General features: G+C 38.0%; 1 protein-coding gene across 1 annotated transcript; it reads left to right on the forward strand.

Moving 5' to 3' along the window:
• Positions 1-1,847: 1,847 nt before the first annotated feature.
• ca8 (carbonic anhydrase VIII) lies at positions 1,848-29,767 on the forward strand. Its single transcript, XM_042429925.1, has 9 exons — positions 1,848-2,207; positions 10,281-10,472; positions 13,283-13,407; positions 15,204-15,299; positions 16,388-16,450; positions 16,596-16,644; positions 17,518-17,630; positions 21,435-21,628; positions 27,096-29,767. Exons 1-8 carry the CDS (start codon positions 2,135-2,137, stop codon positions 21,567-21,569), a joined length of 846 nt encoding a protein of 281 aa, XP_042285859.1. The 5' UTR covers positions 1,848-2,134; the 3' UTR covers positions 21,570-21,628; positions 27,096-29,767.
• Positions 29,768-54,482: the final 24,715 nt, after the last annotated feature.

A 54,482-nucleotide genomic window follows, 5' to 3' on the forward strand; every position in this document is an offset into this window, starting at 1 on the left:
GTATGTATTTATATGTATGTTTGTATGTATGTATATGCATATGTTTCATTTTTCACCTCTTGCAATTGACCCTAATGTTGTTTATGTTTTGAATTTCCTCACCTTGGAAAGCATTTTGTACTTATTGCTTGAAAAGTGCTCTATGAATAAACTTATTATTATTATTATTATTTTACTGTCTTGCTGTATCATTGGGGTAGGATAAGAACATCTACAAAAATATATGTACACTCATTATATGTCTCAAAATGTCTCAGATATAATTATATCTCATTATTTTGTCAATTTAACAAAGTATAACGCTGCCAGGAACCCAAACAATGAAAAATGACAGGAGGCTATAAAAATTTATAAATCTTTAATGATAATCACTGAAAATATTGTTATAGAACAATTCAAAGTAGTAAAAAAAAATATTGTTTGACTATTCATACACATAACAGAAAAATGTAATAAATATATAACTATAAAGTCTAGTTACTCTACATGTAAAGTGATGCTTATCTCTACTCTTTTTTTGTGCCTTTTTCATTGAAAGTATAGTGTATGTATGTGAATCAACTGACTATATTTGTAGTGTCAAATCATTATTCGATTTGTTTTGCTATTGTAATAAATAATAAATATCCATAATGTGTACATAAATAATTAAAATTAACAGTAGTTCTGGAGGATCATATTTCAGACCATCTCAGCTAAATTGTCATTTTCACTTTGAGGTACCACAGGTTTGAGATACAAAGGTTAACCTCAACCTGGAGTGTAGTCAGGACTGTAGACCTGTTTCTGTTCTCCATGTGGCTTCAGTAAGTTCAGATGTGGATCACAGGCTGAGAGAGTACAGTACATGTCCTGCTTTTAGATCCACAACGTAGAAACAAGGGAGCTTGCCTGCATTTAGATGGCTCGGAGGACAGTTTCCTGATAAAGAATGTAGGGTAATTAACATCAGCAGCCTGGAGGATATAGATTAAGAAAGAAAGAAATTAAGAAAGCGAGAATAATAGGAAACTATGAGCTATTTGTTCCTCTTGACTTTTCATACACTTTCCTCTTACAGCTGAGATTTTTGGCAAGAAATACACTATACAACATGCTATTCTGTTCAGTCATCTTTTAATTAATCCCAGATGAAATTCAAGAACTTAATGTAATGTTAGTCAGTGCCTGCATGTAAAGTCAGATCGAAAACTTGAGGGAACGACTTCAAGAGAAAATGTGCAAAACTGTGGGCGTATTGAATAGTTTGAGAATCCAGTGTGTCAGAGTTAGCCTATCTGTCCATCTTGAAGTCATCAAGGTTTTAGAACAATTTGGCCTTTCACTCTCTCTGTCCTGCCATTTTTTGCCTGTTTTCTCAACCACTGCTGTTTCCTTCACCCAAGGGTGGGCCTGTGGTCTCCAACAGAAACACCAGCATGACCTTCCTGCCAGCATTCCAACACACACACACATATAATACAACCATGCGTACCCAAAACAGCACAGAAGGTTAACATAAAACCACATTCAAGTTAAACTACTACCAAGAAACATAAATGATATAATTAAAAGAAAAAGTAATTACAGCTAACAGACTTTAAAGTTTATTTTTAAAAGAGGGAGCATAGAGAGAGGGGGATGAAAAAGAAATACTGGTCTGTCATTGTTTGGGAGAAAGCCAGGGTAAGTGAGCACACCTGCTGAGAAAGACAGAGAGAGAAAGAGAGGAAGACAAAGAGGAAGAGAGAGAAAGAGAGGGAGAGAGAGAGAGAGAGAGAGAGGAGGGTGGGGGGAGATAACAGCAAAGTGAAGAGAGAGAAAGAGGAGGAGCAAAGAGTGTAAAGAAAAATACCGAGAGGCAGAGAGCTCCATGCACATCAGTCAGTGGCTTCAAGAAGACGAGAGCAAGAGAGGAGAAAGGAGGATAAGAAGGAAGAAAGGCTAGAAAGAGGGAGAACGAGAGTCAGAAAAGAAAAAAGAAAGTAAAGAAAAGAAAAGAAAGAAAAAGACATTAAGAAGACAGTGAAAGGGTGAGCTGGGAATCTATCCAGTGGACTGTAGAGACTTCAGTTTTGGACAAAACCAGTGTGACTGGGAGTCTACTGGGAGGACAGACTGGTTTCCACCCGCAGTGAGCAGACTGCCAAACACCATGGCTGACAACGTGAACGAGGAGTCGAATTATGTCCCGGGGAAAGATGAGCTGGACTGGGGCTATGAGGAAGGTAGGCTGGTCTTCATCAACATGTGAAGGGATGCTGGGAAATACAGTATGTGATGCTAACAGCTGCTTTAAAAGGCTGAAGTTCCAGATGTGTTTTAAAGTGGTCTGAACCCAAAACTTGAAGCACTTTGAGTGGTCTTGGACACTTACTGTGTCAGCCTGCACATTCTGAAGTGAACTTTTGCAGTGTTGTCATATGTACTCTAGATCCTGGTTTTGTGTTGGTACACTGTAAAAAATGTCTGTCAAAATAAGACAATTGATTTGTACATCAGGGTGTCACTTGTTCCTCTGCTGGACAGGAACAGATGTACTTTATATTAAAGCGGCAACAAAGCTTTGTTTGGATTTCAGGATTTCACACTCAAGGACATTTTACATTCAAGATTTTTCTTAAACAACTTGATATGTGATGGAATTAAAGGGATACTCCAGCAATTTAGTGCTGCAGTTTATATTGGAATTTGTAAAGTTGGGGGACTAACAACAGACAAATCAAAAAAGAATCATCAAAATCAAAGCAGCAGAAGATGAGATTTCCTGACTTTTAGTCCCTAATGAGGAAAAAAAATGCTGGATCCTACAATTCCCATAAAGCAACTTAATTATGTCTTTTATTAGACTCTCTGTGCCTGGGAAAAGCATGCGTCTTTCAAACTCCACAGTGCCAGGTTGTAATGCAGGTTTTCTGTCAAATGTATGAAATCTCAAGACCAAGATGAGACATCACTACATTGTGATGTTATGAGCCTGTTTTCACAAGCGGCTTTGCATGATCAGTAAGCTAAACCTCATGTTTAAAATTGGTGGATTGACCCTTTAACTGTCATAAACATTTTTGTTCAGTGTCAGGTCAGTCAGTCCATATTTGGGCTGAACAAGATCAGAATGAAAGGTAACACTCTCCAGTAACTGTGGAAAGGGTTATCTGGAGCTGGGGTTTTTTGCATTCTTTGCACAGTGTAATATCTAACACTAATATCAACTTTTTGGGTTGATATAAAAATGTGTTTAGTAATAGTATGTCATACAGTTGTGTGATGAGCTCAGTTGGTGTGTGTGTTATCTCACTCTCTCTTCCTTTTGTTGCTTGCCTTTACTGAGCACCGTGGGATGAACTGTGATATTAATCTGTAATCTTCTTACTGTAAGTATACTGAGTGCTGTGTAACACTTTGCACACATAACCTAGACACTAACATATGGCTTGCATATGCCACAAGTGTCCTGTAGAAACTTTGTGTCTGAACAGTCCATTTTTCATAGGCTAAGCAGAGAGAGCCATGCTTGAATTGACACAAATAGTATATTTAAACTTTTTAATGTTTTTCATTTATTATTTACTCTCGGCACAGAGTCAGAGAACATTTTGTGCATGTGAGCTTCGATTCTCTGCAGGACACTTGTGATATTGGACGTTTATAAGGTCTTTATTAAAATCGACTTTTCTAAGGATTATAATGTGAGAAACAACATAAAAAATTGAAAGCTTTAATTGAAGATAGAATAATTTATGATTCCTCCAAAAGACCTTATAGACTATTTATGAAAAAATAACAGGCCTGAGGCAACAGTCACATCATAATAACAACTCTACACAGTGAAAAGATATTAATTATTAAATAGAACTAAAGCACTTTAACAGGACAGACAATCACCAAGGCTGGGCAACTCTCTAAATTCACCCAATGAAACCAAAACAATGATACTCGCTCCCAGAACCAGCACTAATACAAACTAACTGTGAGCTATTTCCAAACTGCATTAAAGCAGAGCGTCAAGTAAAGGAATGACTGGGGAGGAATGATCAATATTTCATGAAAACGTTGATTATTCTTCCTCAGATACCAGAACCAGAGCTAAAAGATTTTATTGGTTATTGGACTTGCAAAACAGTTGTTTTTTTCTTGAATAAAATGCCAGCCTGCTAAAATATGACTGTCTTGGAGTGCATTAGGTATTCATTTTCTATAGAATATGAAACCCAGTATCATTTTTAAGCTTTTTCACAAAGCCTGTTAAAAGTAATCCACTATGGAAAAATAGATTAAAGGAACAGTTTGAAATTTTGGGAAACACACGTATCTGTTTTCTTCCCCAGAGAAAAGAAGATCTATATCACTCTCATGTCTGTAAGATGAACATGAAACTACAAGCAGCCGGTTAACTTAGCTTAGCATGTTCAAACAACAACATAGTAGCTGTTTGAATGCAATTGGTCTGTCTGTTGTCTTGTCAAAACCCATTCATCCCAACAAGCACACATAGAATTTTATACAGCCTTTTTAGCTGCATTATTGTCGCTGCAGTGAAACACTCTGTGCCTTTAGTAAACTGTTGTCAAGGCTCTAGTTGCTGAGGAAAGAGGGAATGTGACAGGTCCCCCCACCCCACCACTTGGCTACAGAGTGAATAGTCAGTCAGTGTGAAGTGTCCGCCTCAGCTGTAGTTGCAGCAGAAAGGCGTACTGTGAGAAGTTTAGTTCATTTTCTTGGTGGAACATGGGTGTACTGGACTTTCCTGAACATGATACTCACCAAATGTGTTCGTTTCCTCCTTTTAAAAAAAAAGACACCGTTCCACACATCCTACAGTGTTCTCATTGTGAGTGATTGTGGTCAGCGACAAGCTGAACTGAATCTAGACCAGAGTGCACCTGTGGTATTTCTTGATATCACTTTCTCCACGCTGTTTCACTTGGTCTTCACTTTCTGCCAGTGCAAGAAAACTTAAGTTGATGGTGAACTGGTTGTTGAACAGTGTTACTCTGTTAATTAAAGTCAGTTTGCACAATTTTCCTGTCGTTCCGGTCAAAATTAAGATATTACAATATTAGTTTCTCATAAAAAATATACATCCTTATAAAATTATCTGTCAATTCTCGTGCCCTACATAGGCTGACCCTCTTTCTGCAACCACAACCTGCTTTAATTTATTTTTTTGCACTTAAACTTCCTTCCCATCTCTCTTTCACTTTGTGTTTTTCTCCCCTGCTTGCAGCAATACTCTCATTGTCACAGTCCCAGCAAGAAATCCTGTTCACACACTGGATACTGAGAGGAAGCAGAGAGGGAATGAGCGGAGGGGTAGAGGGAGAGAAAGGCGAAGGGTGATCGCAGGCTCTTTTCAAACAGACTTTAGAGAGAAAGAGAGTGAAGAATAGTTTGTGTTTGAAACACTTTATGCGTCCTTCTGAAAAGTGTTCTCCTACACACACAAACACACACACACACACACACACACACACACACACACACACACACACACACACACACACACACACACACACACACACACACACACACACACATACACACACAAACACACACAGAGGAACTGGACACAGACACACACACAGACACACACACACACAGACACACACAGAGGAACTGGACACAGACACAGACACACACACAGACACACACACACATACACACAGAGGAACTGGACACAGACACAGACACAGACACAGACACAGACACACACACACACACACACACAGAGGAACTGGACACAGACACAGACACAGACACAGACACACACACACACACACAGAGGAACTGGACACAGACACAGACACACACACACACACACACACACACACACACACACACACAGAGGAACTGGCCTCGATAGTATTTTGTGTCATTTGTTCCTAAAGAGGATGATGAAAATAGCAGGGAAAAGAAGAAAAAGAAAGGTTATGCACTGAGTGACTGAAAAGACAAAAATCATTTACTCAAGGTCAATCACACATGTATAAAGTTTCTAAAATTACATTTATCATCAACTTAAGACAAAATAATATATAATAATGTCAGTTAGCTGGGTCAGCAATGAAGGTAGAGTATGGATGAATGTGGTGCGTGATATGAGCAAACAAAACACAAAACCCTAACCCAACTGACTGCTTAAAAAGGAAATCACTTAAATAGGTTGAGACCTAAATAACTCAGATGTAGGTAGTTTCCTGATGTCCTCTCCAACTCTGCAGACTCTCAAACTCTTACACTGATTATCAGTGTGATTTTAGAGAAAACCATAGGTTTTTCATTTACTGTTCATTTACATTTACTCAATTAAGCAGTTTATTGAACCTATATCCAGTTCATGTAAGCTGCACAGACAGTGATGTATTTACATTTCCAATCCATGTGAAGTTAATAGAGGAAGAATTTGAGCCGTAATGAGCAATATAGTTGAACAAAGAAAAGCGCAGCACTTGCAGAAACTCAAAACTAAACCAAAAGTCCTAAAGGAATACTGTAGCTTTAAGGAAATTCACTTGCTGTCTTACTGAGAGTTAGACGAGAAAAAAATATCAGTTTAATCTGTGTGCTTAATGCAGCAGTATAGCTCTATAATACGTTTAGTTTAGGCTAGTTTAGCACAAACAACGGAGACAGATGGAGACAGCTAGCCTAGCTCTTACTGCTTTTACATCTTGTATGTGTGTATTTAACACATGTAGAAAATGATAAGGAGACATTATGATTTAACTAGCAGTGAACCACAGTTAAACAAGCAACAGCTGGGGCCAGTGACCACATACAGCATCTTAGATGTCCAATAGGCTAAGTGAGTTAGCAATTTTGCTGTACATTCCTAACTCTGAACAAAACCTATGTGATTCTTGGATGTACATGTGATTACCTTGCTAGCTAACTGAGTTTTTTTTTTATTTTTTACTTTTAACAGAAACTTGCTATATCTACCCACTTCCAGTCTGTCTGCTAAATATCAGAGAGCTATCTCTATTAAACATACATTTTCATGACAGACATTTTGAAATGTCTTAGCAAGAAAAGCACAAGTGTATGTATTCATATTATTCAGTTTATGTCAGCCAGTCCCTTGGCTGTAGTATTGTTCATGTTCACTATCATGTCTTACTGGACACTTAAATTGAACGTTTCATTAATGTTATTAACATCACCAGTGAGTTTTCTGTTGTAACGAGTCAAAATGTCTACAGTTCTACCTATTTCACTCATTTTATACAGGCTAAGGACACTTTTAAACAGTACAACTGCATTTTTAACTGAATACACATATCTGTCTACACCTCTAGCTATTTTCTTTTGTTGAAGTTTGCTCTACTCTGACTTTTTGTATTGCATATCTACATACAATAGCTATCAACAACTTACAGGTGTGGCACAGTGATCTAGTGTCTTTCAGGCTTAGTGTTTTTCATTGTTTCCAGTCAGGAGTGTCTGTTAGTTGAACATTTAGTCTCTGTCTCCACCAGTGTCTGTTTCTATGACATGAAAATTTTGGACCATTTACAGTCCAGGTGCTAAATTGTAGTTAAACTGTGGTTTCTTAACATTACAGTATAGGCTAAATGTCAGACTCATTAACTTAAACCCACTCTCACATTTCAATCCATTGTCCTCATTTATAGTTGAGCTGTTGGTGAGCTTTAGAAGCCATTTAACTTCCAGATACAGCTAACAGCATGAGGAAAAAGATGTATAGTTCTACATCTAACTAAACACACATCTAAATTCAGTCAGATCTGTTGTAAACAAGAGTAGTCCATGATTTAGCATTGCACTCCCCAACCGACATTTGACTCATGATGGACAGTTTTAAAAAAGTATAAAAAATGATGCAGCAGAAGATATTGTATTTTATTATTTATTATTGTATTACATGCATTCTTCTTCCTTGTCAAAACCTGGCACCCACATTATCCACAATGCAACTTGACCACCGAAAGTGTGGTCAGAGATTGGGGTATTCTATGCTAGTAGCCGTAATGTAGCCTGGAGCTGCTAGCTTCCAACAGAGATGAGGAGCCACAAAGTCTGCTAACGTCACTGCTGTCTAACTCCACTCCTCCAGATTTTTTCTTTTTCAAACTTGTAGTCTACAGACCCAACCAACGCTGCCTCAGGTGACATCACTTGAGGCTATTATACAACTTTTTTTTCTTTTTTTTAACTATTCAGTAGTACTCCTGAACACCTCTTTAAAGGGGCCCTGTGAAGTTTTCTTGTAAACAAAGTTATGCTTTTATTGAGTGTAACTCAGCAAAATTAAATGATGTCTAACATACCTGTTGAAGGCATTTCTTTTCTAACAAAACAGTAGCAAAGCTAATTTTTAAGTTCTTTTGCATTGTTTACATCCATGTTTACTAGCTTGCAGTGCTCTCCTTCCCTGCCTGTATTAGAACATTACAGCCACCTGTGGATCATTGCATTAGTGTGAAACCATTGGCAGGACTGTGCATTGCATCACATCGAGTTGTTTTTCTTGTGCATATATGTGCACAAGAAAAACAACTCGGGGACCCACTCATAAAAAACCTGGTCCATAGTGCTACTTGAGCTCAGAAACTCCACACAGTACCTTTAAGTGTTTAGTTCATGCTTTGCTGCATGTTCCCTCGGGTGAAGTTGGGTCCAAGGTAGCCTTATCTAGTGAAATACTTGAAGCCAGGTGCTGCACTGCTTTATGAAGGTCTGCTTTGGCATTTGGAAGTGTGAAAAACCAGAGTTCAGAGCAAAAAGCTAAATTTGCTAGCAGGCTATGGGATAAACCGCTATGTTTATTACATAAATGTATTTCGGCAATGACCTAATGCTGACAGGGTTTCATCAGTGACACACTGTTGTGGGGTACGTTGGTTTTGACATGTTATTGCAGGATAAGTACAGGTGTAATTAATAACATTAATTGCGCTTGGTACTGCGCATGCTGGCTCACTTGCAGGGTTTGCAGGGCACTTAAATGGAACAGACACATTGTTAAAGTGACACCTGTAAGTTAGAATATGTGCTTTTAGAAAGGCCTTTAGCTCCAGTATATTCCTCTGCTATTTATAATGTCTTTAAGAAAACCATGAATATGTATTATATCATTACAAAAGGGAAAAATCTAATTGTATATTGCTGCTAAGATTACATAGTAAATGTGTTAGACTTAAAATACTGTAAGTAATTATAGTACGGTAATTTTGGTCATAGGTTTGGGAACATATTCTGGTTAGGGCTTGGATAAGGATTTGATCATGGTTACATATTACCACTGAAGCACACTATATTTAACATCTCATCATGTAGAATGTAGGGCTCGACAATGACACCATGCACATGTATGGTGATTTTAAAGATTTTTATTGTAAAAACTTTGCTAATTCTTTTTTTTTTAACAAACTTCACAATTTACAAAAAAACCCCAAAACACATACATGAAACACAAGTCAGAAACACAATGAATAAAAATAAAGTGCTGGGTGAACAAAGTGCAGAGAGTTCAGTCAGTGAACTGACTGAAGTGCCTCCTTGAGAGCATGTTGGTCCCTCAGATCGAAGATCCAGCACACGCCAAGGAAGGTTTTGACCTCTATCCAAAGTTCTCTTCCCTCCGAGGTCAACAAGCACATGTTTAAAGACCATGTTGCTGTAAGTCACAGTCTGTTTGATTACTATGGCACATCTGGTTTACCACAGTTTAACACACACTACACTGATGATCAGTTGGAACAGTTCTTTTTGTTTGGAGGGCATCTTTTCTTGCAGCAGGCAATACATGATAGAGTTCAGATTAAAAACCAGTCCAAGGCCTTGCATTATAGACCAGACCTCCTGAACTCTGTAACAGTCCATCGGGAGGTTTTGTTTCATCATCATTACAATAAATCATGGAACATTCTTTTGTTGTTACATAATAACTCCATGAAACAACAGCTCTGTCAGTCTGTAACAGAAATAAGCAACATCTCTAATGCTCTCTGAGAAATTTTTATTTTTTTAAATTTTTTATCACCTCAGTGCCTGTGTGATCAGTAAGTTTTTATATTTAATTAACCCACTGTATTTAAAATCATTAATCTTTTTTTTTTATTTACTTGGTAGGCCATTCCAGTCTATATGTAAATGTTGGTGCTGTGTAATAAAATGTCCATATATTAGTTTACACTCAGGACCATGTCTGGCTCTCCCTCTCCTCTTTCTCCACATAGAGTAATCTCCAACTCAGAGAGCATTTCTGGAGATGATGGCAGAAACATTTTTAACAAAAGCTATTTTTTATGTGTATGTTTGCCTGTTCCCCCCCATAGGTGTAGAGTGGGGACTCCATTTCCCAGCAGCCAACGGCGAGTACCAGTCTCCCATCAACTTAAACTCCAGGGAGGCCCAGTATGACCCGTCCCTCCTGGATGTCGGCCTATCCCCAAACTACGTGGTGTGTCGAGACTGTGAGGTCATCAACGATGGACACACTGTTCGCATCATTCTCAAGTCCAAGTCAGGTGACTGTCAGGAGAAACACACTCACACACACACACACACACACACACACACATACACACACACACAAACACACACACACACACACACACACACACACACACACACACACACACACAGCATTTGTCCCCTATTGGATAAGCCAACATGCAACACACCACTACTACTACTACTACTACGACTACTACTACTACTACTACTACTACTACAACTGTTTGTTTTAAGAATCAAGAGCAGATTTGAAGATGTTGCTTTAGTTTTTGCTGTCTGATGATCTATCAATGTGAATGCATGTACTATTATCATCTAATGTGTGAATCATAAATCAGTCTAACCTAGAGTAAATAAACTATCTGTCTCACTTTCACTTCTGTCTGTTTTGATCTATCCTCTACTTCCTGTGTGTGCTTACCATATGTGTGAGAAAACTGACTAAAACACAGCAACTAAGACAATTATCCTTCAGTGCATACCCAGAGCTAAGCAAGAAGAATTTGTCAGTGAAAGCTTGAACAGGGATGATGTACTGCCCTCTGATGATCTGAACTATGGCGGTGATACTTTTACTAACAGAATCAACTCTGTGAGGGAAAGATTTAATGTGAGGATACAGATAAAATCTAAAAATAAAAACAATTTACTGTGGATTGATGAAAATTTGTGGAAACTAATGAAATCTAGAGATGCTGCATTAAGGAAGGCAATTAAAACTAGAAGAGACACTGACATGCTGATTTATAAAGGTTTAAAGAACAAAGTTATCCAAGAGATAAGAGAAGCTAAATCTCGTTTTTATCTCAATATATTGAATGTGGCAAAAGGCAATAGTAAATTTTTAGGAGATTTTAAACTCAAAGTACATGAGGAGTTAATTGAAGATCATCTTACTGTTGCTTCTGTCTTTCATATTTTTTCTTGAGTCTGTATATGAGTTCGGAATAAAATTTACAAAAAGGAAACTGGATATTGCTCCTATAGATGCTACAGGCCAGGTTTTCAAGCTGGTGGAGACTTATGAGTTACAAGTAAACATAAAAAGCTCAAAAAGTGGAGATGCTTCCCAATTTGACACCATGTTTGTTAAATCACACAAAGATATTTTAAGTCCCCTATTGCTCATTTAATTAACTTGTCTTTTAAACACAGCTCCTTTCCTGATGACTGGAAATGTGCCATTGTCACACATATTTTTTAATCTTTAAAATCTGGAGACTGTCTTAAAGCCAGTAACTACAGACCAATAAGTATACTACCAGTACTCTCAAAGGTTGCTCAGAAAGTTGTCATTGAACAACTGACTTCTTAATACAAGCAATTTTGGTCTATATTGTATGCAATTTGGCTTTAGAACAAAACATTCCACCAAAACTGCTGCCTCGCACTTAATAGAGCAAATTAAATCAAGACTTGACAAAGGAGGAATAGTTGGTGCTGCGTAAAGCATTCAACACAATCAACAATCATGATGTTTTAATATCGGAACTCTATAAATGTAACTTCTCATCTGCACTGGCATGAATGTTTTTATATTTATCTAATAGGATACAATGTGTTAAAGTTTGTGATGCACTGTCCAGTAACATGAAGTGCACAGTGCCGGTTCCACAAGGGTCAGTGTTAGGTCCACTATTATTGAGCCTATAATTAATGATCTCCCTCAACAGTGTCATGATGTAGAACTATAAATGTATGCAGATGACGCCGTTGTATACAAACATGCAAAAACAGCTGAGTTCGCAGCTACTAAGCTAACAATTGTGTTGGAAAACATCACTGGCTTCATCAATCATGTCTGAGTCTAAATGTAAACAAGACAAAAGGTATGTTTTTCTCTAAGACTATGGTACAACCTCCTAACGCTGATATTCTCATCAAAGGTGAAAGGACTGACATAGTAACTGATTTTAAATATCTTGGTGTGACATTGGATCCAAATTTGAACTTTAAGAAACATGTTTAAAAAATGGTTAAAATCATAAAGTACAACTAAGCAATTTTTCAACATCTTAGAAACTGTCTCTCTTTGGACGCAGTCAAGATATTTATGCATGCTATGATTCTTTCCCATATGTCTTATTGCATCACATGTTGGGGGCAGGCTGGAGAAACAGCCATAAAACCTCTTCAGTCCTTATGCAAACAAACACTAAAAGCTCTGGACAAAAAGCTAATGCATTTCCATCGCTGTAGGGTACTGGAGAGATACAATTTAGTGAGCTTTTTAATGGTTTGGCCCCTCCTCCACTACATGACTTTGTGTATACACGCTCAGTGAGTTCTATTAGATCCTCCAGAATATCCTTTATACAAGATTGTACCATACCATTACAATCTGACCATTTCGTCACACTGCATTTGGGCAGTCAGCGTTCTCTGTAAAAGCCACAACTCAGTGGAATGTCCTACCCGACGATATTAAGAGCTGCAGCTCCATCAGTACATTTAAAACCAAATTAAAAAATCTGCTAAAAGCTATTCAGCTCTGTAACCACTGACTCTAGATTTTATCTCATGGTTTTATCATAAACACAAATAATCTTGCTTTTAATCTGATAAACATACATTAGTCATTTCTAATCGACATTGTGGGTGTATGTGATGTGCTATTGTGTGTAGCTTTGTATTTTGTATCATGTGTCCTGTGTGTTTTTTGCTTTGCACTGTTTGTTATTTTGCTGTTATATGTTTTAATTGTGACCTGCCAAGGGACATCAAATGGTAACATTTATGTTGAACACTGTACATGGTCCCAAATAAATAAAAAATAAAATAAATAATAAACAATACCAGGTGTTTTCTGTGCTGTTGCCAGTGGTTACCGGGGGTCCGTTGCCCAGCGATCATGAGTATGAACTTCATGAGGTTCGATTCCACTGGGGCAAAGAGAACCAGAGAGGATCAGAGCACACCGTCAACTTCAAGGCTTTCCCTATGGAGGTAGATAGTGCACCACACACACACACACACACACACACACACACACACGCACACACACACAAATAAGGCCTAGACCATGGAGCCACATCAACAACCTCCAAAAAACTAAAGAAACACTGTGTTAATATAATAAGACTTCTGGCATTGGCATTTGTCCTTCAGATAACACCACAGTCCTTGAACACAAAATGTTTTCATTTCTGATAAGTAACACTTTTGACATCCTGTGTGGGTAAAGTTGAAAAGCTGGTGTGAATGTCTCTAGGGAGCCTTTAGATTGGGTTGTGTCCATCTGTATGTCCATAAACTTTATGCAGATGGCCTGAAAGAGAGCTAAAACAAACTGGAAAGGAAAATGAAAATGAAAATCAGGTTTAATTATTTGGTTAAAAAAAGTGAATATATATATATATAATATAAAACTGTCTTACAACACAGGAAACTTGCTATGTAAGTCCACCTGTCCTTAAAAAGTTAGTTCAACATTTTCAGAAATAATTTTATTCATTTGTATAAATTGTATACAGCATAGTTAGATGAGAAAATCAATGCCACTTTCGTCCTTGAATGTGATATCAGTCTTCTCATCTAACCCCCTTTCTCAGAAAGGAAGTGAACAAATGTATTTCTCAAAATGTTGAACTATTTTTTTAAAGGTCAAACTTTTGAACTCAGGTTTAGTCTCCCAGGCTGCATGTCCTGGCACTAACATCTGGCATTTAGTTGGAGGTTAAGGGCAAAACTGAAACTTTGAAAATGCCACAACTGTCATAACACTACATCGATTACATTGATGATACCTGGTGCCTCTTTTAATTAATTAATTCGTCATTACTTCATTAATAGATCAATGTGTGAAGTTCCTCAGTTTGTCTTGGTGCAGTTACTACTTTAATATTTGTTTAGTGAGTGGTATAATTTAGCTTAACATGTCTACCATACAGTTCTTAACCTCGAAGCAAGATTATGTAACTTATGAAAAGAAGAAATAAAACAATCATCCTCTTTCAAAAAATGTACCCTAAATTCAACACACTCAGAGGTTGTGAATAATTATTGAAGCAAAGGTGGAGTGGAAGTAGCTTTATGTTGGTGTAATGCTAAAAAAGCTGTTAGGGAGGAGGTTGGGCTACATTGGACTTACAAAATGTCACACTTTGAGACTGCAGACCCCTTTTGGCATTCATGTTCAATGTCATTGGTTTCTTTTAACCAATATCACAATCTTTACCTGACCAAATAGTTTTAGTTGACTAAACCTAACCAAATCTAAATCATAACCTTAACCTTAGAAGATAGGCAGATCAGAGAGCTGTTGTACAAAATTATTTTGGTAACAATCATTTGTGACAGTTTTGGAGGGCAATGAGAAATTTGTCATTTAGGTTGGTGGACAGCTTGATAAAACTTGGCAAAATTTGTAAAGGTCTGGTTACTTTTAGCCATTATTTCAATAGTCTTTCAATGACCATACTGTAGTTACAAATCTTGACATATTTTGACAAATCAACCAATTAATCCTCAGTAGGAAGTCACAGTCGAAACTATTGATAACAATGTTGACAGTTCAGTTCACGGTTTCTTTATCATCTAATCAGTTACAGATCTGTGGTCTGGTCTGACACCTGTTTCAGAGTAGAAGTATTGCACTCTTTTTCTCTGTTCAGATGATCTCAACATAAGAACCCTCAGTCACCACCAGCTGATGACTTCTCACACTCTCACTTACTACTGTTCCCTACACCTGTTCACAACAGTGGCCTCTCAAATACAGGTTTTGTTGTGTCTCTGTGCAGCTCCATCTGATTCACTGGAACAGCACACTGTTTAACACTCTGGAGGACGCTCTGGGGAAGAAGAATGGAGTCCTCATCATTGCTCTTTTTGTGCAGGTAAACATCCACATCAATACAAAGTATCAGGACTTCATGACAGTGGAGATTTACTTCCACCATGTTTCCCAGGTTGGGTGGCCTTACAACAGCGGTTGAAGAAGTACTCAGATCATTTTCTTAAGTAAAAGTAGCAATACCACAATGTAAATATATGCAATTACAAGAAAAAGTCCTGCATTAAATGTATTTTTGGCAAAATTTACTTAAAGTATTAAAGGTAGAAATTGAAATATTGTGGATTGAGTTTTACCTCTTACCTCTCAAACACTTATTTATTTTGAAACCATGTGAGAAGTTTAGAGGGGAAATGTCTCAACTCATAGACATCTGAAACATGACAAAGTTCTCTAAAAACATAATACAGTATATCTGTAAAAGGTTCTGAAACATATCTGAAAGTGTACGTATGTCCACCCGCCCACCCTGTCACCACCACATGGCCCACATTTTTAAAAATATTGACTTTTTCAGCCGATCAGTGGCTTTAGTGGTGTTTTTCCTTCCTGGAATTGTACATGTATTGTTTTCTTAGAGGAGTGAACATGCTTTCACTTCAGATTAGCTTGAATCATCATGTGCAATGAAAGTATTACACAAGCTTGAAACTACCCTCTGCTACATTCATGTGAAATTCCCCAATTCCCATACTTCATCACTTCATTAACCAGAGAAATCATCCTGGGTTTAACTGTCAGGAAAACTCTTTAAATTGTGGGAACCTTTTATTCCTCTCATTTTAATGAAACCAATAAAACCTCAGAGAATGATTCTGCTCTGTTGTGCCAGCTGAGGAAAACACACCCAGTAAAAAATAAAAGTCTCACTCACGTTTTACCTCAGAAAGCCCTGACCTCCTGAGGTCACAATCTTAACACGTCAACCTCACACGTCCTGTTTTTGACAGCTCCTTTAGTTCTACTTCCTGTTTACATCCTGCAAGGATACGGCTGATAGAAACTAAGATTTGCTTAAAACATTGTTGACATCTATGAAACAATCACCGACAACATTGCCTTTTGAAGATATAAGTTCTCTTACCACCAACTGCTCACTGGAACCTGAAATGTTTGATATGTTTTAATCAGATTGGTAAGGAGCATCTGGGTCTGAAGGCCATCACTGAAGTCCTACAGGACCTGCAGTACAAGGTGAGGCCAAAACTGAAAAGATCAGAGCAGATTAGATGATGTCATGTTACATCAGATGTATAAATGTTAAATATTAGATGAATAATAACATTGTGAAACTGGTAACATGATGACAATTATGGTATTGCTGTTGTTTTTCCATCAGGGGAAGAGCAAGATAATTCCATGCTTCAACCCCAACACTCTGTTACCAGGTGAGCAGAAAAAAATCTGGTTTCATAATGAATATATGAAGCCTTGTGACAAATTAATGTAGCTTCAGTTTTACTGCCACAGTTGAATCAAGATGTCAACCTGGTGTTTCACTATTGTTGCTTCACTCATTCATTCATTACGGGGAACTCATCATACATCAGCGTGTGTGTCCAGGTGTTGTGGAGTTCTACTGCAGATGTGAAAAAAGTAGTATAAAGCCATTTCTGTCTCCAGAGGGAGCTGTGTGAAGTCTGATAAATTTAACTTTATGTTCTATGTTAACCCCATTGAACTGCCTTGTGGTTGAAAAGTTCCACGAAATAAACTTGCCTTGTCTTTTAGTTTATATGTGATTGTATTACCCTCTGATCTTCACTGACTGGGCCTTGTTCACACACCTTTTGATTTACAGTACCAATAATGATGAATATAAAACATTATTCTTCAGTAAAAGAAAAGTGAAACTCAGAATGGGTGTAAATGAATGAATCAATACACCAGGCTAACATCTTCATCCAATGTAATGGATTATCTATTATTTTGTAGTTACAGCCACACTTCCCATCTTAAAATTAAATTTAATAAATCAGTTTTTGCTTTTTTCCTTGTGAAATATTGGATAGTTTGACCTCTTTGAGCCTCTAAAAATCCCTCAAATGACACAAGAAGGAAAACTGAATTATTGCTCGTCACTCATGTCATGTCCAGAGTGAGGCTATAATCTATGATGAGAGGTCATAAGTAGACAAAGCTTCATTTTAAGGGGTCACAAGCCAAAAAGATTAGGAACCAAGCAGTCAAAAACTTCACAAAGTTGCACAATTTTGTGGAATATTATTTTGTATTACATTAAATGTTAAATCTGCCCTCAGACCCATTATTGAGAGACTACTGGGTGTATGAAGGATCTCTGACCACACCACCTTGTAGTGAGAATGTGACCTGGATCCTCTACCGCTACCCTCTCACCATCTCACAGCTACAGGTAAAAAATGAAATAAAAACATGCTGCAGTTCAGGCTCCTTGTACTATGTTAGAAACATTTACTGCATTCTTCTTCCATTCCTGCCTTGCAATATTTAAAGCTGCACTAAGCAATGTATTTATACTATCAATCGATGAAGTGACTGTGTGAATGTGAAAGCTGTTGCTCATAGTGACAACCCCACAGAGAATAAAAGTCTCATTATAATTATTGTCATTGATTTACCTGGTGCTAAACCGGGTCAGTGCTATCTCTGATGCTCCTTATAGCATATGTTAAAAAAGCAATACTCTGCCAGTGAATAAATATAACAATCATCTGATGCCTTAATGATCCACATATTGAAATCTCTCAACTTCCCCCTTCACAGGAAGGTCAGAGTTCAAGTGAAGGAAAGTTTTCTGCACTCACTAGACTTCCTAAGGCCTTAAAGGTTAAGGCTAGCAATTTTTTATATTTTCCTTATTGTCAGCAAATTTCATATGCAGAGCCAAACCAATCATGAATCTACACTACTAGCAAGTGTTGTGTGTGTATGCAAAGCCTGATATATGGCTTTCCTCTATGCCGTAAAACATGTCAGTGAGTCACATGGCTGCACCAGGTGACATGTTCCTTCATTATGAAGAGTTTGGTCACATTAGCTTGTTTAGAAATGGCTCCAAAGACTAATAACAGCGATCACGTTTTCAGTCTCTGGAGAGTAGTTCCGTGCAGGGCCGATGCTGCTGAGCATGCACAGGAACATAGTTCTTATTATAAAGAATTGATATTTTTCCATGGCTTTTCAACTTGTGAGAAGTTAACATTAGAAAATGAAGTGCCCTGTCCCTGGTTGTGGAAATGTCCGGACCACACAGTTAGAAAAGCAACAGAAATTTTACTTTTCCCCTTCAGAATCTCTGTTCTGCTGTCGATCACTGGAAGCAATAAAGAATCCATGTTTTGAACCCATGTTCAAAACATGCTCAGTGGCACGAGACTACTCTCCAGACTCTGAATTAGACCCATATCAGTCTTTGGAGCTCATTGCTGTGTTTTTAATAGTTTTTGGACAACAATGGAGGTTTACAGCACAGAAGAATGTGATATATCAGGCTTGTAAGTAGATCACTTAGTTTACTGTTGGTTTGCTCTGCACAGAGATTTGTTGACGATAAGAAAACCATAGGAAGCCATATCCTTTAAGCTCTTGGGAAGTCTATTGAGTACAGGACTATCAGGTATTTGGATTGACATTAGGACAACTGCATGAGTATTAATAAGAGTGGTAAAAAGTAGTGAGCAATAAAAATGGTTTGATCAAGAATCATAAATGCTATTCACCAAGAGCTCCATCATCAAATGACTATTTTATGCTTGTGCAGTCATCTGACAAATGAAACTGGAAAGTATATAGCTGTCAACAGCTGTAGCGTCCATGTTTCAACTTGGCTCTCTCTTTCTCTACATCCCATATAATCAATACGTCAAGCCCTTTTATGGCTTTCATACCACACAAGACCACTAACCTGAGGCTGTGAGGCATTCACCACAATACAGGAAGCGTTTACACCCACTGCCAATCAATGAGCCTGTCATCATGCCTTTAATAGATTTAAACTTTAATTCAGCCTTTGCCTGACTCATGGCTCTCTTCAAGCAAATTGTTGTAAAGGATGATGATGGCAAACCCCTGACATTTCTTTCAGTCTTTCATCTGAGCTGCCCTCTGGCCTGCTGGCCCTTTGAAATGCTAATAGACTGACTTCTGGCTGTCCTCATGCCTTAGGCCATGTTACTAATGTGGATGAACTTATAAAACTCCAGTTAAATCATTTTTACAAACACAGCTGGGTGCTCTGCTTGGCCTTAGTATAGCAAACTCTGACTCTCTCTGTCATCACTTCTGTTTTAATATGGCAAAGCACGCAATAGTGACTGCACCCCTCTGTCTATATATATCATCATAAATGCTGTAAATGCTACCTGCTCAATAAGGCTAATCTTGGACTGCTGCATTGAAACTTTTGATGAAATTGTTTTTTTGTATTTGTGTAGCCAGACAAGATTGAGACATCTGCACTCACTATTGATAAAAAGGCTAAATGAGTAGGCCAAACTACCATTTCTGACTTCCAGCTGTTTTCACAACATTGGAAGGGCACCTGCTGTTTCACCTCACATGATATCTTTGTCTCAGTCCTTAGACCAACAATTCCTCTAAATTAAACAACAAAATACATTGGTGGATAATTTGTCTGTGCCCTCAAAAACTGTTACAAGTTACAGTTGAAAAATGAATATGTTTTATGATGGGACAACAGGTTTGGTTATGGGTTTAGGGAAAGATTATGGTTTAAGTACTCTGCAAAGGTTTTGTTTGTTAAGGTGTTTAAGGTCAGGAGATGACTGTGGTCATTGTTTAAAAAAACAAAACAATGCTGACGCGTCGTTGAAAATGGGAAATGAACAGTGGTGTTCAGGTCTGATGTTTTGTTGAACCACTTTGGGAGAATACTTTTGAAAAAAACATTTTGGGGGGTTAAAAAAAACACCAGTTTAATGTGGATCGAATGCTGAAATGGAGAGAAACTGATGTGTTTTCAGATGTATCCACAATAGTGTGGACTTGGTCTAGGCAGTGGTTTTCAACCTTTTTTGCAAGTGACACCTACATATAAAGCATTATATACTTTGAGGGAATTGTCAAAGGTTACATGTATATGACTTGTGGGCATTTCAATTGAAGAGCTATATATGACATATATATATATATATATATATATATATATATGATCTTAGCCTGCTAGCCTGTTTTCTTTGTAGTGTGTCAACCATGTTCACACCACTGAGTGAAGATGGACAACAGCAGAAGTGTTTCAAAACAGCAGGTCCTGTTCTTCTAGAATAGACACATCAAACATCCAGCTGTTATTGACTGTTCAAGGACCAAGAGTGTGTGTAGTGTGTGTACACAGTGCATATGTACATCTAAATATTCAAGTATGTGTGTGTGTCGTACAACAGTTGCCATGCCGACTAATTTTGCACTTTGACAGTGGGCTATAAATCCTCCTTCTGTAAGCCAATAGCATGACAGCACCGGAACTGTTGTCATGTTTGTTTTGGCCGATGTAGCCAGCTGCTACCCATGTGTCACCAGTAGTGATAATATACGCAGCGGCTGCCTTTACACATGAACAGGAAGTCAGATTTTGGATCTTTTGCTTCACAGTTCTGGTCTTGGCAAGAAAAAAAACCAATGTCTACTATGTTGGTTGTTGTTGTAAAACCTGGTTCCCACATTATCATTATATTGTTAAGGGCTCTTCCTCTGTCATTAGGGACTCCACATGGGTCCCAGTCCTTTTATATTTCCCCAGCCAGATTTCTCTCACCATCCCCAGATGGTGACAAAGCTCAGCTCTGAAAGCTTTATCACCTCAGTGTCAAACAGCCGGAGGAAACCCTGAGTTTAGTGCAAATATTTGAAGTCATATAATGAATGATCATGTGTATCTATTGAAAGTCAAACAACAAAAGCAGTATGTTCATGCAACTATGTTGTTTTTTTACAGGGACCAGACTGTATAAAAGCACTGTACAAATTTCAGACCACTCTGCCAACACTAACATTCACAGTGGACACTGCATGTTTTAAGTTTTTGGGGATGCTTTTGTCATGCAAACTAAAACATTAAGATACTGAATATCAGTATTGGGCCATATTGGTCAAACTTGTCATGTGTGGAGGCTTGAAATATGGAGCTGCGACCCAGTTCAGCCTCTAAAATTAAATATTTCCCTTTCTGTTACTGTAGATTGAGGAGTTTCGGAGGCTGCGGTCTCATGTCAAAGGGGCTGAGCTGCCAGAAGGAAATGATGGGATGTTGGGGGACAACTTCCGTCCCACCCAGCCACTCAGTGACCGGACGGTTCGTGCCGCCTTCCAGTGACTGTCACTTTCCACTGCCAACTCAGAAAAACTATGGACCCACAGATATAAGTATTGAAGGTAAGAGTGTTTCAGTGAGCTACGCTTTTATTTGAAGTCATTTTGTGTCCACCTAACCTAAGTTTGATAATTACTCTCCTTTCAGCTCCTTTTAGTTTTGGTATCTGTAAACTCCTGAGAAAAAGATCTGGCACTCTTTTATATGATCCACTATGTTCACCAGCTATCTGCTAACTTTATCTGTCTGCTGTTTGGTGCTGGGCAGCTAGTGTACTTTGGGTTTCTCAGAACTTTCTCACTCAAAACAGCTGCTTGCTGCTGCTGGGTACCAGGTGGATGAGAGCAAATAGACTGAACCAAAACAGTAAAGTTATGGGCCTTGAAATGGAAACAATGGGCTGAAAGAAGCTAAAATGCTCTGTTGAGGGCGGCTACAGAGTGAGTGATAATTCTCTGTGGATTTGTCACTATGACTGACAGGTTTCACATTACATGTAGTGATTTCACCCATTGGTAATATAAAAATACTGATTAGTACAGCTTTAACTTAGCATCTGCAGATAATGGCACTAACGACAAGCACTTGCTCTATTTTTCACCAAATACAGTATTTTTAGTTAGTTCAGCACATTTCCTCACAAGGGACAGACTTTTAATGGAAGTAGGCATGCTGTCCCTGAGGTATTTGGGTCCTGTGAAACCACTGTATAATGGTTCAAGCCCTGGAAGAACTAACCCAGTTCAGTTACTAATCTGGGACTAGCCTATATACAGTATGTAGAGTATGGAGGGATCCCGGATTTAGTTCAGCAGCACTGCAGTAGAGAGGCAGGGTAGAACTTTTGGAACTCCGGGGGGAAAAACACTGAAAGGACCTTGAAGTACTGAATTTTAGTGATATTAAAACTATTAAAGTATTTTTTCTACATGTCAGCATGTTAGATTCACAAAAACTAATGAACGATACAATATACAATATCAACTAGCCTTTGCTCACAACATAATGTCAGGAACAGGGGGGGCACAGCATCTATTATGAAATTAATTATCTAATCTGACCCTGGTGTGATATCAGAGGACGTTTATACATCTTATTTGTGTCACTCCGGATGTTAAAGGTATGTTGTGCAGCAGCTGACTTCACTAAATCATTTCCACATTCAGTTTGGATCTTCTGTCTTTAAGAAATACTCCAACGTTTTAGTTTTGGTTTTCCAGAATGTTGGGAGGACTGCAAGAGACAGATTAACACTGGTATCTTGACTTTAAAGAGTAAAACCAGGCTGAAAAGCCATATTTTGCTGTCCTCTTTGGTTGAAAGTTCAAGCCTGTTTCACCACTTACCACACCTAGCACCACTCATGGGTGTGATTGGGTGTGGTCACCCAACAGTGATGTCACAGGGTCCTGGAGTACACCTGTGCACCACTGCAACAAGGTGAGAAGTTAAAGGACGGGTACACAATTTTTCAAGTCTGCATTAGAAGATGCCTTCATAATGCACTTACAATGTAACTGTTGGGGGACAAAATCCACAGTCCTCCTTCTGTGTAAAAGTGTATTTCAAAGTTTATTTGAAGCAAATATGAAGCTTCAGTCGTCCAAGTGAGTCAAATCAAGTAAGTATCTTTCAATGTTACAGACTTTTTAGTGCCAAAGTCCTTCTTTTTGTTACTATACTTCCACCGCAGCTCAACAGGGAAACACTGTCTGAGGAAACACAAAGAGGGAATCTGATGCTGAAAATGCTGTAAATGTGGCAGATATCCATTTGATATGACTAACTCAGACTGCTGAAGCCTCATATAAGCTTCACATCAACTTTTAAATGCATTTTTGCACAGAAGGAGGTCTGTGGATTTTGTCCCCATCACTTACATTGAATGCATATTTGAAGAGGATCTTTTAATAACCAGTATGAACAGGAGGACCACTTTATGGTGAAGAAGACTGGTTTGTTCATCTTGACTGTGAATTTTGTAAACCTGTGCCTGGAGCACAGAGCGTACTGTATCCGAGTCTGCTGAGTCCATGTTATGGCCAGCTTGTACTGTCAGGTATTGAACCACAGCTTGGACTCAAATGCAGACAGACTCAGTTGGCAAGTTCAAAAATCAATCCTTTAATCACAGCTGGGTTGGTACACAGGTGAACAGTCAGCAAAACAAGATTATCCAAATCAGTGGGCTAAAGGCAAGGTCGAAGGCAAAAACAGGTCAGGAAACTGACCTCACAAGGAAAAAAGGGCTGGAATGCTCTCACACAGGAAAAAGACGAACTGGCACAGAAGATAGGGAACACTGAGACTGTATACTCTGGGGGAGGGGAGACAATGAGACACAGGTGCAACACATCAGGGCAGGGCAGGTAATCACACAAGAGGGAGACACATGAGGGAAGGAAGTGAAAAACCTGAAACAAGACAAGAGGTGAGTATCAAAATAAAACAGGAAGTACACGACAAAGAACACTGGGAGAAACAAAAAGATAACTCAGCTATCCAGCCAGGGCATGACAGTTCATGTTTTAAGATGGACTTGAAAAATCATGAACCTATCCTTTAAATCACTGGAGGTCAGTGGGTGTTAAGTTACACTTTACAATCCAAGTATAGATTGTCCCAAAAATGCTGGATCATAGATTTCCTACAACTTGACAGCATCTTTCAAACATCTTTCAAAGTCTATGCCCCCAGTTTGTGGCATGTGCTTTCTGTTCAAGGTTATGTACACCTTTGATTTCTGCCCAACAGTTGTACTCAGGTTTGGCAACATAGTATGTGAGTGATGGGGGACAAGGGGACAGGTGCTTTCGCTACGGAAGTATCATACTGTGGAGGACCTATCTCCACTAGAGTCCCCTCCCCCTTTGCCCAATGATAATGAGCCCTGAGCTTTACTAGTTTGAACCTCTGGCTGGGTACTAAGCTGGTGTTGGTTCTTCTTAGCTTTGGTGATGATAGAGTAGGCCTATTGAGTCATTTATAGCTGTTTTCAAAAATATATTGGCATTAGCTACCATGACAAGTGTCATTATATTCAGAACAGCTCAGCCAATCTTCTGCTTTATATATGTGGAAGGGTCAGCAAGTGAAATATACCTCAGACTCTTAGGTATCTTGTAACTGTTGAGGAGGGGCCACAATACTTAGTTTAACTGAACTTTCAACTAGAGTGAGATAGTTTTGAGTTTTGAGCAGCAAAAGCATTTGTGTATAGTTGAACATGCTATCAAACTATGTGATTGTGGTACAAAAAAAACACAGAAAATTAAAGTGTTTTTAAAGAGTTCTTCTTTAAAAAAAATGTAGTCTCTATCAGGGGTATCTCATACTTGATAAAGCTCCCTGTAGAGCCAAAGAGGAGATCATACAACTGTTTTCAAGAGTGTACTCCATATGATGAGATAAGTGGAATGCCAAGAAGATTGGTAACCTCATTACAAACTTTACGATGTCAACCATAGAGGAAAAATCATGCAAGTGGGTGTTTCCAGGCAGTCATGGTATTTTTGGAGCTATGATCACATAATGACCAATGCAGTCGTTTGAAATGAATCATTCCCATTTCACTGAATACAGCTATTTTTTGGCAGTTCCAACACCAAACTGTGAACTCCCAAATAGTGTTTACCCTCTGAAGGTGGAGTTGAACAGAAGTTGTTTTACAGTGCGACTCTTAGAGTTTCACTGGCATTGTGATTGCCAGTGAAGATGTGACCTGACTTAACTTAATTTGTATTTAAGGGACAAAGAGATGAGAGTAACAGAAGGACTAGACTGAACAGTCAAAACAGAGTGAGGGGAGAAGTGTGTTGAGAGGAGGCAGATAAAGGGGTACTGTGGTGGACGGGAGGTGAGAGTGCCAGAGGGCTGAAAGTGGAGGAGACAGAGGGAGGGCAGGGGGGAAAAGGGAGAGACAGAACAGAGGACTATTGTTTAAAGCGTAAATGGATACTGATCTAGTCCCACCAGCACAAACCCACCTGAGACAAGACCTCTGAAGGGGAGGAGAGGTAGGTGAGAGGTAGAGAGGAGAGGGGCTGGTGGAGGTCAGAAAACTAGTGGTAAAAAAGTGTAATGGTGGCATTTAGTGTGAAGTAAAAGTCAAATGGTGCCAGAACGTTCTCACTGTTTCTATTTTTTTGACATTCTGCTACACTTCTTACATGTTTTTCAATCTGGAGTGGTTACAAAGCTCAGAAAAAGACTCAGCATTGCAAAAGAGTACACCATAAAGTGGCTAAACATCATTAAGAAAAAGTAGGGTTTCATCCCATGTTAAGAGCAGGTTGGCTCTCTTGCCAAATCCACTTCATCTAGTCCTCTTCCTAGTCCTCCGCTGAAACAAAATACACAGAATCCAAGCCAATGTGTCCTGCTACCTGCATGAATCAGCTGTGACCTGCATGACTGACCAGCATGGAAATAAACAGGCTGTCAGCAGTTGAAAAGAGCAAATATTGTTGTGGAAATAAAGACCCTTTAATTCAACCAAAATTCAGCTACACCCACAAAAACAGCTGAGGTTGTACATCCTCTAAGAGAGCTGGGCTGTGTTATTCGGTAATGCTTTAATCCTTTAAAGCATTGGTCCTTTAATTCTATAACAAATTCCTGGAAATTTTCAATGTAATTTGCAGGTATTTAACAGGCAATTAGTGGGACATTTTACTGAAAGGGTGGTGCAATTTGATACAAAAAAACAAAACAAAACGGAAGAAGTGTTATGTTGGTTCAGTTGTTAATTTGCAAAAAATCTTAATAAATGACTCAAAATGCTTAGTTTGTATTAGTATTGGTGTATTACATTCTTTCTTAAAAAGTCTTTAATGAGCACATTTCTTATAGTCTACCAAATTACATAAGAATTAACAGTTACACAGCAACTACTTTCAGGAAAAAAAACTACATATAAAGCTACAACCCCCCAGCGCTCTTGAAAAATTCTAATATAGTTGCAATTTATAGGACCAGGCTGATATATTGTACCCTGAGAAAATAAATAATTTCACACTCCTATCCAGTTTCATATAAATATTAAGATGTGATATAAATTCTTTATATCAAGCCTCAGTGGTTTGGTGATTTGACTGATGACCATTTTCATGGCCACCAGTCCAGCTCACACAATCATGTGATTTTTATATGAAACAATACTGCAGATGGAAATATCATTAACTTTTATAGAGAGGCTTGAACACCTTTTTTTTTTTTTAGAAACTTTAGTTTAGTAGTCTTTTTTTTTTTCCTGAGAAGCCTTTTTACATGTTGAACTTTTTCCAGAATGATGTAACTGGCAGCTTGTAAAACCAGAACTTTAACATAGCGTTCCCAACCATTACATCCCAACACTGTAATTCAACTACCAGGAACACAGGAGCAATAAAAGTTCCTCTCTTTTCAACATTTTCCCAAAGTTCTGTCATCCTGCCTCCCTCTTTTGACAAGTTTCACTCTTCTGTGGAGCACATCAGGTTTCTCTTTTTCCTTTCTTTTAATCTGATCCATATTTTTTTTTCTTTACAGGAGAGAAGAAAGGAGAGGTGAGAGGAGGAATGTTGGAAAGAGAAGGAGAGTTGATGTGGTTATAGATCAGCTGCAGATTGAAGGTGGACAAAGAAACTATTGATTCACTGTGTGTTTGAGTGTGTGATCTGTGTAGGTGTGCTGTTCTTCCTTTTCTGCTTAACCTCTCTCTCTCCCTCTCATTCTCACTGTTTGTGTGTGTGTGTGTGTGTGAATGTAGCGCTCTGTACTTGTGTATGCTCTGTAGTTATGTCTCTAGTATTACTGTACCAAACTGCTCTGTGTGTGTGTGTGTGTGTGTGTCCTGATCAGATGATAGTGGGCTTTACTACCGGCCTGGTGTCTGCTGTTAAAACAAGAGGAAATATGAACCACAGATGTACCTGTACACACACACACACACACATACACACACATACACATACACACACACACACAGACACACATACACATACACACACATACACACACACATGTGTTATTCATTAAATGTTACACCGTGAATGTACTGCAGTCAACCTGCTGGACTAGTTTAACACACAGTTTACAAACTATACTAATGAATTTAAACTGAAAATGAAGTCAACTTGACAGAAGAATCAAACCAAATTCATATACAGCAAGTATACTTGTTAGTATATAACAATAGTTTGTAACTATTTGCTCTGTAATGACTGGCTATAACAGATATAATGGGAGTTATGTGGTAAATAGTTTTAGATTGGGTTTACATTCTATTAAATTTGCATAATGTGATAATATATATATTGGCAGCCTTCATATCAGCCTAAATCACACAGGATGGACACTGGTGGGATCTGCTGAGTGAACACTCGGTCGATAGAAATCTGAGGTCAACAGCTTCCATTGAACCTCCTCCACATCTCACCAACAGATTTAGTTTGCCAAACTCACATTACATGAATTCTGGTTAATGAAGTCCTCACAAGTCACTCTCACCTCTCCCTGCTTTAGACTGTCTAAGTGTGAATATAAGTGTGTTTCCATCCACCTGTTTTATGTGTATTTTCAATTTGCATGAATCAAAAACTGGAGTGTAGAAATGCAGGAAATTCTGAGAAAAGTCAAAATATTGTTAAAAAGTTTTTACACTTGTCTGAGTTGGAAAGTTGGTGTATCCATAACAAGAAATGCGAGTGAATAAATCCTGACGTACGTGAAGCGTGTGACTTAAACGTCTCTCAAGCTTCTACTCAGGAGACAAAAACATCAGATCTGTGAGGAGACTGTAAAGCTCCTCAAACAGAAATCATATATAGTCTTATTTCCATCACAGTTTTCACATGGTTTTCTATTGTTTGAGGTTTGACTGGCACTCTTTTAATGATGTCATCTTGCTGTGCCCTCCTCTGCAACTGGAGAATTACCACCACCAACTTTTTATCTTGATGAGCCGACTCCTAATATTCACATACAGTAGTGGATGGAAATGCATATTCATTCACATTTTCTTTTTCAAATCTCCTGGAAATTTTGATAAAATTTGCGTTACATTTAGATGGAAACTGACTTATGTCTACTGTCTTTTAAATATGAGCTGCTATAAAAAAAAACATCCCTCTTAAGTCACTGTAAGACAAGGCTGATGCTTTGGCTATTATTAAAAAAAAAAGTCCAGCTTTGATGTTTTTTTGTTGACCAACCCAGATATTATGCTCCCTTCATGTCATATCATACAGAGCAGCTGAGGGGGAAAAACTTTCATGTCAGCGTCTGAGATGTATTTTCATGTCAGAGGGGATTTCTGACAGAAAGCTCCAGAATGTTAACATATAGGCCTATTTGTTTGTATTTGGTTTCAGTTGCTATTAACAAACCGCTAAAAATATGTCAAATGATGAAAGTGTTAATTTAGGATTATTTTCCATTTATCTAATGTGACTACCGGGCTAGTAACCGGTGAACGTCCCCAATTTAAAACGAGAAGAGGATGTCATAGTCCTCTCATTCTGCAGACATGACATGAATGCAGCATTATCTTCGCTCAAGGTTCTCACTGAGTTCTTCTAATGACATTTATGCATTGGGTTCATAATTAATAAGAAAGAAATATTATGATATGCTTATATTTTGTTTAACAAGATAAACATAGTAAATCAGGCAATGAAACACATAATACATCTTATTAAATTATCTGGGTTTCAGGATTACAAACTGTCACAAACTGAATAGAATTAAATGGAAAGTGTTGAAATGCTATCATCTATCTTTATAGTCTCCCTTTGGACCCACCTGTGCCTCCTCAACTAGACCTTCCACCAAAGTGCTGACGTAAATCAGATGAGAGTCGATCATCTATTATCATTATTAGAATCTGTGGCACTGTCTGAACACTTTTCTTCAATATTTTTGAATGAAAATGGTCAAATGTGACACAAAATGATAGTCACAAAATGTTGATTATCAGCTTTAATACAGAAAGACGTCATTGACAGTGTAACACTACTCTCATCACTCCCTTCATATTGTTTTAGGAGGCAGGGAGGGTCACAAGCACTGTTTTTATGTGTGTGTGTGCATATTTGTGTGTGTATGTGTGTGTGTGTGTGTGTGTGTGTGTAGTCTTTTAAAGGTACTGTGTCTGACAAACGGAGCTGAAATAAACTGTGAGGACTGATGACTGTTACTATAAAGCAACAATAAATTACAACACTGACTTACTAAAACACTGAACTGAAGTGTGTTTTTTTTATACACTGATCCAGGAAAAACAGCAGCCTGACACTCATGAACACTAATCACTATTCTAAATGCTTTTCTTATTGTCCACAAATCTCATGAAAAGAGCCAAAACCAACCATGAACTGATTGACTAAACATTACCTTCTTTAACACACACACTCTACTTTATTTTGACTCAATCCTGCACACACCATCCTGCTGCCAGAAATACTCACCAGAGCACCAAATGTGGATTAATACGCAGCTGAAAATAGGTCCTAACATTGCACTATTTCCTCCTGTTTGAGTAGCATTTGATAAAAACTACAGTGCCCAGGTGCTTTAAGACATTACTGAGTCTTTTTTTAAAAATGAAAAGATATATTTGAGTCATTTTTTAAAGATTTACATCTTCAATAGCTGAGAGCCACACACAGTGTATAGGGAGGTCAGAAAGTATTGACAGACGGAATGACACATTGTTGGTTTTTGTCTTTAGATGAGATTACCTGACAAAAAAGAATATACAACAGCAGCCTTATCTTTTGAGTAAATATGGTGGATTAGCTGTTTTCAACACATGTTCAGTCAGCTGTGTCTGCTAATGTAAATAAAACGCACCACAGACTTGTTCAAATGTTTGAAGCTAAAGTCTGGTAGATTCAACAAGGTGTGGTTGTTTGGTGTCAAGACGACACAGGCTGATGTTTACTCTGTTTAATCTACTGGGACAAAGTTAGAGGTTTTTGTTCTTTTTTTTTTTTTTTTTTTTTTTTTTTTTTACAATCATCTGTTGGTACCAGATATCTGCTCTGTTTTGCTGTCAGGCTTGAAAAGAGGATTCAGGAGTAGTACAGACAGACACAGGTCTCAGGGTTTAATCCACAGTTTTACAGTATTGTGCACATCTATATTAATGTAGCATGAGACAGTATCCATACTTGAGAATTTTTTGAATTTCTGTGGATCCAAAACCCACCAGGATAAACACCAAGGTGCAGCATTAACTATCCATATATCTGTCAATCTGTCAAACTATTTTACTATTTTACAAACTAGTTTACTTTGGATCAAAAAATCTAGACCAAATCTCTCTTCGCTACCCCCCCATCTACCATCTTCCTTTTTTCAACTGTAAAATAGCTCCAGCAGATTTCCCTCCTAAACCCAAAACTCTAAATATTCCAAGATACTGTGTCATTGCTATAAAATAATGGCACCTTTTCTCAAAGTCAGTATGGTAATGCTTTAATCATGCATCTAAATTTGATCTGATTGGTGTAAAGAAATGTCATTTTTTGTAGTCATACTTAAAAATCTGCTTCTTGTAATTTTTTTTACATCTTTAAAAAAATCAGTTGTTCCTTGTGACAAATGATTAATGAAATAAATGAAATACTTCCAAATTTCCATTATGGAGCTAAATGAGTTAAAGTGATTCACACCTGGAACATCTTCACCTCTATCTGATAAAGCAGAAGATACCGTAAAATACTTTATAAGCAGATTTTGAGGGGAAATGCCTGTAAACTTTGACTGACAATAATTAGCAGTTCCTCTTCCATAGTCACTGAGTCAATATGAACTATACAACTAACCATGTGGCTTTATGGTATGTCATACTTAATGAACTTACCCCCTACACCAAAACGTACCTCTATTCTTATATTTCTATTCCATCCAGAGATTCATTTAACACAAGTCCTCACTTACAAAGCTTTGAGTGTTGGATAAAATGATCAATATATAACTATGCTGCCCTCTGATGTTAGAAAGAGGCATCACAACAGACACGTCAGCACACCCAGGACCTCTTGACACTGATCACCGCGTAGTAAATGTAACGTTATAAAACTAAACTTTATGGTTACATGTCACTTTCATTTCAGTTCAACAAGCACATGAATTTTGTGTTGACGTCCCATCAATATAAAGTTGGACAAACACAGTGGAGATGAACTCACTACACCCCCGGTACTATTATTATGGTATTTATTAGATCTGTATGAGTCAGAGTCTTTGTTGCATGTCATATCCTTCTGTGTGTCCCCATGTTTTCTATCCATATCTTCTTCATCATACTATCCAATAAAGGTGCTGTATATGCAACAAAAAATCTGCTCTCAGCTGAGCATTTTTGGAATTTTGGAAAGTTTTACACAGTAGTCTTGGGACTGTGTTTTTAGTGTATTGTCACATTTTTTTATCATAATATAATATAATATACATAAAATTATGCGAGTAATAATAAATGAAATTGAAATAATATTATATTTCAGTGTTTCTCTGCAGATTTCACACATGAGGAGTACTACTAAGCCACAAACCTTTGTGTAATGTCTTCTGTCTCTGGAGGAGCTGTTTCAAGTTTGAGAAAATAACACTGGTGATGTCAAGTGTCAGGAATACAATATTAAGTCTGTGCTACAAACTGGGGGTATGGAGTATATAGGAGGTGTAGGCAATATACTGTATATTTTGATGATTCTTTTCCAAACTTTATGGTAGTGAAATAGTAAATCATCAGAGTACCCCTTTAATATTGAAGTAAAGGTAGTGTATATTCACATTTTTGGCTTTGTTTCAACACAATTTGTTTTAATCAAAAGCATTTAATTTTCTTGATGTGTGGATGTTCTTTTAGTCCTCCCGTTATAAACGACACTAATACCCCACTACAGTAAGTCTATAGAGTTATTTTTTCTTCTTGACAGTTCATCTGGTGACCAGCAGGGGGCGCTGTGGTGACATGAAAGAAATGAGTGAAAGCCTGCTAGTGATGCACAGGAGAGAGGAAGGATAATGTGATATAAAATGTGTGGACTCATGACCTCAGTGTTGTTAAAATCCTGGTTGTGTCCTTTTTTCTTGCTGTTAGTATTCCAGCATCCTTGATTCTGATTCTGATGTATTCTGACTGGACATAGATGGACATTCATATGTTGTACAAAAAATATGATTTTAGAATCAAAGCTGGGTTAAAGGACTGGTTAAGATTGATATTGTTATAATGCTGCCATGCGGGTGTTCTTTGCCCATCATGGGCCAGCAAATATTGCTTTACCAGTTTGCATCTATTATACCTCCACAACAACAACATAATGAATAATCAGCCTTAACATGGACGAGTCAATGCATAAAAAAGACATTGAACAAAATAATCTTTGTGGAGCTCTTATTGTGATGATAGATGAAACAGCTCCATTAAAATAAAGCAAACTGCATCTCTGATGAAGGCCATTCAATGCGGTTGAAAGCTCCAGAAAAAGCTAATAAGTGGACCTTGAGTGAAAATTCTGTCAAAATCCAATTTCCAAGGTTATCAGACAGGAATGCAAATATTATGGGAATACCATGAGAGACAAAAAGAAGACTGCTACAAAATCTAAGTGCTTTTAGGAGGATTACAAGTTTATTACTATTATTTGAAAAAAAAAGAAAAGAAATGTACGGCACTATGTAAAACCACAGTATGTGTGTATCTGTCTCTTTGTGTGTGTCTGTGTATGTGTGTGTGTGTGTGTGCGTGTATTTCCATAATAACTGACTGAGTTATGAACAGATGGATTGATGGATAGATGGACAAGAGGACAGGGAGGAGGTAGGAAAAGAAGACAATAAGGGCTGTTAAAGTCACAGTGTTAGCATAGCTTTTCCATAACTTATAAGGACCAAATAATCTCACAAAGGTATAAATATGAACGACATTCTCCTAAGTCACAACATTTGAGTACACCCCGGTTTAGAATAAGAATTATTACATGCGTTTCTGGGGTTTAAGGTTACGATTTGAATCAGGATCAGCTTTATATTAGGCTAAGGGTTACATTTATAATTAGTATGGGATTGGGACTTTGATAGAAATATAATTGGACAAAATATAATTGTGTAGTGTTCGCACATTATGGTTTGAATTCCCCTGCCGTTTGTTAACTTGACCATCTGTCTGACCCTTTCACACTATTGACCCTTTGTGTGTGTGTGTGTGTGTGTGTGTGTGTGTGTGTGTGTGTGTGTGTGTGTGTGTGTGAGGTCCTGGTTAAGGTTAGGTCTAGAGTTTGGCTTAGGCTGTGAATGGAAGTCAATGCAATGTCCTAACAAGGATAGCTGCGCAAACTTGTGTGTGTGTGTGTGTGTGTGGATTGTGCCCTCAGCCTAGATCACATTAGCACAGACATCATTAACTCCTGAATGACTGCAGCATAATAGTGAGGGATGAGGAAGAAAGAGGAAGAGGAGCTGGAGATAGGAAGGAGATGTGGAGGAGGGGAGTAGACACACCCTGCCATTACACACGTGTTTGATTATAGAGGCTTTGCAGTACTGTCAGAAATGTCATAACTAAGTGGTTTGGAGGTTTTCAGATTCCTAAAAAAGCTTGTTGAAGATCTTTTTCCACATGTAGATTACTGTGGGACAAGAGCTCCACTTCAAAACACTAGTCGGAGGTTTAGGAAAGAAACTCAGCTTTGTTAGCTTGCACAGTTAGCTTGCTAACTACCTAGCTAGTTAATATAGTCCAAGAACAAATATCACTGTCCTCATTTAACAAATTACTTTTAACAGCAATGTGGCAGACGCTCCTCATTATGGTTAAATGACTAGACTATGACTAAATACCAGAACTGAGCTGAAGGGGAGCAACTGCAACAAAAACAACAAAAGTCCTCTAAACTAAATGACAAAATAGTCAATATGTCATTGCCTTCCAAAGTGACCTGTATGAGTCATGAGTTCTGCAGTGGTCCCATCATTTGTCATTTCCCTCTAAAACTGACACAAATGACAAAAAATGAAAGTGTCTTCAGATCCGTTACATCTATAGTTAAAACAGCACTCTATAACATTATCAGATTTATGGTGGACATTAAAAAAAAGGATCAAAATTGATACAGCAGAACCAGAGATAGGATCTTTTAATTCACATTTCCTTTTTCCTTGACGAAACCCATACACTAATGTAGGCTGGAGCTGCCAGCTTCAAGCAGCGTTGAGGAGTGGGCTACAGAGGTCTGGTAACCCCCAGATTTCATTTTCAAATTTGTAGTCTTCAGCCCTGTTAATGCTACTCAAATGACAAGGTTAAAGGGTAATTACGGTATCTTTCAACCTGAACCCTATTTTCTCATCATTTAGGGTCTAAGTGACTAATGAGGACAAAAACATTTGGAATTGCAACAGTGAGCTTGCTTCAGCCGGCAGTTGCTAAACAGGCTGTAATGTAACCCTTGGGGCAATTGGGCCTGTAGAAGCACGTCCACTAAAAATGCTTGTTTCCGCCACTGACAGGCTCAGATTGTTATTATAAGCATCTGACAATGAAAGTAAACACAGGAACTAGCCACCTGTAGCAGCATTACGGCTAACTGTATAGACGGATAGACTGGTCAGGCCACCAGCCCTTCAGAGGTCTGTGGAACCTTTCAGAACCTGTGTAGTATACCAAGTTGCTGTGTAAAACAGGGTTGTTCTGTTGTTTCCTTGGAGCTAGACATTGAGCTTGTGACCTAGATATGACTAAATGTCATCATATTTCTGAATTAGATCTTGTTGTTTATATAACTATAAGTTGTATGGATAAAAATTATCTTTATTTGGTCATGAAGGCATTTTAATGTACTGTCATTAAGTCATTTCCATTTTCCCATTTAGGATTATTAAGGTTTCATTTCCTATTATTCAGATTTATTTAGCTCAACCTGGCGCAAAGGTTATTGGTAGTTCACAGTTTTTCATCAGAATCTACAAAAAAGCAATTAAATCTGGCTTTTTTAATTTAAAAGTCTATTTTCCATCTAAAGAATGACTGAATAAACTAAACATCCAATATAAATTCTACCCTAGTAGGTCTAGCAAAAGTGTGTGGGCGTGTGTGTGTGTGTGTGTGTGTGTGTGTGTGTGTGTGTGTGTGTGTGTGTGTGTGTGTGTGTGCGGGTGTGTGTGTGTGTGTGTGTGTGTGTGTGTGTGCCCAGCCATTCCTGGGGTGCAGTGGAGCATCCAGCGAGCTGATAGGAGCTGAAGTGTAATTGTGTCAGAGCAAAGACCCAGTAAATACAGAGAGACAGACAGATAGATAGAGACAGGAAGAGAGAGAGAGGCAGAGTTCCCCCTATCATCCTGAACTTCGCTAAATGTCATCCATCAAGACATTTTACTATTTTGTAGTTCAGTCTGCTGCACACAGAGCGCTGCAGAATATTTCTGTTTGACTCACCAGCCTCCCACCTGCTTCACATGTTCCATTATCAAGCCTGCAGCAGCTGCTGAGCAAAAACTATTAACATGTACTCGTCACCATCTATATTTCATTAAAAGAAGCTTTTATCTGATTAATAATAACAATATCAATACTGTAATACAAATTATTTATCCAGGCAAGGTTGCCTCACACTCACACCTGTAAAAAGCCTACTACAACCACAGTCTCTGAGTGCTGGTTTGGGGATTGAACTGACAACCTTTCTGGTCACAAGCTTCATGCTGTGTCATTCACTCACATAGCAAGTCAAAATTAAACACAGAGAATTATCACTTGACTCTGCAGCTGCGTCATAACTTCCTTTAGCTCATTTTGGTTTCGTGGCCTGCAAACTCATCAAACTCTTGGTCAGGTTGATTCAACTCCTCCGAGGTGAGTTTGAAAAAAAAGGTCATACAAGTGGTAAATATAAGTATTAAATAACAGCCATGTGAACATCTCACAATGTACATTTGCCTGTATGCAGCTTGGGTTAGCATGTTTCAGCCTTAGCATGTTTAGCATATTAACTTTATAAGGGGATATGTCAATATTGTGTATTGAACTTGTTCTGCTAGAAGTCATCACAGGGTCCAAAATGTTGGACCTGACACCCACCTGAATGAAAGACAGATCAGATCCTAGCACTCTCCGACCTGATCCAAAAAGACCAGGGGATAATTAGACCCAATCCAAGGTACATTCAACCCAAACAGACCATAATAGAGAGAGAACACCAACTCTGGCTGCAATTAATAAGCAGTCACAGTGGAAAATGGTAGCAATATGATAATAATTTCCTAAAAGCAAATGTAAAGTCATAGAAACTAAATCCAAAAATGATATATTTTCATGCTTCAAAATCTACTTTATAGAAATGTCTGAAAGTTCTTTTTTCACCTTCTGCTTCAATAATAAAGCATTCTATAGCAAACTGGGGAAAAAAATAATAATTCAACAACCAATTTAAAAAGTGTGAATCATATTCCATAAATTTTCACTTGATAGCAAACGTTTAAGATATTTTTTGTCATAGTGATCATGATGTACAATGTGATCAGAGCTGATACTGAGTACGCTGGGATCTGGTCCAACCCCAGGTTGGGTCTCTCCTCAATGCAGTGGATCTGTGAAGACCTCTGTGTTCCACTCCCCTCAAGGGGCCAAAAAAAGTTAACTAGTACAAGTTATTTTATTGTTCATCCTAATGTCTTCTTCCTTTTCATATATCTTGTGGAGATGCAATAGTAAATGAGAACGTAATGGAGGACACCTGTTGAGACCACAGCTGAGGCACCTTCTGAATGTGTCCTTCTAGGTATCTCAATTTTTACATTTCTCCAAAAAATGCGCCCTTTTACTAGTATTTCACTAGTTTAATCATTTACTACATTGGGGAATTGCATTTAGATTTATATTAAAGAGTGAACCAACCCAAATCACCAAAAAAACCCAACAAAAACCAAAAACCAAAAAACCCCCAAAAAACAAAAACAAAACCAAAAACTTACTTTCTCAATTACCTTACATGACAAACAGATTTTATTTGCCCAGGTTATGCCACTCCAGTACAATGGAAGTGACTGTTATTTTTAATAAACCACAAACCAGTGTCAACTGTATTCATTGGCACTATTTTCTACTGAGATATAGTGCATATGAAAACTGTTCATGGAGTGTTCTTTGAATTGTCCTGATTGATGAGGACATTATTCCTAGAAAGAGATTAATGCTGATTAATTTTTTTAATGTAATTTTTTGTCACTGTGAGTACCACAAACAAAATTTGTATTCCTCTCCATTATAATGAGGTGGCAGCAAAAAAATCTCAGAGGAAGAACCAAATCTATCTGCATCTTTAATAATACCACAAGAGGCAAGTGAGAAAATGTGTGTGTTTTTTTTATTTAATATTGAGCTATGGAGCAGGAGACAGTGCTGATATATGTAAGAAAACATGCAAAGAGACATATTTGCTGCTATCTTCACTCTCCCACACTCATCAATTCATATTTTCACAAATCTGATCTAGATGCTTTGTCGGCTGAGTAACATTGCTGTGTTTTTAAACTACGTGAGAACGTCCTTGTTTTAAATAATGCACACACACAAACACACATGCTTGCTAATAGGGTCATTACATGTTCCTATCAGCCTTTATCGATCTCCTCATGTCTGAGAAAATAGAAAATACTAGATGAAAAGAGAGCAGGATGGGGGAGGGGGCAGAGAGAAAGAAGCTCAAATGTTGCCTTTTCCTTCATTTCTCTTAGCAAATATGTAGCAGAGTAATATTAAGTCTGAATATAGCCTCTTAGTGTGTTTTAACACAATAAAGGAAAGAGGGTTAGCAAAGAAAAGGAGGTTGGAATGGTAGAGGTGTGTATGGAATGACAGTCAGTGAAAAAATTTGACTAATGCACGGATGTAATGTGGAGCCAATTTGAAACAGATCAAATTAGGAGACCTCTGGCAGCAGCATAAGAAGATGTTGATGCAGATTTCTCACCAGTGACTATAATAATAATTATAATAGCTGGGTTTAATAATGAGACACCAGAAAATGCGATTTAATTGCTTTCAATTCAGACAAATTTAGCAGGATGTCACGGTGAGAATGGAGCAATTATTAAATATAGGCCAGGGGTTCCAGCCTGCGTGTTGACTAACATCCACCCTGCATTATAGACGTGCCAGAGGATGACATCAGGATGTTCCTCAGACCCTGTCTTTAATTTCAGTGTTTACTCTATATTCTCAGACAGAATTTATAAGAGATGATGTAAAGTAATTGGGCAAGGCTTTAAAAATATTTATTGGCTGCAGAGCAGGAAAGTAACACACATTCAGATTCGAGCAGGGCTCTGTATCCCTCATTACATCTTAAATTTACTTTAGGGAAAATATCTGTTGGGTATTTGTCTATGATGACAATGACCAATAACATCTCGCCAAAAGGTGCAGAAAAGATAAATCCCTCTTATAGAGAGCTGAAGTAAAACTGAAACTTGTGGATTATTTTCCAGAAGTAAGAAAACCTCATTTGAAATCCCATTGACATTTGTAGTAATGTAAATACTTAGAAATCCAGCCTCGGAACATAACCTCTCTCAAAAGTATGTTGTGTTATTCACTCCATATATTTAGACAAGGATAGTTAATTAAAAAAACAATCTAATATTGTTGTTTATTCCATATTTCTGTTTTTTTTGCAGCCTAACAAACAGCATTTCCCATAAGCCCTAGACCATGTTTTTAGACAGCAGAGATTACAGCTGAAAAGTTGAGAAAATAACAGGAGTGTTGCTGCATTTTATGGATAAGGATGAAGTCAAATTACGATGACACAAAGTGCACCAGTAAATTTTTGTGTTAGCTGTAGTTTTTGTATCCAAAAAATAAATTGTTTAACTTTGTTAAAATCCTGAAGGTTTCAACTTCTAAAAGTTAAAAGTACTGTAGCGGATGTTGATTTATCTTAGAATACTAAGATAAATCATCATCCACAGTGGAAAGCAGACCCTAGGAACACGCTTCATTTTTTCTTAAGAGTCATAACAGTGATAAGACTGATGAAAGAAATGCTGAACTGCTGAATGAATTGAGTTGCAGAAGCAAGTGGAACAGAGGCTAGCCTGAACGTGATGTACTGTGTTATCAATAGACATCTCTGTGTACTGTGGCTCATTTTGGTCTGATCTGTAGCCAGGCCTGCTGGAAATCTCTAAACACAGAACAACAAGAGCTATTATTCATGAATCAATAGGGATTAACTCACTTTATTTCACAAAATCCAAACATGTCCAAACATGTCTGCATGGCCTTTAAGGTGGTCAAATCAGTAGCAAGTGATAAAACTGTTTAACTGTCAAACAATATAGCAAACTCTATGGCCACTCCTCAACTGTGATGAAATAGCCAACACTCTGACATATATTTAGTGTGTTGAACTCCTCCAACAGTGGTATGATCTGCTGCGCTAAGTATAAAAAGCAGAACACAAGCTGTGCTGCTCATTTCCACTATGAATGTAATGACGTCGTCAGGGTAGCTAACATCAAAATATATTTTTTTGAGTGAGTTGCACTGAAAATGCCCATATGTGACTTATTGCTATAATTATCTAAATTATCTAAGCTAACGAAAACCAACACTTCTAGCTTTGTACCAGTCCCTGACATCTCCTGTGTTCTCTTAGACCTCCATGGACTCTGGAGATAAGTCCTCTACCTTAAGTATGATCCTTCCATGGCCAAAGTTCCCTGAGAGTTGTCACTATCCATGCTAACTATTGATAGTGTGTGAGTGTCTGATTCAACAGTGTTGGGCAGTAACACATTACTGAGTGATGTGTTACAGTAATGTTATTACTATTTTATTTAGCAATGAGTAGTTACTATTCCCACTAACAGTTAGGTAAACAGTTTGGGGGTTGACTTGTTTGCTGTCTTACCGGTAGTTAGATGGAGGGTTGATATCAGTTTTGTCTCTGTGCGTTCGGTGGATAGACTGGTAAGTGCTAACCTAGCTAGATGTGAGGTCTGCAGGGACATTGTTAACTGCCACCAAAAGAGGAGAAATGTGGGTACGTGTAACTCCAAATTTGTCGTATTTACATGTTGTGTCCATAGACTGAATATAAAGTCTATGATTGTGTCTTAGCTGGCTTTCTGCCGTTAGCCACTGGTAAGACTACATTCAGGAATCAGCTGCTTTAATTCAGAGTTGGAGGCTGCTTCACTGAGAGTACGAGACTTCATACAGTCACTGCAGCAAACATTAATCTAGCTGTTGATGGTCAGTAAATACCTCCAAACTGTAATCTGGCTACTAAACCACAATGTCTGTTTCTATTTCTACACATGTTAAACACAGAAGATGGAACATGTCAAGGTCAAGGTCAAGGTCAAGGAAATCTTTATTATTTATTTATTATTTATTGTGTGGCTGTGGAGGTTGAATGAATTGACTAAATGGTTAGAGTGGTTACTTAAGCAACACATTAAAAGACATCATGTTTTACTGATGTAATGGTTGTCTGAAACATAATTTTACCTTGTGATGTTTTTAACCTTTTACCAATCACTGTTCCAGTGCAACACTTGTAGGAATTTGCTAGTACTATGAAGCGTTACATAAATATACACAGTACCAGTCAAAAGTTTGGACACACCTTCACATTCACTTGAATAAGAAAGTGTCCACACTTTTGACTGGTAAATGTAATAGCTGCCGTGTAAATCAGTTGTTTAGAATTACTCTCTTTCATATTCCAAAGTTACCACAGCCTATTTTTCTATTGTTATTGAGAGTTACTGTATCCAAATCATTTAATCATTTTATATTACTACTGTAGATAGATAGATAGATAGATGGATAGACACCTCTATCATGGTTTGGGCTTAACCCCTTGATTATAGAATAAAAAGAGTCTCTATGTGATTCCACTAATGCAGGTGTGTAAGGGTGTAGACAATGTTTTTGAGGGGGCACAGTTTCACAATGCATATGTTAATGTTCACAGCAAACCAAGTTGTTACCAGCAGTCAAGTCAAGTCAATTTATATAGTGCCAAATCAAAAGAGAAGTTATCTCATGGCACTTTTCACATTGAGCAGGCTTAGATCATACTCTTTAATTTACAGAGACCCAACATTCCCCCATGAGCAAACACTTGGCGACAGCAGCAAGGAAAACTCCCCTTTAACGGGAAGAAGCCTCGAGCAGAACCGGGCTCTAGGTGGGCAGCTATCTGCCTTGACTGGTTGGGCACAGCAACAATAATAACAATAACAACAATAACAACAATAATAATGACAGAAATATGACTAATAATAATAGCGGTAGCAGTCAGCAAAAATGAGTAATAATAATATCAGCAGCAGTGGTGGGTGTCATGCTGGACATCCATCAGTCTGCAGCCGAGGGTCACCTGCGAGACAAGAAAGCACAAAAGCGCCGGGGAAGATGCCAATTTAGTAACATGCATTAATGGGACATGAATGCACACAGATGGAGAGGGGGAGGAGGAGAGAGGAGCTCAGTGCATCATGGGAAGTCCCCGGCGGTCCAGGCCTATAGCAGCATAAGTAGGGACTGGTCCAAGGCAAGCCTCACCGGTCCTAACTATAAGCTTTATCAAAAAAGATTGTTTTAAGCCGACTCTTAAACGTAGAGAGGGTGTCAGCCTCCCACACCGAAACTGGAAGATGGTTCCACAGGAGAGGAGCCTGATAGCTGGAGGCTCTGCCTCACATTCTACTTTTGGAGACTCTAGGAACCACAAGTAAATCTGCATTCTGGGAGCGAAGTGTTCTAGTGAGGAAATAGGGTACTATGAGCTCTTTAAGATATGATGGTGCCTGACCATTAAGGGCTTTGTAGGTGAGGAGAAGGTTTTTAAATTCTAATCTGAATTTTACAGGGAGCCAGTGTAGAGAAGCTAAAATGGAAGAAACATGGTCTCTTTTCCTAGTTTTTGTCAAGAGACGTGCAGCTGCATTCTGGACCAACTGGAAAGTCTTTAGACTTATTAGGGCAGCCTGATAATAAGGAATTGCAATAATCCAGCCAGAGGTAACAAATGTGTGGACTAGTTTTTCTGCATCTTTTTGAGACAGGATGTGCCTGATTTCTGCAACGTTATATGGGTGAAAAAAGGCAGTCCTTGAAATTTGTTTTAGTTGGGACTTAAAGGACATATCCTGATCAAAGATGGCTCCCAGATTCCTTACAGTGGTGCTGGAGGCCAGGGCAATGCCATCTAAAGTAGCTATATCATTAGATAATGTGCTTCTAAGGTGTTTAGGACCAAGCACAATAACTTCAGCTTTGTCTGAGTTTAGTAGCACACTCACTGAGCTTGGTATCTCAGGATCTGCCCTCTGCTGGTTTATGTCTTACCTCTCAGGGAGATCTTTTAGAGTATCTTGGAGGGGAGAAGTGTCCAAACCACACGGCTTATCCACAAGGGTTCCTCAAGGGTCAGTGTCTGGTCCCCTTCTCAATATACACCACCTCACTTGGTGCAATCATCCGCTCCCATGGTTTCTCATACCATTGCTATGCTGACGATACCCAGCTCTTCCTATCGTTCCCACTGGAAGACCACACAGTCTTGGCTCGGATCTCTTCATGCCTTGCTGATAACTCAGCAAGGATGAAAGAACGCCACCTTCAACTTAACCTCTCCAAGACTGAGCTCCTTGTCATCCCAACCAGTCTCTCTATACAACAGATCAGTATCATACTCGCATCAACCCAACCCATGCCCACAAAGTCTGCCCAAAACTTGTGTTTTGGGCAAGTTCATACTGATAAATGTATTTACGAGTGCATCCTTGAAGATTTTCAGTCATCCAGGCCTATGAAGAAGTAGTCAAAGGCAAGTGGACCTATACTGTTTGCCTATTATTTCTGGGCTTAGCAGCAGTGTTTTCATGTCAGGAAGTCAGTGGCTGTATCAGTTGGAGTTTAAATGTGAGACAAAATGACTTGTTGCAATGGACTTTTTAAACAGAAATTAACAAGTAATTAATTAAGCTACAGTTCAAAACTTCAATCAATAACTATTTTACTATGTTGTAATGAGCAAATTCCTGCAACCTGGTTCCAAAATCTGTTGGAAAATCTGAAGAGTGGAAGCTGTCATAGCAGCAGATTAATTCCCAGGGAGGATTCTTAGTCTCTTCCTGTATCTCATATCAGTGGTATTACAACTGCTGGTGTTTCTTACGTAGCTCTGTCCTTCCACCATCTGTTATCACTGGAAAACATGGAGGATGTAGCTTCAGTTGTACTGCCCTCTTCCTGCTGAGTGCTGTAACACAAACCAAGCAGATTTCTATCTGACTTGCTGAAATATAAATTAATAAGCAGTGCAGAGGCCTGTAGGAGCTGATAATTGTCTCGTTTGTTTATGGTAATCACATTACAGACATGATTTAGAGAAATGAAACTGCAACATATGGCACCTTAAATAAAAACCATGGAATGAAAATCTCATTTTGGTTGTACATTATTTTACAGCCACGTACTTTATGTTCTTGTCCTGGTTTCTTTGTTCTTCATATTAATCTACACTTACAGAATCTTTACTATGCCTACCGTGGCATTTAAGTGCATTTGAATTGATTTGAGAGAGAAAGGGAAAGAGAAGGAGAGGAGGGGAGAGGAGGGAGAGGGGGATGGGAGAATGTTGCCATGACAACTGCCATAATAATCATCCTAATGATTGATGTGCTGCGCTCCATTTCTCCCCGTTTGGACTCTCTGTTTTTCTCTTTTTTCTCTCTGTCTGTCTTTCTGTCTCTCTCTCTCTGTCTGTCTTGTCCTAGATCATGTGCCTTGTTTTTCTCTGTCGCTGCCATTATTACAGGAGATACTCATGAAGCGATGAACAAACGGGCAAACGCAAACACGCAAATGTTCATTGAAATTTTGGTGGGGCAAGGAAAGAGGGTCTGTTTTAACAAATCACTAATTTTCTTCTGCATTTCAGATGTGTGAACAACCTAAAATGAAGAGAAGAGAAGATTATTTCATATGAAGGGATGTGGCCTGTTTAGGAGCCTGAATCAATCTTTCTGTGTCATTGCATTAGACCATTCAGCCGTTTTGTGTGTGTGTGTGTGTGTGTGTGTGTGTGTGTGTGTGTGTGTCTGTGTGTCTGTGTGTCTGTGTGTGTAGGTGGGCGTACACAGTGTCATAATAGATAGCCCTGTAATATACTGCACACAAATTGCTCTATAAATAAAGTGGATTACTTTACTGGCCAGTCTGGGCCAGTATTGGTAGCTGAAAAACTGAAATAAATGCAACACATACACAAAAAAGTCATTCTGTGTGTGTTGCAAAATCTGCTGTTTCTTGTGCCTGCTGGAGCAGATTTGGCCTTTTGAATGTGAAGTCTTAGATATGTGATGACATCTTTTTAATAGCTAGGATTTTTTTATGGTAACCGAGACCTGCCTCGGCTCCCTGGCAGAGATAGAAGCACAGCTTTTTTATCATAAAATTTTTTGAGTGTCCCTTTTTCATTTGGTAATTTAAATAGGATTTTCTTTAGTTACTGGGAAATCACCCTTACTTCGTATCTGATATAAACATTAAAACTTTATTACTAAATATTAACCTAGCTAAGCTAGACTAATGCTTTAACCTAATTGTTAGCTTATGGCACTAGCTGCATATACAGTAGCATACAGACATGAGCCGTATTGATCTACTCTTATGTGTACACCTGAACATCACACTAGTCGAACATGTCAGTAAATAAACATTAGTGAGGTCCAACACTGATGTTGGGTGATAAGTACTGGCTTGCAGTCAGTGTTCCAGTTTGTCCCAAAGGTGCTGGACAGGGTTGAGGTCAGGACTCTGTGCAGGCCAGTCAAGCTCTTCCACACCAAACTGTTAAAACCATTTCTTTATGGAGCTGGCTGTGTGCACAGAGGCATTATCATGTTGAAACAATCTTCCCCAAAATAATGACAAGTTAGAACACTATTGTCTAAAATATTGTATGCTCTCTTGCATTAAGATTTCCTTTGACTGAGAGTAGGGGGCCAAAGCAAATAAAAAATGCTCCAGCACACACAAGTACACAAAGATATGTGGACGCATACATTTGAACATATGTTTTTTTTTTTTTTTTTTAAATGTTCTGTGCAGTTAGGGCTGGCAAAATGGATAAATTAACCACCACTCTTACTTTTTAATACAGAACAGACACTATTTGTCTGTTCTGTAATTGTGTATTTATGATTCATAATGCAAAATAGTGAAATATTTGGTAATGAAGTTTAATTTTTGTTATTTAATCAAATTAGTTGCATTAATTATAAATGTAAAAACAAGTAATTATGTAAAAGTGATGTAAAAACAATTTAAAAACATCACTTTAGGCTGTGTAAAATTGTGTTAGTCATTTAAAAAAATATTGAGACATTTTGTAGAATAAAAGACAAATTACTCACTAAAAATCTACAAATGAAATTATATTGAAAATAATAATTAATTTTAGCCGTACATCTACAAGGGGACAAGGATATAACAAAACATCTAATCACAACCTGACCAGTTCATGCAGGAACCAAAATGAAGTGACTGATACCAGAAACTGTAGCACTACACCCTTAATATCAGTCTGTACTGTTTTGATTATATTTTTCTCCTACAACTAATCCCTTCAATCCCATACTCTCAATATAAAAGAGTTGTCTGCTCCACCTCTCTGTCACCTTGACGACTGGCAATTACTTTGAACCCATGTGATCCAATTTATGTTTTATTATTCTCTTTCTGTGGGCTAATGCACTGTCTTTGTGTGTGTGTGTGTGCGTGTGTGTGTGTGTGTGTGTGTGTGTGTGTGTGTGTGTGTGTGTGTGTGTGTGTGTAGAGGGCAACCTGTCAAATCGGAGCAGACCTTGTCGTCACATTGTTGTCCATGCAAACTGACAGGCTGTCAGCAACACTATCTCTTCTTTCTCCCTCTCTCTAACTTTTTTTTTCTCTCTCTCTCTTTCACACACACACACACACTTGCTCAATCAATCTATCATTTGATTATTGTCTTTCATTTTTAGACCCCCTGTCTGTCGTGGTCTGAATAACTCTGGTTGGTTTGTGGTGATCACATTATTGCATTAATGTGGTGATTGCATTAATGTGAACACTAATAAATTAGGTGTAAATTGTATTTTAAAATGTGTGAAATCTGCTGTAAAGTTTATGCTTATGATGCAGTTCATTTTCACTATTGGCTCAGATTTGAAATGTTTCCTGGTGGCTCCCAGGCTAAATGTTCATGTGTTCACTGTACAGCGGTGGAACTTTTTTTCTAGCAAAAATAATGTAATTCTTTAAGACACAATAGATGGACTTACTGTATATATGCTGCTATTTGGTCTCATTGCTCCTTTTAGATACTCACTACCTTTCTGATTGACAATGGTAATAAAGGTTTTTCAAATTGGAACCATTACACAGGAAGTTACTAAGCCATTAAGAAGAACCGGATGAAAAAGGCGCCCTGTTCATTTCTATGACAGATGGTCACTGAACACATACAACAAAAAAGTCTCTGCAGGTTTCCTTATGCTTCCATGTCTTTGGGCCCATTGAGCACGAGCAATAGAGTCCTTCTCCAGCCGGGCTTGTTGAGTGCATGCCGATCCAAGACTTCTGCTGGCTAAGCTGGCTGACTTCCTGTTTGCTCCCTGCACACATAAACGGGATAAAATAATTTAATCATAATAGCTCTTTGAGTCTTTCCAAATGTTATTAGACTAAATGGAACATATTCTGATAATTTAAAAGAAAGAGTCAATTCGCAGGGTTTGTGACAAAAAACTATTCACTGTTCTGCAGCAGGTCCTTTTCCAATGAATGTGTATGGGAAAAATGCTTTGTGATCCAGTGTGGATGCTACTGGAAGTTACAATACTCAGTGTGGCCTCTACACCAAATTCTTATTACAGTTCTAGGTTGCTTGCCTGGAACCAGAGGCACTCGAAGGACCTCTATGACCTGCAAGGCGAGAGTCACGTGACTAATAAGAGTGCTAGTGCTATCAGACTAATCACCATCACTAATCACTAGCCACCAATGGCTGTCAGAACTGTGATTACAACATTATCCTTTAGATGACAATGTCTGTGGATTTGTGTCTGTTATTTTATGAGTGTTGTTTGTTTACCACAGTAGCATTGCGTTTCAGCCATGCCATCTTATCAGACACTACAGATGAGGAGTCAAGCTCTAGGGTTCAAACTGGCCCACATCCTTTCTTGATAATTGGCAACCACAGATATTCCATATATGTTGTGTCCTGTTAGTAGCTGGTGTAGCTGCAATGCTTAGTTTTAATTCATTCCCTAAATATGACAACAAATCATTTTCTTCAGTCCTACCTGTGCTGTGACAATAAGTATATAGAGTACCTACAATTCAATTTCGCAAAGGCTGACTGAATTAAACTACAGGCTTTGACACAACCAAAATAAGAATCTCTCGGAGGTAGCAAAGCCAAAAGGCAACGTGAGACAAAAACACTCATCTGGTTTAGAAACCTTTGCATGTTGGAGACAACTAAATGAATAAGAAAAGTGTTTCAAACATGATGCAGGTTGCATTTCCAGCTAACCTACTTGCTAATTTAAATTTGTAGCTAGTTGTTTGGATAAATCACCCTTAGCTTGTAATAAATCCACTTGCTGTGTGTTTATTAGGGATGTGCAGAGGGCCCAATATTTATATTTGTATCTATATTTGTTGAGGTAGCAAAATTATTTGTATTTGTATTTGAATAAAAGGGGAAGTAGGCGTAAAAATCCAGTTTTTATTTTTATTGTGCTTTTAATTCTAGGATATTAAAGTGTTAAAATAAGTATTTATGAATAAAGTATCTTACGAAGGAGGCCCCTACACTGCGTCTTAAACTCCAGTCTCCCAGATCATAGACAACTGTGCTGACTACTGAGCTAAACCAAGTGCATTGCCAACCTGCAGACAGACCTCTACTTATTTATACACCCATAACACAGAGACAGTTCAACGTGTAACGTGTAAAGAAGAACTTGTGATTCTTGATTTCCACTTTTCATTTATTGCCTATTTTTTACAACCTAACTTTGTGGAAAGGAGAAAGGGAACAACAGGTTATCAAGAGTCCCTTGTAAGCACTTCGCTTGTGTCAGTAGTTCAGCTTTATCTCTGGGGAACACTCCAAACTCCGGGAGTGATGTCCAAATTAGGAAATGTGCGTCATGCAGCAGGTGGATGTGACTCCCCTCATTGAGACCTGCTGATAGTCGTAACAGCGGCGCAGAGGAGAGAGACTGAGATAGTGATGTAACCGACCTGTGCGCTGGTATTTGACATGTTTTTTTCCCGAAAACAAATTTTAAAATATTTGTACAAAATAAATGTTTGTAAAAAACCCACTATTTGTGCTTTGCCGAATAACCACTAGTGTTTATATTTTTTGGATGATGGTAGTGTTAGTAAGGCTCATTCTCTTAGTGTTATCTAACAACAAATAATGTTACATTAGATCAATTTACAGAAGCTACAGTCCTTTCATAAAGTCATGGTTTGCAAATGCTGTAGGCCTTGTGCTTGGTAATCAAATACGCATGAAAGTGAGTTGGGTTTGTTAGTTAACAGCAACCATGTGAGATGACATTGCAAGAGGGACTTGGGATGTTATGCAATCTTTTTTGTAGTCTAAACATACAGTACTGTGCAAAAGTTTTAGGCACTGGAGGTAAAGTGAGAATGCTTACAAAAATATTGCTATGAATTGTTTTAATTTATTAATTAACTTGAAAAGTTGAATAAACAGCAGAAACCTAAATGAAATCAATATTTGCTGTGAGCAGCTTTGCCTTTAAAACAGCAGTAGTTCTCCTCGGTACACTTAAACACAGTTTTTCATGGTAACTTGCAGGCAGGTTGTTGTAACCATCCTGGAGAAAGAATGTTCTTCTGTGGATTTATTATTTAGGCCATCTCAGGGGCTTCTTCATGTAATCCCAGATTGACTCCATGATGTTGAGATCAAGGCTCTGTGGGGGCCAAACCATACCATCTGTTGCAGGACTCATCATTCTTCTTGTTGCTGAAAATAGTTCTTTATGGGACTGATCAGACACCTCCCTGATGGTATTGCATAATGGATAAGAATCTAAACATCTAGGGTGCCTAAAACTTTTGCACAGTACTGTACATTTCAGTTACTTATTCAACAGGTAAAATCAATGAACACAACTGTTTTCTTTGAAATACGACAAAATGTAAGGACAAGGCAGTGTGGATCTGGTGCCAATCCCATCTGATGTCTAATTTTGGGGGTTAAATAGGCTCTATTGCAAAATTTCATCTGAATGTGGGTTTTTAGAGGCACCTAAATTGCATTCCAATCTAAATCAAGTCGTAATTCAGAAATATCCCTAGTATGGGTGTGCTAAAATATGAGGTCAGTTTAAATGTCTTGAATATCTTCTTAGTGAATAAGTCAGATTATGGCTGTTCAGTAGGCTGTGCTCTGATGGCTAACATGAACACATATAATTGGCACCAGTACCATGAGTACATACATTTTTAAATGGCAGTGTCAGTGCCCTCCTGCCATATTCACTGAGCTTTACAGGACCTTTAAAGAAGCACAGTTCAGAGCTGGAGTCACGTCATTTTCCATTCGTATCACTTAAAAATGCTCCACTGCAAACTGTAACTCATTTCCTGTCATACAGACCTCACTGTCAGCTATTTGGTTTAAGATGGAGATGGCAAATGACAGCCTGTACATGTACATATGATTTCCAGTGAAAACTCTGGGGTCTATTTAAAACGCACTGAAATTTAAGGAGCACCGCAAACCAAAATGACTTCTGAAGACCTCTCCTTCAGATGCTGTTAAATGCAGTTGTCTAATTAGAAACAGACTAACTCATATTGACTTCCACTGAGTATTTGGACTGAACTCAGAGCCAATCAACATAAGATAAGTAACATAGTATGAAAGTATTGAACATTAAACTACTATCGACATTGTGTATGTGTAAGTGAGCTGAATGAAGCAGAATATCTTTCTAAGTTACTATCTAATAAACACAACTTAAGTCAGTGGCAGGGCTCATACACCAGGGAGTAAACAGTGCTCCAGGGTTGAATTTTTATGACCTGTAATAAATAAATAAATAAATAAATAAATAAGTACAGTATGTGCCAATTCCAGTACGGAGACATCCATGATAATAAATCATGTACTGCTCCTGCTACAGGGAAGTGACTCTGCAAAACTTATATGTCTGATATCTACAGAGATATTTCTTTCTTGCTTTCTTATCACCAAAAGCAATTCTGATTGTTTAGAATGAATTCATCTTTGACTAAATGATGCTATTAACCAATTGCTCACTTCATCCATCTGCCTACACACGCTAAACTCCAGACTTATGCTAAAACGACCAATTTCTACTCTACATTAATTTGCATTTGGTGTTTATAACACCTCATTTTAAGTACCACTAACTCTGTCAGAGAAATGGAGAAAATGGAGGCTGAGCTACCTGTGAACACAAGCAGACAGGGCTTGCTCTGCAAACTGCAACAGTCAGAACCAACTTCTGCCACCACCATTAAAACATTCGACAGTTATAAGACACACACGTTACTGGATGTGACAAAGTGGGTGAGACCTCAACATTTGTCCCCATTGCACTTTGATGTATTTCTTTCCATACTTGTCATATTTTTTGACAGGTTAGAAGTTGGAGGGCCTATTCAAGGGGAGAGTTGGTGGTTTAGAGAGAGCAGAAAGGAAAAGGAATAAATCACCTTTTGTAGTCATTGAACAAGTCTCTGAGTTTCCCTCCTATCACCTTTCTTGATGCCCTGGCTAAGCTCTCTCACACTGGATGTTACTGTAAGAACACATAGTTTTTATTTTTCTGAGTAATACATTAAAATCATCCATGTTTCCCCAAGAAATCTTCTGCTAGTTGGAGTGATAGTGACCACTAGTGCTAAAATTGTGAAAGGTGGAATACATTTAAAGCACTGCAGTGTGTAGTGGCTGCAATGAATATGAGAGTGGCAACTAAAAAATTCAGTTTTGTAAAGTGCCTCACATCCACTTCAGAATATTTATTAATTCAATTTGTTTTTCTTGCTGTGTAATGTTTACCATTGTCACCATCTTAGTTTAACATATTAGCATGCTAATGTGTTCCAATTAGCATTAAAGACAGTACAGCAGAGGTTGATCATGAACCAAAGTATTGGACAAATTTAAAATCTGATCTGATAATGGCCCTATATGAAAAGTCAGGGGGTCATCAAGGTGATTAGAACATAAACATGAATTTTTTTTCCAAATTTCATGACAAACCTTGCGATAGTTGTCTCTAAACCAAAAACATTAACGTAATGTTGGTCTAGAAGAAAAGTCAAGGGTTCACCAAAGTCATTCCCCATCCTCTGGGAACATGAATCTCTGTACACACTTTCATGACAATCCATCCAGTGCTTATGTGGCTAAACCCCAACATAAAGTGCCTTCGTATTGTTGCTTCACAACAGCTTTAGTGCTCCTTGTGATAGATTGCCAAGTGTGTGGAGGAACAACACCATTCTTCCAAATGATATTCCCTCATTTGGTGTCTTGATGAAAGATCTGTCATGTTTCTGCATTTAATTATGTCGTTTATTTTTCCAAAATGAACCTTGGTCTATTAATGATTTACACATCACTTCATCAAGAAAAAAGTACGATTGTATAACCCAAATTGGGGAAATGATTGGTTTTGTTTGAAAAACCTGAATTGTTACAACAGTGGCTTCAGTTCATGTGTTTACCAAGAAACTGATGCAGGACTCATCACAGTCCTGGTATCCTTAAACACTCTTAAACTGTCACCAGATGATGGCAGATGATGATTTTTTTTTAACCAATCCTTGATCCAGACCTATGGTATCAGCAACATTAAAGGCATATCATACTTGCACTGTAAGAATAGTCAGAGAGTACAGCATGTTTTTCACCCACTGAGAGCAAAAACAATAGGTGATACGTTTAAAATGTATATGTTAAATACTATAATTTTGATTCAAATGTGCATATATTTTTTCTGCAATAAGTCTATCGCATAGTGTGTGTGTGTGCACGCACATTTTTGTTACCTCATTGGGAGCTTTTCTGGTATATGTGTGCATGATGTACAGTAGCATAATGAATAGCCCAGTATGAAATAATGATGAGATTGGGTGTAAAACAGTGACAGCAGGGAAAAATAGCCCTGAATGATGCATCAACCCTTGGCTAAAAATGTGCAAATGAATTCAGTGGACTTGACATTCATTGAATATGAGACTGTCAGATCAGAAGAGCTGTGTGTGTGTGTGTGTGTGTGTGTGTGTGTGTGTGTGTGTGTGTGTGTGTGTGTCTGTGTGTGTGTGTGCGTGTGTGTGTGTTAGATGAAAAAGCAGAAATGAGTGAGAGAGAGAATATGTTGGTGTACAAGGGTCATAAAAGTTAATAATAAATCTATGTTTGTCTAGATTTTTTTTCAGTATCTTGAGCTTCTCCTTTTCTCTTCCTGTTAAAAGTTTTCTACCACTTGTCCTTTTATTTCCTTCTTTAAGTTCAATTGACCTGCAGTTTTTGATTATGGCCCTGATATCAAAAATCAAATATATTAATGCTGTCGGACGTGTATGTGAGGTGTGCAAATATAAAATACTTGTCCATATTCTGAATGTAAGCATTAATTTAATAATTCTGGTTTATTACAACTGTGGTCTTTGGTCAACAACAACTGAGCAAACTCCATCCACTGAAGACAACTGTTAGATATGGTTGAAAGTTCCAGAAACAGCCAATAAGAGGACTTTGACTCCTTCTGTAGCTTCATATTTATTGCACAGACTTAAGAGTGGTATTGATCTTCTCATCTGACTTTCAGGAAGAAAGATAATAAGCATATTTCCCAAAATGTCAAACTACTCCTTGGAGATTTTCATACTTTTTTCTTTCTTTCTTTTTTACTTAACTTGAGTCTTAATTTTTTTTAGTTCTGGTCATAATGCTCATGAGTTATAATAATCACTGAGTTCATTACTGGGATCTGGGAGAGTTAGTGTCTCTAGAGAGAGGTCCAATGAGACAAGAACACAAGCAATCAAATGATCTTACAGGTTTTAAATAAAATGAGATCAGCCAAACCTGGATGAGAATATGAAAATAAATAATAATAATATGAAAATTATTAACCAACCAGACTTTATATGTCATGTTTTTTGCCATGTCAGACTTTGTTGTAGTGATGTCACCATATTTCCAGATCAGAGTACAATGCTATCAAAACTGATAGAAATGATGACCAAAACTACAAACATACAAAACAAGTTGTAATTAACCAGAATGATTGTTTAAGCAGAGCACTACTGATATATTAATAGCTCTGAACTGATGGACATTGTATCAAATATCTGAAATTTCAAACAACTGCATTCAGTTCAAAGAATTGTATGAATTTATGCTCTGCTGTGTATAAAAGTGATAAAATATGATGTACAATACACATGAAGTCAATAAACCCCCGTATTCTCAGGAGATTACATAATAATTATGTAAATGTTTCATTTAGAGTGGGGTTGTTTTGCTAATTATGATTGAGGTGAAACCTGTGATTACATTCTGAGACAATTTATAGTGAATTTAATTTTGTGAAATGCAATGTTTGATTATTTGCTGGCCATTGGAAACACCCTCAAGATTCTCTGACAGTTAAAAACCTGTATATTAGAGCATTTTTAGCAATTATTACCACTTATTGTGATGGAGTGAAATATTTTTCACAACTGCTTACAGCTGTGATATACAGTACAAAGTTAAATCTAAGTTGCATCTTTGTTGCAGTCAGCAGGCTTAAGTGCAGTAAGGTGCTGAAGGTCATGCTACA

Source organism: Thunnus maccoyii, chromosome 12, assembly GCF_910596095.1.
Source record: "Thunnus maccoyii chromosome 12, fThuMac1.1, whole genome shotgun sequence".
NCBI classification, from domain to species: domain Eukaryota; kingdom Metazoa; phylum Chordata; class Actinopteri; order Scombriformes; family Scombridae; genus Thunnus; species Thunnus maccoyii.

Excerpts from the sequence above, each read along its gene's own strand:
- ca8 (XM_042429925.1), top strand. The coding sequence starts at position 2,135 with ATGGCTGACAACGTGAACGAGGAGTCGAATTATGTCCCGGGGAAAGAT. Across the intron at positions 2,208-10,280 it reads GGACTGGGGCTATGAGGAAG|GTGTAGAGTGGGGACTCCAT; the intron begins GTAGGCTGGTCT and ends TCCCCCCCATAG. Across the intron at positions 16,645-17,517 it reads CCCCAACACTCTGTTACCAG|ACCCATTATTGAGAGACTAC; the intron begins GTGAGCAGAAAA and ends ATCTGCCCTCAG.